Source organism: Mya arenaria, chromosome 11 (assembly GCF_026914265.1).
Source record: "Mya arenaria isolate MELC-2E11 chromosome 11, ASM2691426v1".
NCBI lineage: Eukaryota > Metazoa > Mollusca > Bivalvia > Myida > Myidae > Mya > Mya arenaria.
In genome coordinates this window covers 54,224,165-54,296,253 of record NC_069132.1, presented here as the reverse complement: position 1 = coordinate 54,296,253, position 72,089 = coordinate 54,224,165, and the positions used below count along the sequence as shown (strand labels likewise).

Here is a 72,089-nt window from a genome sequence, read left to right as displayed (position 1 = left end):
ACTGATAATGGACAAACATGGTTTTACCCAAAACGTTTGACATTCACCAAGTTAAAAGTATGTTTGATAAGGCGTTTCAAATATTTGTTATTGATCTTAAGATGGTCACATGGTAAGAATCTCTCGGTCAATCATATTAAAATGTTATCGTGAGGCGTAATGGCATTTAACATAGCTTAAGAAGAGTTGGTTGTGGAATGCCATAGTCGAGTGTTAACAATGCCTTCTGTCAATTTCGGATACTCATAACTAAGTCATCTGTCATCTGTCATGACTCATATATCAAGTATACATTTCTATCACGAGTATTTTACAAGTAAAAGCCGTTTTTGATTTAAATACTTCTGAAATACTATAAAAATGAACATGCAGTTTTAGTGGGTGTCTAAAATGGTAAAGGAGCCCTCTTCAGAATTAAATATATCTGCCTTCGTTGTTGGATCCTTAAGCGATGTGTTCGAGAATTATATGTTCGAAACCTGTCACTCAAACATGTTGGGTACCGTAAAACTCACCAGCTGAAATATAAATTGTCGATGTCGTTTAAAGGCTTACCACATCTACAACGAAAGACACGCATTGAGACATATAGCTGCCTTGAAAATCATACAAAACGAACAACAAATTAAAACATAACATGACCTCATATACAATCATAAGGTAACCTCATATGTTAACAATAAGGTTACCTCATGTCAAACCAAATATTATCCACATATCAAACAACACTGTAATCTCATACCAAACCATAATTGAACCTCATACCAAACGATAATGTAACCTCATATCAAAACATAAGCTAACCTCATATCACACCATGAGGTATCCTCATATCAAACCATGTGGTTATTCCATATTAGAACTCTTATCAAACCATAAAGTCACCTCATATCAAACAAAATATAACCTCATAACAAACAAAATATAACCTCATATCAAACTATAAAGTAACCTATTATAAAACCATAAGGTAACCTCATACCAAACCATAAGGTCACCTTATGTCAAACCATAAAGTAGCCCCAAACCAAACCATAAGGTAACCTCATACCAAACCATAAGGTTACCTCATGTCAAACCATAAAGTAGCCCCAAACCAAACAATAAGGTAACCTCATATCAAACAATAAGGAAACTCATACCAAACCTCAAAGTAACCTCATATCAAAACATGAGGTAACTAAAAATTAAACAATAAGGTGACCTAATACCAAAACTTAAGGATGCTTCAAAACAATAAGGAAACTCATAACAAACCATAAGTTAACCTTACACCAAACCATAAGGTAACCTCATACCAAACCGTGAGGTAACCTCATATCAATCCTTAAGATAACTCATTTCAAACCTTTACACGAGGTTACCTAAAATAAACCGGAAGGTAACCTGATGCCAAAACAATAAGGGAGCCTCAAACCAAGCCATAAGGAAACCTCATATTAAATCATGAGGTTACCTCATATTAGGCCATATGGTAACCTCATATTAAAGCATTTGGTAACCTCATATCAAAACATGAAGTAACCTTAACCAAACCATAAGGAAACCACATACCAAACAATAAGGAAGCCTAAAACATGAGATAACCTAAAACCAAACCATAAGGTAGTCTCATACCAAATCAAGGTTAACTCATACCAAACCATACGGTTACCTTATATACCTCAAGGTTACCACAAGACAACACCACTATCAACCAGATACCAGATAACATCAGCAACACAAGAGTTACAGACATTTATTGTAACCACTGCCGTTAAACAGCACCACCCAGCCATCTCCTTCCAGTGCGGAACTCAGTTGATAAAAGTTTAAATATTGAATATTGTGTAAATGTGCGTCGACATCCGGTATTAGTCCTTGAAGTTTTTGTTGGAAGTGAATTTATACCACTTTGTAATATTAATAATTCAGAAAACTAGTCCGTCATTTTTTAAGCATATGACTATTGTAGCCAAATGATTTGAAACTCTAATTAATAAATATTTTCATTTTAGAAACACGATCATTATAATCAAACAAGGAAACGTGAAACTCTCGAACATAGTAAAAACAATTAAATAACAATTATATCAAACTGTACGATTGATAAAATCAACCTAGACTGTCATCTTGCTATCATAACGCGAGGATGTGAGTGGTTCAGTTTATTGTATGCCAAATAATTGTTAATTAACCACATCTGTAGATAAACTACACTCTTTGCATGATCCTGTAATATCGATATATATATTTCCAGCGGTAATGTCCAGTTTCGCGGAGCGCGTGGTGGAGTGAAGGGTGGGTCAAAAAAGACAAATGTGGTGGGTGGTTCAGGCGGAGGGGGTCGGGGCGGAGGTGGCGGTAACTTGTGGTACTGGTTCCTTGGGATAGTTGGCGTCCTGCTGGCATTGCTGGCGCTTGTTTACATCGGGGAGGCTTGTGGTTGGAAAATTTGTTTTATGTAGCTGAACATCAAAAAAGTCATCGACATATATTTTGATATTCAAAACCAGTTGACGTTTCGATAGGCGGTAGTCCTTCGCCTTGGTATCTGGAGAAACGTTTGTCAGACCATTAGTTTATCAGCTTGTGCATAGATGCCGTGGTTGGCATTAGCTCCTTATCTGCTTGCTATCAACCAATGAACTACATTGAATTCGGATAGTGAATAACATTGAATTCGGTTAGTGAATATCCTTGGACTCGTTAAGTGAATGTCATTTGAATCGGTTATTAAATATCATTGTAATAATTATATAATGTGAATAACATTGGAATCGGTTAGTGAATGTCATTGAAATCGGTTAGTGAATATCATCAGAATCGGTTTGTGAATATCATTGGAATCGGTTAGTGAATATCATCAAAATCGGTTTATGAATATCATTGGAATCGGTTCGTGAATAACATTAGAATCGGTTAATAAATATCACTGCAATCGGTTAGTGATATCGGTCGGTTGAGCATACACCTATGTTATCAGAGCAAACGCAGGTCCATCGTTTATTCCTGCCATTACACATGGAGAATTGCTGTGTGTTGAAGTACTGTTTGCAAGGTGTTATTGTATAGTTCACATACAGGTTGTGGTTCAACACGGCAGTTTGAGGTACTGTCTCTTCCAAATAATCAATACGTGAATTTTTCTATTTATTATGTGCCAATTCTATATACTGTGATATTTTGTTATCAGCTGATCAGCTGCCCGACACGATGACTATGTGAAATGTCAACTTTATCGGTTTGTCGGACTTAGTTCTACCTTTTGTAACTAAACCATCTGTAGCTTATTTACTCAATTATGTTATGTTCAATTCAATTAAATTCAATTCAGTAATCTTTATTTCCACCAGATGTTGATGATTATGAAACACAGTAGGCGTACCACAATACTACAAAACACAACATATATTTAAGGAATGAATTGCTGGGTTGATGTCATTATCGAGGTATGAACGCAATATGGCTGGTCAAAGTGTGTGGAGTCCGAACCATATGCGGGGGCCGTTCGCCTGTTGGCGTTTGACCGTGAATTGTCACTCAGCAAATTTATGTTGTTGATATTTAAAAAATCCCTCCATTTATACTTTGGAATTGAAAGTGAGGCTTTCTTTCATTAGGTGCCAGCCTTAGGAAGTACTTCCGAACAATTATTTGAAAGTGAATGTAGGTCTTTTTTAAAAGGTAAAAATATATAAGAAACTTATATATTATTAATTTATATTATGTAATATTATATTTTCAAATTTCATACTTAAACACCAATATTATTTGGTTAAGCAGTCAACTTGCCGAATTTCAACCAGATATCTGAATAAATAAAGAATTTATGACAATTTAATATCGGCCACCCCTCCAAAAGCTTCTTCTATATCAGGCCTAAGACCACAGTTATGTTTACTATACGTTTCATATAGACACTAACCTGACTTTTCACTTTAAAACAGTCCCAATTGAAAAACAAGTAAATGGCTGCTGTAAAACAATCCAAGACACAAAATTTATTCATAAGAAAACATGCGGTTGACCAATGCGGTGACTCACATTTGGTAGTAATATATGACCCTGAGGTCAAGACGAAATAAGGCTACAAACAACAAATTTACACAGTTCCACGGGCAATGATTTTTTACCATTTTTTACACTGAAAACTTTCATTTTTTGCAAGACAGTGTAAAATTATGTTAAGCTCCATGCAAAAAACAACAACAGTTTGAGCCACTTTTTTAAATGCTCATGGTTACAAAATGCATATTTTATCCGTTTGGGACGAACGTTTAGTGCATCGTCTTTATCATTAAAATTATGACGAACATGTATTGCTGTACAATTTTTTAAAAAATGCCAAAAAAACAAAAAAAAAACAGGAACACCGATCTACCTGCCATGCTCAAGATTACAAAAAATACCTTTTATTTCGTTCGGAATGAATTATTTGTACACCGCATTTTTAATTGAGTTTGTGCACACCGCCATATGACGGGCATATGTTGCCGTAAGGTTTGGTTTGAAGTGTTGTTGTTGTTGTTTTTGTAAATAAAACAAGATACTTCAGTTTACATGTTGACATGCTCATTATTACAACTGTTGCTTTTTACGTACGGGACGAATTATGTTTACACCTCCTTTCTATTGAAATTCGTATATGCCACAAAATAACGAGCAGATATTTCCGTACCGTTTGGTAAAATAGCCTTCTTGTTTGCTGCAATTTAAAATGGATCATGAAATTTCGTTCGGGACAAGCATATTTCATGAAATTCGTGCTTGCCGCAATAGGGCCGGGAAAAAATGCCCTACCGATTGGTTATAATTGTCGTGTTTGTTGTGACAATTAATTTAGGACCAACATTCTAGCTGTTGACATGCTAATGATGGCTTGTTTTTTTTCTTTCGGGACGAATTACTTGTTCAACGCATTCTTCATTGACAATTCTAATTATCGTTCCCAATGATCGATTGGTTCGCCGCATTTTTATTGAAATTCTTCAAACCATAACATGACCAAGGTATAGTGCCGCAACGTTTGGCAAAAAGTGCCATGTTTCTGATGATAATTAACTAAAGGAACAACATTCGTCATGGTTGCATCCTTATGAATACAAAATGGTAAATATAATCTCTTCCGACGAAAGTTTGTTTCGCCTCATTTTCATTGAAATTCGTGCATAAATGTACTACCATATGACCAGGAGATAGTGCCGTAAAGTTTGACAAAATTGCCATTTTTATGACAATAAAGAAAAAGGTTTTTTTTCGGCAGATATACATCCTGATGAATACAACATGTTACAAATGATCATACCCTACAAATGATTGATTGGTTCGTCGCATTTTCATTGACATTCGTGCGTGCCGTAATTTAACCTTTAGTAAGAAGTTGCCTTGTCATGTTTCTGATGACAACCGAAAAAGGTACATCATTCGTCTTGTACATGTCGTTATGAATACAAAATGGTGCATATATTCGTTCCGAAAGGGAAATAACAGGAAAACGTACCGCAACGCATCTCGAAAGATGCTTTGTTTCTAATGTCAATTTGAAAATATTGCATAATTCTGCATATATTCATCCTTATGAATACACAATTGTAGAAATAACCCTTCCCAACGATCTTTTGGTTATTCGCAATATTCATTAAAATTTGTGAATGCCGCAATATGACCAGGAGATGGTGCCGTAACGTTTGACACAAAATTGCCCTGTATCTGATGACAATCGAAAAAGGTAAAGCATTCTACATGTTGAAATTGTTATGAGTACAAACTTGTACAAATTATTTCCACCAACAAATTCGCTGCATTTTCTCTGAAATCGTGTGCCGCAATATAACCAGGAAATAGTGTTTTGTTTCTATAATGTTTCTGATAATTTTCCATTCATCAACCTTTCAATTATTTTTTTTACTATGATGAAGAATGATTTTGAAATTAAGTCTGCATATGAAAAGTGTTTTTTTAAGTCGGATTTTCTCTCACTTATAAACCTAACATGCATATTGTTTTTTTCAGCAGCCCGTATTTTTCTTTATTTTAGTTTGTACTTAAAATGATTGTTCGTATTACTTACACCGTAATAACTATATTTTTTTTGGCATTTCCCTATGATAATATGCAAGATATCTGGGCTTGTGATGAAACTCAGTTTAGATCTAGTTTTTGACTATGGATCTATAGGGCAATATGCATCCTAAATGTGAAAGGTTTAGGCAACAAATTAAAACGATTAGAGATTTTGTATTGCCTCAAAAGGATTTTTTTTATATGCGTTTAACAAGAAACCCATCTGCAGTCAAACTAATCTAACAAGTGGGAAATAGAATGGGGTGGTAAATGTTATTTTAGAGATAATCAAGAAATTCAGTAGGAGTAGCAATATTAACAAATCCCGAGGTAACTACGCCCGTTTCTTCTCAGATAAAAGTAGTAGAAGTGTCTCTCATTGGTATAGCATTATAGAAAGAGTTATTGCATGTCAGGTTAGCGCAGTCGTTAGCTCACTAGCTTTTCATCTAGGCGACCCGGGCTCGATTCCCGGCTCCGGCGTATGTGAGTTTGCTGTGTGGTCACCAGGCCGGATACTCCACTCATACTAATTTCGAAATTTCCATCCAATCAATAATTATTTACTTCTTTTATCTTAAACCTTTATTGATATCAGAGTCAGAAAAGGTGCATCATTTGTCATTTATATATTTTTATGAATAAAAAAATAGTACAAATTATCGTTCTTAACGCTGGTTGGTTCGCCGCATTTTTCATGGAAATTCGTCCATGCCGCGACATGAACAGGATATAGTGCCGAAACGTTAGCCGAGAAAGGGTCAAGTTGAAGATGACAGCAAAAAGTGTACAATATTCAGTATGTTTACATGCTTATGAATATAGAATGGTAATAGACTATCGTTCCCAACGAATGATTGGTTCGCCGCATTTTCATTGAAATCCATGAATGCTGTGATATGACCCGGAGACAGTAACGTTTGGTGTAAAGGTCTTTGTTTCTGATGACAATAACAAAGGGCATAATAAGTTATGTTGTTATGTTTACAATACAAACTTTAGCAAGCCATCGCTTTAAAGTTACAATATGACTAGGATATAACGGTGATGTTGTTTTCATTCAAAACTGAGCAAGAGTTTGGATTATGTTTACTTGAAAAGAACATCTAAAAATACGGTCATGAAACATTACTTTCAACACAGGTTATACAAAGGGCGTCAACTTAGTTAGTTTAAAGTTTAAAAAAGTTTAAAAGTTTAGAAAGTTTATTGGTCAAGGCTCATTTCGAGCATCTGACAAAACAATGCAATAGAATAAACAATATTAACATTTAAACATGTTTAAAACAAAATAATAATGATAATGATAATGGGTTAAGTTCAAAGATGGAGAATGAGACATATTATTATGATTATAAAATTATATCATGTGAACAAAGAACACCGGCATAGAATACTATCTAAACAAAACATTATTTTTTTACAGAATAAAGATAATCTTAACAGTGTTAATTTATTTGTACTATTCTTATGCGGATCAAATTTAAATGATGTATTCTAAAATTTAGTTCCTCCCATCGACTAAAATGAAAATACATGTTTTCTTATATAAACACACGTGCCTGCAAAATCAGGGGCGGATCCAAACTTTGACATTAGAAGGGGCGAAATGAAAGGGCGTAAGCTTTTTCCAAAGCAACCCTCCCTTAGAACCTTAACTTAATTGGCTTTAAGTTGGCAGGGGATGTAAAGGGGTACTCTCCAAGACAATATCTGGTCGGAAATGATGCATTTTGTCAAATATTGAAATAGAAGGTTAACTATAGACTAGTTGAAGTTTATATACTTTCAGATATTCATTCCTATCGAGATTTTCTGACATTTTTAAACTGCAGTAATCGATAGTTATTTCATGCTAGATTGTTAAAAGGAGTAACCAATCTGATTAATCTGAAAAAAAAAATATTTAGGTTAAATGTCACGAGTTTTTTACAGTTCATATGACACCAAATCAGGAGATCATTAATAGAAAACAATTGTGTTGGAAAGTGGTTTCCAAATGTCAGAAACTCTTGAAACCAAAACTGAAACTAGTTTGGTATCAACCGTAAACAACCTAAAATGCCCTACACTGTTATACACTTCATTCATTTTAGCCTCATTGTTACATAATGGTTGAATCTGAAGTCCCGGCCTTGTATTGTATCAAGTGTCGCTGCACAAATAACAACTGACTTATATTTCCGCGAAAACCATTGTTGGATCAATCTTTATGAACGTGATACCTTATTCAAATTTATCGAGAAACGACAAAAAAACTACAGTTGAGTCTGCGTTCATGTTAAAAAGACCAGCGTTAAATTTGTGAGGTTTTCAGTTCTAGTTCGATTTTGTTTGGTTTTGATTTTGATAAACCGTTTGCCAAATATCATAATTTAATGCATTGTTCTTGACCTTCCAAAACGATAATGCTTTGTCGTGCACATGCTTATTATGCCGCTTTTTACGTATTTGATCTTAGCGACATTTTTAATAATAGATACTACAGGGACAAGCCCAGAAGCCAGAGATTTAACAAAGCCCAAGTGTTTTGGTCATCACACTGAGAGACATGTGAGAGACTCCTAGATAAGTTTGTGGGCTTAGAGCTTTAGCCTGAGCTTTATCTACAAAAGCTCGAGATATTGTCATATCCTTGGTTTGCGAAAATCTGTATTTTGGAAATAACGATATTTATTATCATTTGCCTTGTATTTGTGTTTTCCTTTTTCATATTCTACATTAACTGTATCCGTTGTATTATCGATACATGTATACATTATAATCACTATGACAATAAGTATAATTTGAACAAGGGCAATAAATCTGGCTCAAATATCATTCACGTTATTGTCCTCATCAAGAACACTTTTATACATCTTACATAGTGGACATACTTATTAAGAAGTTCTTTGTATATATTAAAGGGACTTGACACCAGAGGATCTCAAAATCGGCAAATACAGTATTTCCTCTAAACAAGCATAGAGGAGCTAGTATGAGGCCGACAGTACATCAATTTACATGATTAAACGATTATTACTGTCTCAACTGAATTAACCCGTTTAAAAATAATGCACATTGGTTTCCCAGTTTATAGTATCCCAGTAAATTAGAATAATTGTAAAATTACGCAAAAACTGTGAAAGATGCATGTGCCGTAAGCGAAATGATACACCAGTAAGTAAGATTCAATGCATTTAACACAACGATATGTATTTTATGTAAGTTTTTGCTACTTTCAAGTTTCTTGCATTTTTATCAGCTGCTGTCTGGTCCCTTTAAAGAATTAAATTTAATATTAAAATTAGGTGTTTAGAGTTTATTTACCGGCGTCCACCTCCCGCAAGATCCGCCTCTGGTACTCATGTTTCGCTGAAGGTTCCAGGGCGGTTACTCCAGCATGAACTAATACAAATATGCTGATGTCTGTGTTGGCGTTCTGTGTTCTTTTGAAAGTTGCGTGTGTCCCATGTAAGGTATCCGTTATAGCGCATCCAGGGGCCCGTCGACCGATTTTTTCATTAAATGATAGCTTCCAAACCCGTTTCCCACTTAGGGGACTTAGATTGTGTCTTTCGTGTGTCTTATTTTTAATTCGATCCCTTTTTTTATAAAACTTTTACTCGATCAGTCAATTTAGTGTAGCTGTTGCATATGTTAAGAAATGGTAGATGGAACGAGCATTTTACCACGGCAAAAAAAGACACAGTTAAGTGGAATTTCGGTCGGACGTATTTAACATTCTGAGTTGTAAGATCAGGTTTCACAAAGATGAAATATTTTATTAATTTTATAATTGCTATTTTTTACGTTAACAATTCAAAGTATAACATAGTCACAACCGCTCAACTATAACAGTCTAACATAGTCACACCCGCTCAACTCTTACAGTCTAACATAATCGCACCCGCTCAACACAGATACAGCCTAACATAGTCACACCCGCTCAACTCAGAAAAAGTCTAACATAATCACACCCGCTCAACTCAGACAAAGACTAACTTAGTCACACCCGCTTAACTAGAAAAGTGCTAACACAGTCACACCTGCTCAACTCAGACAAAGTCTAACATAGTCACACCCGCTCAACTCAGACAAAGACTAACATGGTCATACCCGCTCAACTCTAACAGTCTAACATATCAACATCCGCTCAAATAAGATAAAGACTTAGATAGTCAATTCCAATCAACTCAGACAAAAACTATCATAGTCATACCCGCTCAACACAGATACAGCCTAACATAGTCACAACCGCTCAACTCAGACAAAGCCTAACATAGTCACACCCGCCAAACTCAGACAAAGCCTAACATAGTCACACCCGCTCAACTCAGACAAAGCCTAACATAGTCACACCCGCTCAACTCAGACAAAGCCTAACATAGTCACACCCGCCCAACTCAGACAAAGCCTAACATAGTCACACCCGCTCAACTCAGACAAAGCCTAACATAGTCACACCCGCTCAACTCAGACAAAGCCTAACATAGTCACACCCGCCCAACTCAGACAGAGCCTAACATAGTCACACCCGCTCAACTCAGACAAAGCCTAACATAGTCACCCCCCCCCAACTCAGACAACGACTAATATAGTCACACCCGCTCAACTAGAAAAAGGCTTAAATAGGAACACCCGCTCAACTATAAAAGGCTTTCATAGTCACACCCGCTCAACTAAAAAAGGGTTTACATAGTCACACCCGCTAAACTCAGACAAAGCCTAACATAGTCACACCCGCTCGACTAGAAAAGGGCTAACACGGTCACACCCGATTAACTTAGACATAGACAAACATACGGAATGCATATGCCGCCACATATACATCGACATCATTCAGCGCTCTTCCCTTTCGAGCTCATTTTGGCATATGTGAAAAATAGCCAACTTCAGTCTTGATGAGACCACACCTGTATCTAGGGAACTTCCAAACAGAGAACTATGAATTTCTATGAACATCACAACTCTTTTGTATACAACATGATACCTCTGTTGATGCCACAATACTAAGAAACTGTTTCGAAATATAGAGGAAATATATTTCAATGTGAGGAATTAACCACCCATGCATATATGCACACACTGTTTAAAGATAAAGGCCGAAGAATGTCTTCATTTCTTCATACATCAAATCAGATTTCTTAAACAGAATAAGCTGAAGATTCTTATTCATTCTACAGTGAGCATAGACACTTAGTCACCGTTATACACTCATGCTTGCCGCTTTGTTCCACCCCACATTGTAGCGAACAGTTATGATATTTGTGCTTACAATCCGGTTGCCAAATTTGTCTTCATGTATGTTTGCAAGTTTTGCTATTGGATTGTCAATTGTGTTTGAAAGGATCGTAGAACGATTTGCTCATTGGTGATTGGTGAATTTGTTATTGAAAAGATTTACGCCTGCTACAATGTAGTATGGGCACATAACAGTATTCGTCCAACCAAAAAACTGTTTCAAACAATAAACAATACATTCCATCAGGCGATTTTCTCTCCACATACCAGGCGGCAATCTTTCCACGACAATGACGAGTGCAGTTTGCAGTAAAAACTTGTTAGCTTTTCGTTTCAAACAGGGGTTGATGAAGTGAGATTTGAGAATTTTCAAAACTACATAATATTAAAGGTGTGATGTTTTCATCATAAACATCAGTGTTCTTTCAATAGACAAGGAGAAATTACTAATTAATTATATTTGTCAAGGCTATCAAAGTATTCACCAGGAACAAGGACCTACCACACTCCCTGAAGTCTCTGAACAGTTCCAGTGTCGGCCTCGGTCGTGTAAACCACTTGTGGCATTCAAGTGGAGGTGACCTACACCAGTACACGTACACGATGTCATACATTTGACACACTGGAGTAGTGAGGCTCATTTTTGAACAGGGTTGTTTTCAACCCTGTTCAGTGTAGCCACAAACTCGACACTCACAACATAAAATTCCTATTAATAGTAACGAATGTCGCCTGCCGATTTACCACCAAAAATATAGTTTGAGAAAGTGCAGACTATATAAATTGCAAGCTAGGTTTCCAAAACCGAGGTAGATTTGACAAAGCAAGAAGCAATCATTTACGCAATAACTATTTAAATCATTTAATCTGTTGAACTTAGATAAAGATAACATTAAAGTAGTTTCCTGCGCCAAAAAATGAATGAACATCGAAACGTAAACAAAGAATTACTATCCACTCAAAGCGCATCATTCAATCACGTGACACAATGGTGAAGCCAAGTGAATTTACAGTCGAAGAGATAATCCTGTAATGAGATAATGCAGTAAGTTTATCAGATTTGTCTCCCTTGCCTTTGTAAAGAAGAAGCGGGAAATCTCAAGCTTGATTGAGTGTCATGACCAGTTGAAGTCAACAGAGATGTTTGTGTTACTTTGTTTTAGAAAACTTGTTTTACTTGGAATCTGATGTTCTGATGGTTAGTATTGATTTGCATTTGTTGTCTTTTGTGTTTGTCTTGGGTTAGCAATGGATTGGAATGATCATTATTTCATTCAGCTGCATTTATTTAGTTTTGTCATGTATTTTCACGACATTAGCAGATTTTGTATTTGTAAACGAGAATGGCAGTACCGTGATATTCTTTTAGCCTCTTTCCATATACTAATATATGCGGGTTTGGTTACAGATGATAACATGCATGGATAACAGAAGTCACCATGGGAGTACGAGGGAGTAGGAGTGTTTGATTCCATAAATCAGTAAGTTCCATGTCAACGTTTTGTTGTATGTACTGTGTTGTTGTTGCTGTTGTTGTTAACTTATACACATGTTATTATTCATTATCTTATGATTAATTATATTTATATTTTCAGGACGCTCCGAAATTATATCTACATTCGATAATGTTGAATATAGAGATATTGAAGAACACTGTGTTTGTTGTTTGAACTATCAAACTGCTACATATGGTAACCTGGACATATAGACCCACCCTCGCTTAGGAATTGCAAATGTATTCTCATCTTAAAACCTGGAATGACCTAGAAAGCAACAATTGTCTCATTGATCTCAATGATCGCACAGTTTCCCTGCTAAAAACATCACGCGGTAGCCAACGTGGGAATAACAAACGCACGCATGAAAGGCAAGTACTAAAGCGCTGACGAATACATCGATCCGAGATGCCAAGATAAGCTCCGGCCCCTTAGATATTGTTACTACGCGCCTTAAGCGTAAATTCAAAATGGCGGCTCTCGCTGCTACGAAAACATCAAAATCCGATTCTCTTGCGAAGATTCCGGACAATATATCAGTTAAATATTTACCAGATAAGGCCAAATTATAGGGAAAGGTCTTAGAAAAGGGATTAAATTACTTTCTACAAGGTTATATTCATGACATTAAAGTTTTGGAAGAGGAAAGTATCTGCTATGTTACCGCGAGATGCTGGCCTTCAATGAGAAAAAACGACAAGCCTCATATGTTAAGTGTCGATGTGGAGAGGGATTCCATACGATATACGTATTGCTCATGAAAGGCAGGGTATGTGGATTTCCAATTGTATTTAAAAAAAATATTATACAGCAGCTTTATTCTTAAATATACATTGTGTAATATAAGCACTTTTGGATCGCCATGTCTTTTACATTTCATGCCGTAATACGGAAAACGAAAAAAATATTTGCAAGTCGTCGAGTAGAGAAAGAAGTAATATACTATATGTTGTATTTCAATTTATTGGTTTTCATATTTCTAGTTACTGCCTCGTTTTAGACATTTAACATCTGGAAAGTCAAATGATACTTCACGGGTCAGTGTAGGATAAACACATGCCAATTCCACAGCATGATATCATGCTTTTGTTTTGACAACTTCTGTCAACAATCTCTGTTTTCATTTTTTATAGATTGAGCGGTCATTGTTCACACGTGGTTGGCTTAATCAAGTCACTTCAGGAACTCAATTTGTACAACTTCACCCATGTTCCTGATCAACAAAGTTGCACAAGTATTTCCCAACAATGGAATGTGCCAAAGGGATCAAAGATCAAGCCAGTTAGAGTGAACCAAGTCATAGTAGCACAGTCGGAAAAGGAAACCTGTCCTTTGCCAGATGGATACACACACCAAGTTTACAAATTTTAAATTTAATTAAATAAATGAACTACAAACAAACAATTCACTTTACAATGCTTTTTTCCAAACATAAATAAACTAACAGTTATTCAATTATATCAAAGAAGCAGAAATAAAATCATATGATTCCTGTATAATATTTAAACAAATTTTAACTCTTGCTTCTTTGAGCAGAAATATATCGACATTTAAAGTTTGTTTATATTCCCACCAGTTGCTTTAAAATCTGAATTTCATAACACTTTGATGAAAGTGCAAACTGTAATTCTTCAACTTGGACTTCTTTTTGTGACAGCTGTTCTTTTAGGGAAGCATTCTGAGCGGTAAATGCAAACATATCCAAAGGTGATGTCCCTGAAAATAAATACATAATAAATTTTACATTTAAGACAAGATGTTTAAAACTGACTCCTACCATTTCTCAAGAGTGCGGGAATACCTCTGATTGAAATGCAGCACCTATTGATTTACCGAAAGAGTTCACACCATTAAATTACCACACAACCTGTGAAGACCGAAGTAAAATCGAACTGACAACAAGATCACAGGCATTGTTAGAGTGTTGGTTTCACTTACATGGACATTCGGTCTGTGTTTCTACTCCTTGTACAGTGTCTGCAGGATCCTGGACCAGCTTTTCTCTGAAAGAAATTGTTGTAATGTTGATATAATTATATGCAAAGTTACACACAAAAAACTGAATAATTTCCGTGTAATAATGTTCTCTTCAGTTCTTTTGAGTGTTCTGTTCTGTAACATACCAAATACTTGTATTAAAATATATGTAACTATAATGCTGTTGTTTGGTATTGAAAAAGGAACAGTGGCATTTTAAAAATGAGTAGAAGTCTACAAAATAATACAGTCTCAGTTTTGCAATTTATCCTACATGGTACATGTTATTCAATCTTTCGCGCACTCCATAAAGATAAATAAAACTCTAACGTACAGGCATGTGATATCTTGTATAAAATGCATACACTTGCATTTTGTGTATAAATGCTGCCATAAGTTTCCTTTCCAAGTGACCGCTTTGTGTGGAGTTTTCTTGAAGATGTTATTCTCCAGCCATCAGCTGATAATGGGTCAGGATACTCTTTAGATGGTCCATTTCCTCCATGAAAGTGCTTAAATATGCATAATAGTAAAATATAATTAGTGTGACAAGACTCCACAATGCCAGTCAGTAACATATTATACAATAAAACAGTAGTTTAAACTTGACACATTCTTTACCTGATGGAAACTGTTTAAGGTTTCAACTAGCATGATCATGGAAGTCAATATTTAGGACACAAGAAAGTAAACAAAATTGCATTTGCAGAATTCAGAATTTTAATTGAAATTATTGTATTTTGGTCGTTTTACGATAAAACCAAATTTTAATTTACTAACCTTCGAGCAGACATCTTCGTGCTGGTTTATCCTGTTAACATTCAGTTTCTCGTGTGGCCGTCCACAGGCTTTAATCCAGCATTTGCACTTTTCAATGTCGGATTATAGGTAGGAAATCGTTTAAATCCGCCTCCATTTAGTCCCTCCGGATACCTTTCATCCGCATAACATATTCCCCATCCGCATCGTTTAACCATTTTCACAAATAAGTCTTAAAACTTCAATAAAATGTCCGGTTGTCAACAGTTATCGCTGCTGTGAGTGTGGGTAAAGATGGCGGACAGGACTCGGTGAATATTATGCAGCTTTCTCATTGGTCAATAATGATTAGTCTGATTGACAGGTCGGATCGATGTATTACCTGACGATATAGAAATAGAAGAGAGTTGCTGACCATATAGACAATGAAGGAAAAAAGTTTTGAAATTAAAGATTTTATGCTAACTTTGTTTTGTATATATATATTTACACTTTTTATAGTGTACGTATAGACGGATGTTTGTGCATTTATTTTTGAAAATGAAATTTTATTGAAATGAATCGATTTCTATTTTTGCTGGTTTGGTGTAAATATGAGAAAATATCGAGGATTTAATAACTTTTTTAGGTTTTTCATCTAAAAATGTTTGAAATCAATTATTTAATTTTTCATCATTTTAATTAAGAAACTATTTCTCTTTAATCTGTTGTATTTTCGAAGTTGTTTTGTGAATAACGAGGCAAATATGTGCAAACTCTTTCTAATGAGTAAAGTTTGATCAGTATATATAATACTCATATGTAACACCATATGATGGAGTTCTGCTTGGATTGGTTACATTCTCCATCCTTGTTTGCCTTCTTACACAGCGACATAATTTTTATTGTCATTAAAATATTATTTTTTCATTTACCATCATGATTCAATAAACCTGGGGCGGCCCATGTGGTTGTTTTACACGGGGACTCTTAGATTCACTCTGCAACATATCAGCACCTTATTAATACACACATGATCGCGAATCATAATGGAGAAAACCCGTATAAAACCCTGTTCATGCAGCGCTATCAGCGCTTTGATTTCCCCTTGCGATTATTTCTGCGAAATTCCAGATAGTGTGTTAGCATATAATACGCGGCCTTTCCTGTCAGCAACGTCGAACACATATGATTAGGAATTATGTCTTGTTCAGATGAGTATGGTCTGATCATCTGAAGTAAGTAATGTTGTGGAGAGCACGTCTCCTTCTTCATAATCAACAATTTCTCCCCCCCCCCCTCGGGCTCAAAATCAGACCAAGGGGTTATGTTCTTGGTGTTTACACAATTTAATGTGTCAATATCGGAGTTTAGTCCCGGTGTTGTTTTTACTTCAGACTGACTTCCGAAATTGAAACAGGAACAATCGAACCCTTGTAGTCTATAAGTGATCGCCTCGTTTTTCTCCATTGTAAGGAATGTGGTTCTTCTTCTCCTTATCATCCAACTGTTGATCCCCATGTCGTCAAACGCCCTCGACAGGCAGAGAGACATGGTCCTGTAAAACTATTTTTAAAAGTTCGATAAGTCGTAGAATTTCATTTTCATTTTACTTTCCAGTGAAAACAGAGTAAGTTAATGACTGATTTACAAAAAAACTATATCGTCAATCAAGTAATTGTTTCCAAGAGATGCAAATTAAAAAATCCAACTTCCAATTTCATTTAGCGATAATTAACGACGATTTTTTATCCAATACATGTATTGCTAGTGAGGTTACATATTTTGCGCCTACCGTTTGTTTCCAATTAAGAATATGATTGTCTTGTGTATACACTTGGATACGGAGGAGATGCAGTCGAAACTTTTGCCATGCCTCTGTTTAAAGGCATACCGTGACAATGATGGAATGTCCATGGAAAAGCCTAGTAGTTGAGCATTAACTATTCTATTTCTCGTTCTATTATCTAGTCATAGTACGTTATTATTCGTTTTCAATGTTTTAATGACCCAAGTGCGTAATTTGTCAAAAGTGTTATCTATTTGACAAGAAGAGTTGATTAAAATGTCTTCTATTTGTCACATTTTAAAAATCTATATTTGATAAGTTAAATCTAATATGGTTAATGAATACGGCCGTAGAGCAATTTCTGTACCAAGAGTTAATTTTATAAACATAGGTGGACTTAAGGTCTATGTATTTTTAAACAAGTTTGGCTACTCGACTTGTTCCTGTAGATTATGATATATTATAAGTACAAACATGTATATATGATTAGCATCTATGAAACTATGCTGTTGTTTTCTTTCATTCTGACCTTACTTGGAATGTCACAACGACAGCACTGGTTTGTTTGTTTAATTGTGTTGATCGAGAGGCAAGTTAGATTCCGCAAGAGTGATAGACGTGAGACAATGTCGCCAAAGGGCTAAACAAGAGCTTAGCAAAAGCGCTGCTGGAATGCAAACATCAATGCTTTAATTGTGATTGTATTTTCATTCGGACAATGGACATAACTAAACAATTATTAAAGCCATATTCAAGGATATTTTTCCATATGCGTGTACTGTCACTTGCATAAAGATATCCATTTTCATATTGATATCTTGGATTGCCATGGTTAAAGTAAAAAACAAACGATAATGATGGCACGGATATTATGCAATAAAATGACAATTTGAAAATTAGACAAGGTTAAGGCTAACAGAACCTTGTTAAGTATTTGCTGTGCGGACGTCCTCCACAAGCTGTAGAAACCCATATTTAAAGATGGCAATGGTGCGGCCATCTTGTCCTTGTCGTTTTTTTGGCTGTTGCTTGAGGCGCTTCTGCTGTTCCAACTCGTATTCACGTTTCGACTGCCTGTTGGAAAGAGGTCAGCATTGATTAGATAACGTAAAATAAATATATTACTATATATCAAGCCCAACCCTTATGGCCGAAGGACATAAACCATCTTATCAACAATTGTGTTATGTGATCTTTTTTTTTGAATTCTGTATTTTTGATTGCAATAATATATGTTTGAAACAAATGGTTTTGCTGAATATATTTCGTCAGGGTTCACAAGCTTACTAAGTATATTTCTGCCATATTATTAAATTACTATTCGAGATAGTGTCACCAATTAATGTAATTCAAAGGCTTAGCATTAAAAAGCAAAACAGTTGTAACTCCTCTACTTTATAATTTATGTAAGTTAGTGTTGCGCTCAGCCCTAAAGATGCATTTTCCCAGGCATAGCTTGATATAGGCACTCTAGCCCGAGGCAAAGACGGATTTTTTAAAAACGAAAAACAAGCAACACGGAGCAAACATCAATCCTGGTAATCGAAGAAGGGGCATAACTCGACACTTATTAGCGTCAGAGATATAGGCATTTATATACATGAGTGTATCGCATCTGCTAACATGCGTACCAAGTTTCATGTGCATATCTTGAATGTTTCATTTTAGTTATGAACACGGTTAAAGGTTTTGTTCGCCACAACTGACGACACAAAGGCTATCATGAAAAACAGACGACCTACAAATTATGTTGTATTTTTTTTTTTTAGTTTCAAGTTTTTCAAGTTTTTATTGGCAAATCGGCATCTTGCCTTTGGCCATTTACACATTGCATAAATATCGATATGGCCAAGACACAAACGTACATGAACAAATATTACAAATATAATATAAAATGCATATGAAAATGTATATATATTGACAGTTGAAATAATCAATATACTAAGTAATTAACGAGTTATACAAACTATATCATGATTAATTATTGTCATTTCTGTCATTTTCATAATAACTTTAATTATAATCAATATTTTTGACATTACTATTATTATTTAAGTAAAATTAAGAAGCAGCCAAAAGTTGGAGTTTTTCCTCTCGAAATTTCATTGCATCGGAAATAAATCTAGCAACATTGTTAATAACCTTAACATTTTGACAGGATAATAAATTCTTAAATTTAAGTAAGCTAGGCCAGTGTGATTTTATTCCATGTTTTCTTCGTATATCACTATAAGCGGAACAACATAGTAGAAAGTGAAATTCTGACTCAACAGTATTCTGTGCACATAATTTACATTTACGTTCTGCCCTAATAACATTATTAAATCTACCCCTTTCAATTTCCAAATTATGTGAAGATAATCGAAATTGTGACAACTTTTGTCTAGATTTAGTATTATAAACACAATCTAAGTATTTTTCGTATTTAAATTTGCATTTAAATGTTTTATAGTATTCCATTTTGGGTTGATTAGACAATATATCACTCCATTGTTGTGCGTATTGATCTCTCAGTCTTTGCACCAAATTTGGTATATAATTGATATCAGCATTAAATTCAAAGAAAATATTACCATGACCGAGATTATCTAACACCCGTTTGACTGATAAACACCATAGGTTTATATATGAGTTATTAGCGATATTTCTATTTAAACCATTATATAAATTACATTGTTCAGTAAAAACGTTAAACATAAGTGAATCTGGGTTATTCATAACCTTAGCCCAGTAGCTTAAAGCTCTTTGCTTGCATATGATAGACAATGGGAATCTACCCAACTCACCAAACACAGCTGCATTTGAAGTCTGGGGGCGTACTCCTAACAGCAATTTACAAAATTTTGAGTGCAACTTGTCGACGTCATTTGTGTTGTAAATCCCCCATACCTCAGAGCCATATAGAATAATTGGCACAACAAGCGCAAAAAACAATGAGAGTTTTGTTTTAACATCTATATTGACACGACTAAATATCGATAATAAATGGTTATATGCTTTCAAAGCTTGCTCATTTAAAGTATTTATTACCCGTGATAAATTACCAGTGTAATGAAACTTAATACCTAGGTAACAGAATTCACTGACAATTTCAATAATATCACCATTGGTAGACCAATTGAATGTACAATTGCTTTTTCTTTTCTCAAAAACACAAACTTTAGTTTTATTTACATTTATCTTTAAGCCCCATTTGCATGAATATTGATATATAGTGTCCAGTTGTAATTGTAAACTATCTGCACTGGTAGTGAATAACGCAATATCATCAGCAAATAGTAGCATGAATATGGATAGCAAGCGTAAGTCTTTTTCCGTAAGGTTGGTAAAATCTATACAATCATTAATGTCATTTATAAATATATAAACAATAATGGAGACAATGGTTCGCCCTGCTTAACACCAAGAGTAACATTAAACATTTCAGAATATGACATACAAGCAGAATCTTTAATACAAGACTTAACATTGAGATAAATAGCTTGAATCATTTTAAGCATTTTGCAACTCATACCAGATTTCAAAAGTTTAATCCAAAGCGCTTCATGTATGACAGTATCAAACGCTTTTTCGTAGTCTATAAAGGCACAATACAACTTGTATTTATTATTAATAACATTCTGAATAATAGTATGTAATATAAAAATACAATCAGTTGTGCTACGGCTATCTCTAAACCCAAATTGAGATGAGTTTAATATAAATTCACGTTCACACCACTTGTTTATTCTATTCCGTAATGTAATTGAAAATATTTTAGCAATAATATTTATTAAAGTTATACCTCTATAGTTAGCAGCACAAGATCGATCACCTTTCTTAAAGATAGGAACTATGACGCCTTTACACCAAGCCTCAGGATAAATTCCTTTGTCAAAGATAAAATTAAAAATCTTAACAAGATAGGGAGAAATAAAATGCTTAGAATCAACGAAAAAATCAGCAACATTATTTTGCATATCAGGACTTTTATGTCTTTTTAAATTTGAAATAGTTTTTAAAATTTCTGTGATCGTAAAAGGGCAGTCTATATCATAAACATTTATTGGTTCCTCTCTGGTTAAAAAATCGTCGTTGTCGAATGAGCTGAAGTGTGGAGTATTTGATATATCCTTAAAATGTTTGATAAAATCATCAATATTGACATCGTGACTACTAGAAATAGGCTTAGCCTTATATTTGTTTATATATTTCCAGAACTTTCTTGGTCTAGACTTACTAAGAGTACATAATGTTTTACGTTCCTTAGTATAAAAAACACGCTTTGCTTTGCGTTTAACATCACAAAAGCTAGCTCTAGCATTTAAAAAAGCTAAACGATTTTCATTCGTAGGTGAATCTTTAAATACCCTTTTGCAAAGATAAAATATATTTTTATGATCTTTGCAAGTTACATCAAACCACAATGATTTTCTAGTGTTGCATTTACGTAGAGGGTTTACATTAAAAGACTTTCCATTCAGCTGAAATGATATATCATAAGTAAGATCACACAGTTTATTTATACATACATCAAAGTCCACATTGTCATGTAATAAATTATTGGTAATTTCATCAAATAATTGTTTTTTACCATCTAACGCATGTTGTAACACATTGGCATCGCAGGTATCCCAAATAATCTTATCATAAGTAGAATTCAAGTTTGTATCATCATAAAGAGTATTACAATTCAAAGAAAAATCAATCGGGCAATGGTCGGAAAACTCTGTAGCGTCTAGAACTTTAAAACTATCTAAGCAAGTAAATAAATTGTAATTTACTATCACATAGTCAACAACACTAGAAGCAAATGTGTTTCTAATAAAGTTATGACATGTAAAATGACCTGGCTCTAATCTACCATTAACGATAAATATACTATTTTCTTTACAAAGTGATAATAATTTGTTACCAAAAGGATTAGCCTGGTCATCGAAAGACGAGCGTGGCGGTAGTACGTCAAGCGGAACATCGTACTCCGGCATATCAACATATCGATTAAGATTAATATTCTCAATTATATCTGATCGTTGACCTACCCTTGAATTAAGATCACCTGTTAACATTATATCACCCAACTGACTATAACATCTTATATCGACAGCAAGTTGTTCATAGAAATCAAATTCAAATAAAAGAGAGTTTTCGTTCGTATAAACATTTGAATCAGTTGGTGGTATATAGCATGCACAGACAAATATATCATTATCCGTCCCAAAAAAAGTCTTTTTGAGTTTAAACCATATAATACCTTTGTTATTTAGTTTAACAAGTTCTATTCCCTTCGAATATGATTTCTTGTAATAAATAATAACCCCGCCACTATTACGTTTAGCCTTTCGATTGCATTTTGGACGAGGACATGAAAAGCTTTCAAAATTCTCTAAGTTGAGATTGGTAGTTTTAGAAGACCAAGTTTCTGAAAATATTAACACATCATAAGAGTATATAAAGTTTAGAAAATCTGCATCATTTAATTTTGAAATTAAACCCTGAACATTCCAAGATAAAAAGTGAAGCTGCTTCTGTTCATTTTCCTAGCTGGGGCGTGGCTGTCCTTGACCATCCTGGCTGCCGGTGTCTCCGCGGCGCTGGTTCCGGGGACAACTATTGGTCGCTTTTTCCCATGTTCGAAATGACCAATGCGATGAGCGCGATCAATTTTTATTTTGCTTTTAGAGTCCTCGATTTTTAGGTCATCTTCACAAAACTGGATAATTTTGTTCAAACAATTTTCAGATTTGCGATCCTCGAACGTTTTTTCTTCTTCAAAATTGAAGAAAAGCAAATTATCGCGCATTGATCGTGACTGAAGATCTAATATATTCTCTGATATGCTCGAGTTTTCATTATTCAGGGTTTTAATACTGTTTAATAGTTCTGTGTGGTTACGTTTGATTTCATCGCATGTTTCGCTATCAAACGCACGGCTCTGCTCAAACTCGGCTAACTTTTTGTCAGCTTCAAAAAATTTTATTTCTAGCGAGGCAACATTGACTTCTACTAAAGTAACTTTGCCTGAAACAGCCTTGACATCAATTTCAATTTTGTTCAGTTTTGATTGTATGTTCTTCTGACAGTTTTCAATGGAGCAGAGTTTTGACATTATTATTATTTAAGTAAAATTAAGAAGCAGCCAAAAGTTGGAGTTTTTCCTCTCGAAATTTCATTGCATCGGAAATAAATCTAGCAACATTGTTAATAACCTTAACATTTTGACAGGATAATAAATTCTTAAATTTAAGTAAGCTAGGCCAGTGTGATTTTATTCCATGTTTTCTTCGTATATCACTATAAGCGGAACAACATAGTAGAAAGTGAAATTCTGACTCAACAGTATTCTGTGCACATAATTTACATTTACGTTCTGCCCTAATAACATTATTAAATCTACCCCTTTCAATTTCCAAATTATGTGAACATAATCGAAATTGTGACAACTTTTGTCTAGATTTAGTATTATAAACACAATCTAAGTATTAGTAATCCGGACAATGCTCTCATACAATTAAATTAGTGATAGAATAACATAATTCCAAGGTAATCATGCCACAGTGATCACTACTGGACAGGCCGATAGATTTTGTTTGTTTCTGTGCATATATATCACCGAGTGAGCAACAAAAGGTATAGTTGATGAATGCCGTAATACGAGTAAAACATACTTTTGGTATACATGATGACATTTAATGCAACGACTCGAATACTGTCAGTGATACTGTACTGGGACCACTCTAGATGTTATTCATCGTAGGGCCCGCGGCAGTTGAGGTTCAAAATTACTCATTTGGCGAATATCCCATAAAACGGTGGAAATAAAACCCCTCCTTTGGCATAAAAAATATTTCGCAGTCACACTTGGGATGTAACGGGGTCAAGACATAATGCAGCCACTATAGGGCGCGGGCAAACCTCATAAAACTCAACAACAACAACTGCCAGTGAAAACTTTACCTTGAAGATAACTTCCTTCTGAACATGCATGCGATGTATACAGTTGTTTTATCGAAAAATTCTTGTAGATCTGAGCTCGTTTCCACACATATGTCTCAACCCGAAATCTGCTAACCTTCATAACTTGTGAATGATTAAGATTGTAGAAAATTGTAAAATATTTAATATGTAGAAATAAACGACAAACAGTTGATTATTTGTTTATTATGTACTAAAACACATATTTTATGATTCTCAGTCCAAGAGATCACCCTAGTGATTAATCGCTCGACTGGCCAAAAAATGCAGTCCAAATACCAAGTAACTGTGATCTATTAATCTATTTTAAGGGATGTTATTCTTTTGCCTAAATGAATGTAAGAGTCAGTCTTTCTTTATATACAAAATTTGATCATTAACAGATTGTTCTCCATTAATAGACATCTTGGTTTTTTAAACTTCCATGTTGTTTATATAGCTTGACACTCCCTTTGTCTATCACTTGACTGCCATTCAATTAGTTTGCACTCCCATAATATTAGTTTGGCTCAACTAACGTTTTACTTGGCAATGCCATCCTTTTGCTATCCGTTATGACAATTTAAATTTAAATTTTGGGAGTTTTTTTATATGAAAGGTGCCATATTTAATATGGCAGGCAGTTTAAATCTTAATTTCTTTCTTTGTCTCCCAACACCCATATCACTTCTGGTCAAAGGCAAACCTGTTCCGTTTTGGCGGGGGTGGGGTGGGGTGGAGGGGTACTTATGCGTAACAAACCTAGCACCCATTGAAATTCTGGAACCGCCCTGTATAATATCCTGGTACTGGTACACTTCATTTCACAGATTCAGAATTCAGCCGGTTCAGGAATACAGGATTAATCAGTTTGACTTTTTTGTATTCTGACGTGGTTGAACATCATAAGATGGTTTCCATTTCCTTATGCTAACGTTCAGAACACATGCATGTTTGATTAATAAGAATCCACATGTTTAACTCGTTAACTCAAGTACTACTTAAAATAACTGAGTTATGAGTGGTTTTCAGTTCTACAAAAATTGGATTTCACATCAATTTCCGATCATTTTACGAAACGTTTCTATTACTTCTTCATTTTTATCATTTTTTTTAAAAAATAATTTTTTATCCCTTTATAAAAATTTTATTAACAATTCTAAACACAAAAATTAAAGATATTTTTTTCAAAATAAATAAGTTATGAACGGGTTTGACTTGTTATGGGAATTTCACGTGCAATCTACTGGATTCTGTAACATGCTAACATTTCATTGAAACAACCTTGTAAAACACCAGAAAATTATTGCTATAAACCGTTCATCATGCATTGTATCAACTTATCTTGTTGTATTATTTAAAATATGAACGGTCGAGTCTCTCTAATAGGAGTAATTGACTCTTTCTCTCTCTTCAATATTCGTACACCTCATGAGCAATATGGCGGATCAAAATGGGTTCAAAATTGCGCGCGTCTATTTTAAGATAAGGAATTAAACATCCATTTTTTTCGGAATTATCTAAATGACATGATTAGAAGCTATCGATATAATTTTTTATGCTAATTTTTGTTTAACAATATGAATTTTAACAACAACAAAAAAAGAAAGAAAAAGTTCTATAAACATGCGACACTATGCGGAAATTCCAATTACAGAAACCAAGGGCACAGACAAGGGAAGCAACTTGAATAATAACATGATCGAATTTTATTATTTATTTGCAGCAGTTTCACGATTTTCGAGCAACTTCTTGTTACATCATGTGTATATCATGTATTAACTTGAAAAATACAACCTATTACAAACAATAACCAAATCACAACGTCGGTTCGATGTCTAATTGCGACGTCGGACTGACATCGTTGATACAACGTTGTATTTAAGTCGCCGACGTCGCGACCTAAATCCAACCTATATCCGACGTTGATCCAACGTCATGTGTTTGCTGGGATATATTGTTATCAAATTTATATTATTATGTACCCCTTTCTGGCAGGTTTATGACGGATGATGTTATGCCTAGCTTTACCGTGAAGGGAAAAAGGAGAAAATGACTTTCCAAAGTTTTTCAAGGTGTTCAAGGTAATACTTGCCAAGTCAAATCTGCTTCTTGACAGTAATCATTTAAGTACTGGTATGTTATTATTAAAGTGAGTACCAGGTAAAGTCTTGCGCATTCACCTCTTATAAAAATAGCACTGGTGCCCGCTCTAGGAAAACAAAGCAATTATTCACTGAAAATGATTTAATCCGCGATAGATTTGATCACAGATTCTAGTAACTGAAATAAGTAAAACAATTAAAAGATAATGAAAAAATACAGCAAATATTGTACCAAAACTGGAGAAATTTTGTTGTGTGGAATTTGATATCAAAACTTTATTTTCAGCAGTTTCAAGTCCATATAATTTTATTTGACAAGATGGTTATGTATTTCAGCAAGTGTTTACTGCTACTGAACATGAGGTTGATGGGGCAATTGGATCCTGTCTGAAGTATGCTCCAACGCTGTTACAACGTCTTTCCAACGTCAATTGTTTGCTGGGGTGTTGCCTGCTACGCTTCAACAGTCAAATCGTTGACTGTCACGGAAGAAACCTTCTGAAACACCCAGACTAAGTAAAACTGAAAACATGATAACATCAGTTTTTGAGCCGGGAAATCAAAGCTTTTGGATTTTTTTGTTTAAAAAGTATTATAAAGTTGAACGGAAACTAATATCACAACTTTTTAGAGATTATTTGGCATTATTTGATAAAATAATGTCTCCTGTTAAGAGAAATATTCCGGACACTGGCAATCTGGATAGACAAAATGATAAACACTTTTGTTAGGAAATACAAAAAAATGGGGATTTACGAACAAGTTTCACTGCTTCTTCTTATACCAGCTAATGCACTTTATGCCATTGAAAACGTTACGGATTCCTGGTTTGAACTTCCAGGAGTTGCTTGGTACGGATTATGGTGTGCCAAATTTTGCGACAATATAGGTGAATGCCATTTTGTTCCAACATTCTTTACAAATAAGCCAGGTAATTGTATAATTATATATCATTCATTGATCATATTAAAACACATACTAAGTCTTTACCATGTGTGCGGCAGTTAATACAATAATACCTCTCACACACTAGGGTTAGCTAACTTCATGCAAAACGGGCAGAGGAAAAAGAATTATATCAATTTACTGTAGTTGTCATAATCGGTTGATATTTTATATCACCCCCGCCATGTAGAATTTGAGAAAAAAGAACATTCAATGAGCGTCCATACTGTTGTATGTATGAGTGTTGTTGGTTGTTTTCATTGTGTGTTTATACATCAAGGCTAAGAGATATAAAGATTTATTTGAAAACCGGATTCTTTATATTATGCTTGTGTTTTATATTTTTCAAAGCGGACGTGGTTTGAAATTATTAATACATAGTTCAATCATACAATGAATATTCTTTTACAGGCGCGCGGCAAGGACTCAAACGACAATGAATATGAGACACATATAAACAAATACAAACACAACAAACAGAGCACACACGCATCAAAATAATTTGAGCGATAAATGATTGGATTACCGCCCTTGAACGGTAATTATCAAAATTAAAAATGAAACAACATATTCGTTAAATATGTTTATGTTTTGTTACTCTTTTAATAATTGAATAACTTAAATCATCGATAGTTTTAAACAGATCCTATGATTGTGTTGTCGTGCATAAAAAGTTATATTGTAAATATGTGTATGCATTCAATGAAAGTCCAACAACATTAATTTTGTACTACGTGTTCACAACAACTGAATAAGCTTACACCGGGCAATAGTGGGCTATCTAGAACGAAACACGCATTATACATAAACATGTACTTCTGCATACATATGTAGGTTTACAGAGCAGGTCTTTATATTTAACTTCAAATATTGATGTTTTGTGCCGAAAACTTTTTCTTAAAGTGTTAGTAACGCTTTTAGTCATAAAACATTTAATTTCGAACGTAAATATAAAATCTATGATCTGTTACTTGGTCAGCAGTCTTAAATCACTGGTTTCCAGACATTTACGCTAAAACGGTACATTCAAGAAAAAAAAGAACGTTGTCCAAACAATGAATCTGTGAGAGAGCAACTTTACGTGTACTGTTCGTTTTTGAAAATATATACATCAAGACATTTGCCAATTAGATGGTCTTAAACCTTTGACACAGAAACATATTCATACTTTTCCGTAAAATTGCATGCCAAATCTAAACAAATCTCTGATGCAATAATCCTTCGTAAATTTTGCCCAACTGAAACATTTTGCAAATGATTTATGTTTTAAAGCTTGAATTTATACGTTTTAATGCTTGGCCTGCAGCACCAACCTTTGTATTGGATGATCTTGACAAGACTAATTTGATGCAAAGCATCAATAACGTCGCGAATGTTTTTGAAACATGAATAAAAGGAAGCAAATGCATTTAATCAGGATACCAAGTTTGAAGTAAGTGGATAAAAGCATTATTCAGTTATTGAACGAGATCGGGTTTTTAGCTTAAGGTCACCATGCACGACCTTCACCTTTGACTAACTGACATAAAAATAGTTGAGGTACTGGTAATGTTTCAGGGATCTCTTTCAAGTTCGGGGTACTAAGCTTTTTTCATATGTTGATCGGAAACCGATTTAAAGGTTACCACGACATTGACCCTAAAGGAACATAAGTCGACCATATCTCATTATCCGGGAGTGGTCCCAGACCATATTGGTGGGGTCGAGCTGGATCGTCATGTAAATTTGTAATAAAAAATCTAAGAATTTATCATTGATGATTTAATGGACTTTTACTAAACTAAAGATTTACATAGAGTCGAGTATATGATGGCAAGAAAACATTAGCTTAATGGGCTCTTTTCCGACATGAATAACAAACATTCATAACATATCAAAACATAACAATGAGCTTGTGACCTGGAAGTAAATGCAAATAGTTTAAAAAAGGTACAAATATTTGAACAAGCAATTACAAAAGCTGTTCCTTATTATATTCATGCATACAATTATAAAAAGTAAGATGGATTTGAGCACTGAACACAGTGGTAACATCTACTAGTTTCCCCAGCTGTACGGGCAATCCACACACGCCCTGATCCGCTAGTTGACATACTACTGTAAAATGGTAAGTTCTTTCAAGAGTATTACTTAAAGGATAATCGTATACATTTAAATAGTTTAATTATAAGTAGCATTATATACATCGGGAAAACAGCACGCTACATTGATGTGTAATTGGTTAAATATTATAATTAATATGGCTTGATAGGAAATATCTTAGAAGGTGTTACAAAGAGGAGGTATTTTATTTATCGTGTAATTTAAATACTACTAGATTTTGCTAATATAATCAGAAGCAGTAGCGTGTAAAAGCATAGCATAGTGTCTCACATGGTTAGGTCAATCCCTACCCACAGGTAACCACCCAAACCTCTGCCCGGCCACTGTTCTGACAATATCAGCACCAAACACTGTGTAAGAATGTTAATATGTTGGTATATGATATACGTATGAACCCCAGACACCAACACTCCTTCGCAAACTCTATTGCATATGTTTATGAACTTTAAAGTGTTTTCCGGTTTTTCTGTTTTCCGGTAAAATACCGACCCCTTTCACAACAAGTTTTCTTGTGGGTAAACTTAAGACGGACGTATCTTAACTGAAATTCCTGCGACTTGATTGGCTGACGGGTTGTCGTGTGATCATTCGTAAATGTTGGATTACGTACAGTTCCTACATAATATCATTGCTATTTTTATGGGTAATGAATGATCATTGACATTTCATAGTTACCCATTTATTAAAAATCAGATTATTTAAGCTAAGAAAAACATCTTCCGAAACGTTTTTATTGAGCTTTGATGAACCCGGACTTAAGGTTCGTAAACCAAAATATAATAAAACCCATAGCCTTTGAGTTTGAGGACAAGTTATTAAATACCCATTAAATGTGCCCAAAGGTTTGTAACAACGTTTTTGGTATCTTGATGTTTTCGTTTTCTTTAATCAGTGTATACAATTATTTGTTTATAAAGGTTGTTCTTTATCAAACAAAATGTATAGTTTTATTTTATAATAATAATGTTGGCTGGTCCATTTTGATCACGTGATATTCCATGGTACAACATTGAGACCTAATGCAACACTTCCACACATTCCTGTTTCTATGCATGGTAAGACTCCACCTTGTGGCTGCTCTCTGATGGTCCTGCAGTGGGCTGTGCTGCCGTTAGGACCTTGGATGACGGGGGCAACTTTGATGAACTAATCCTTTCACTCCCCTCATCATCTCCATCCGTTATCTTGGGTATGAACGAAAGAACATCTGCGAAACACAATAATATGATGGTGTAACTATTAAGACAAGGGAGACGACTGTGTTTACTTGATCTTTAGTCGGAGTCGGTTTTTATTTGGACGTTATAACTTAGACAAAGTATTTTAAGGTGAAGGACGTGAACATGAGATACCTTTATTTACATTGAAATCACGACTTTATGGCAAAATCACCGTTTGGAAATAGATTAAGGTTAGAAATCAATATCATTGTATGCCTTCCAAATGTGTATTTTGGCGTGTTACTCGCCTACTTCAATTATAATCAGTGTTTTCGTCTTGAGAATTTTGTTACTAAAAATAGAAACACAATCTGTGAGTTGTTTTTGAAAATAATGGCCGAGGAGTTCCGAATGGCTATGCACAGTGATTTGGTGGGAATGAGCTGAATGTTGACCTTTACCAAATTTAGTGACATTTAACCTTAAATAACCTAAAATATATTATTTTTTTCTTCAGATTCATCAAAGGGGTCACTAAATTTTGTAAAGGTCAAAATTCAGCTCATTTCCACCAAATCACTGAGGCTATGGGCCGAATTCAGAACAATCACTCTAACACTCAATGAGTTAGTTCTCTGTTATCACATAACGGTCGAGATAATTTCGAGTGAAAGTTATATCCATATTCACAGGTGTAAGTGAGACTCGAGTGTTTTGCGTGAGTGGGACATTTGTGAGTGCTCGGCTAGGCCACTTGAACCGCCTTTGAGGATTGGTTGAGAATACCAATTGAATAAGTGTGTGTGAAAAAAGTACATGACAAGTAGAAACGATGAAATATATCAGATATTTGTTCCCAGACAATATTCAAGAGACCCGGATAATCTATTTAAGTACATGTACCTTCATTTCAATAACGTGGCCATCTATAAAAAAATCAAATTTTCAAAAGGATGCGCCAATCATATATTTGTTTTGTTTCGTAATGATCTTAAACGTCCAGCAAAGTTGCAATTCATCGATGGCTGCAAAGACAGGTGGCTAAATGTACTCGGAATTAGCATAAGTAAGCGGCCTAGCGGCGTGAAGTTGGCGGACTAGTGGCATTAATTTGTTCTCTATTTCAATGTTTAATTGTTCATGCGTTTAATTGGGAAATATGATAAATCAGTGTATATGAGTTTTCTTCTAAAACAAAGCTAAAATAATCATTTTCCTATCCTATGCAGATTCATCATGCTGGAGCGATTTTTTTTCATTAAGTCGATCAAGCAGTCCAGCGGCCTAGCGACGTGAAGTAAGCGGCCTCGTGTTCTAGCGGCCTAAAAATCATCAAAACTCAATCCAGCAGCCCAGAAAAAGGGGGAAATGCTGATATCCGCTAAAGGATGTTGATTTATGAATAGAACCATTTAATTTATCATTGTTTTAGAAAAGAACACATATAAAATGCTTTGAAATAATTTTAGGCCGCTATTTACATCAGGCAGCTAGGCCGCCAGGCCGCTAACTTTACGCCGCTAGGCCATTTCAGAGCATGGTCAGGGAAGTGATCACTGATATGTATTTTTCAGCCTACATTCAGTTGGATTATCATTATTATTATTATTATCAGTAGTAGTAGTAGTATTATCTTCATCATCATCACCCGCAGCAGCAGCACCATCACCACCACCAGCAACACCAACACAACCACCATCATCATCTCATCATTACTATTATTATTAATATTATTGTTATTATTATTATTATTATGATTATTATTATTATTATTAACATTTCTTGAGTTGTTTTTCACTCCGAGGTGTAGTTTCCCCATTAGATGTAGATTAATTCTATCCATCTGCTATTTTTTATTAAGTGTTTTCAACTTTCATATTTCATTTTCAAACGCCCAAGACCGCTTTATGCAGAATACAAAAGCAAGATTATATATGAATACATATTTAAATCACATGGTACAATGGAAAATGGCTACATATTTAAAACAACAACAACAACAACAACAACAACAAAATACGCATTTTGCTACAGTTATTTACAATCCAAAACGTTTATTTTTATTAATCAATTGTTTTTAAATGTAAATTTCAGTTTCAGAATAACAAATATTGTCATTTGTTTGTCGTCATGTCTAACAATAAGGTACTGAAATCTCAAATAAACATATGTTTACAATGTATAATGTGAACATCACCATAGTCAAACAGATCATCCGATATGATCATGTAAACATACATGTATACTGTATTGGTCACTTGATGAAGTGGAGTGTTAGCGAGGCGTGTGAATCCGAACAGATCACTTGAGTCTTACTTCCCTTATTTCACTCAAGTGATCACTTGAGTGTCCCTTACGGGAATGTGGTTGGAGTGTGAGTGAGAGTGGATGTTCAGAATTCGGCCCTGTGATTTGTTTATTCTAACTAAGAAATCCCCTTCCTTTGTCAGACGATCTTATGTTTTATATATCAAAATAACATGTTTATCACGAAATTACCTGGCTCATCAGCGTCCCTACAACTCGATTAAAACTGGCATCATGGCATGTATACACACAATTCTATTCGCTAAATGCTCTGTGGCCTTCTCAAGTGTCTGTACCCGCCCACTCTCTCTCCGCTGGAGCCTTTCACTGTTACTGTATGACACAACGTTAAGTATCAATAAGGAGGTGGAATAAACATGTAAATTTGAAGGTTAACTCTTAATTAAAAATAACAGTATTTTTTATTAAAACATGTATATTAAGTCGCTTTATGAATAACAATGAATTAAATTGAGTACATCTGTCATGCTGAATATCTTTCTAAATATTAACAAAAAACATCTTTTAACTATAACATCAGGCTACCTTGTTATCTCAGCCATGGCATTTTCCCTCATGTTCTGCCATTTTACACTGATCTAATCGCCAGTCCTAACAGCACACGGAGGGCAGACCATTTAACTCCTATTTCTTCCCATTTTCTTTTCATTTTCTCATTAGAAATTTTATCTGTAAAATTATGTGTCAACATTTCCCTTGTCTCAAAATCTCCCAAACATTCCTCTATTATTATAGTTTCACTAGCTGTGAAATAAGATTTTTTCTCCTTTTTTGTGTTCCAGAATTATTAGCAGATGAGATGTCGGTTTGGATGCTGAATGATGGTGACAGATGAATTATTGGACAAGAAGTTGGATTTAATTGACTCTTAAGTATTTAACGCTAGCGTTTCTTAACGGCAGTGTTAAATAGCATGAGCAACAACAATTTAACCATTAGGTAACGGTCATTTATGGGTTTAACGGATGATTAAGGTAACATACTGTTTAATTTAATTAAGGTTTTGAGCAACCAGCCCCTGGTGGGATTTCGCCCTTTGAGAAGCTCGGCCAAGTCAGTTTGGACCATCGATTTTAATTTATTGTATTTGTTTTTACAGAGAGTTAATGAAAATCTTGGCTCAATTTTGCATTTTTGTGTGATTTAAAGCGCAGTTTATTAAGATGATGACTAACTGTTAAATAGATAATAACAATTGTTGGCCTAATGTGATTAGACTGAAATGTAAACTGAGTTAAAATTATCTGGAGACCTAGACTTATTAATGTTTTCCACCACAATTTACAGTATTCCGAATATCATTGCTTTATACAACGTACTTATTTAAAATCCATTTGTCAATTATTTTCATGGCTTTAATTTTTTTAGTTACTTTTTCAGTATTTGATCCAAGCATAGATGATTTACCAGAGTACAAAACAGTTCACTATGACTACAAAGAAGTGGTATGTGTTTTTATCCATTTAATTATTTATCAACATTATAGAATACTCTATGGAACACATTTCAGGTACCAGATATCATGAGGAAACCTCATGGCCTCTCAAAATGAAAACATGTCCTTTCTTACAAGAAGACTGATCCGTGGAGTATCGTAATCTACGTGATATGCATACATTTGAAATGCAAGCTTAGCCGGTCAAAACTGTCAGCTGTTTCAACACCCTATGAATCTTTTTCTCATCAGAACAATTAATAGACTTGATATTATCTGTGACTGTTTTCTATAAAACTTCATGAAATATTCACTGCTCTTTTCATGCACATACGAATACTTCATGTATGAATGCCAAACAATAAATACTTTGTTGATAAGTGCAAATTGTCCCGCGTGACATCAAAGTATCCTGCTTAGGCACGTACATGTAGATGTCTGGCAAAATGTCATGTGCGATGAAAAAAAATGTGGACACTTTTTAACTGATTTATAAGGCAATTGTTCCCTTTTTAGGTTCAGTCCCTGCTGGATGCCTTCATGAAGGACACGAAACTGTCAAATGACCAGGTCATATTGGCCCTCAAAGAGAGATGTGTTTCAGGTTTGTTTCTCTTGGCCTATTACATGTGATACTGTTTGTTTGAGAAGAACATCATAAAAACAAAACCAACATGTACCCGTAAAAAGACTTTCTGTTGAATAAATTATAGATCTTGTTAAACTAGACTGGACTCGCATTATACATGTATTGGTTAATTTCAGTGTGAATTGCTGGGATATGTAAACATATGTGGAATTAGTGACTAAATATAAATCATAATAATATTGACAGTCTAGAATAAGATTTTATTTTAGTAATTTGCATACAATTCACACAGTTGTTCCACATTAAGATACACTATCATAATGTTTTGGACTGTAAAACCAACTTCTTCTATTATCACGATCAGGCTATAATGAACTGTAGGGACTGTTTGAGCTACATGTAGTTTTAGCCATTATTATAAGAGGACAAGGCCATTTTTGTTACAAACTGTTCTACATGTATTTTTTATGTATTCCTTTAAGGAAGTTTGAGCTAGTACTAGTGATTGAGGACTAAATAATATTTGTAACAAATTGTAGCCTTGCTTTTTGGGCCTTTAGGACTGTCTGAGCTAGAACTAGCATCAAAGGACTATGCAATCAACACCATATTTGTAACAAAATGTAGTTTTGCTTTTTGTGCCTTTAGGGACTGTTTGAGCTAGTACTAGCTATGGAGGACTATGCCATATTTGTGACAATGATGACACAGAAGAACATTGAGCTACAACAGCAGGCTCTGATGTTGATTCTGAAGCAACAGGGGGCATTACCAGATAGCCTGATGGAAGGGTCAGTGACGACCCCGCCCCCAGCCCCGCGACCCCAAGATAATGAGGAAGAAATCATGCGCAAAGTTCTTGAGTATGGGAAATTTACTGTTTATCTTTTATAGACATGTTTCGTGATGTATATGCTAGAATACTTCAAAGAACTTCAAATTGGCACATTTCCCTGATGAAAGAATATGAGAAGATGACATCATTGGTGAGCCAAGGTGATATTAAAATGCCCTCTTTCTTTAGGGAACATAACTCTGGTCTGAACATAAGAGAGCATAATAATAAGTCCATATTGGCATTCTATTTTTCCAGTAACGGGAGTTTGAAAATAAGATAATTACATATATCAGAAGGTCGATCTTGTCAATTCCCTCTTTCTTTTGGGTACATAATTATAGTCTGACCATAAAACAACATGATAAACTTGTTAATAAGTAAATCTGGAAAATTTTAAATTGTTTTCTGTAGACATTCTGATTCATTTATTTTTAAATAATCTGTTTTTGAAGAAGACAAGTTGAGGTATTATCATAGCCTTGGTGTCGTTTGAGTTTGTTGTGACAAATGTTTAAACCTCAACTTATGTATAGCAAGGCCTATAACTCTGCCCTTTTGGGTTATGTCCCTTTTTCAACTGTAACGCAACAGGCGAGGATAGATGTTTGCCCCTGTCTTTGCACAGGGCTATGGGGCCTATGTGCAGCTACATTTGGAAAGTGCCTACAGAGGGCTCAGCGTGAAATTGACATAACTGCATATACAAGAAGAAGCTCTCGCTTTGTATATATTCTTTGAGGGCATCTTATTAACTATTAGAAGACACTATCTAGAAATGTGTTTGAATACTATGTGAATAGCAGAAATAGACTTGTTAATTAAGAAAAAACTGGATAAATTTTTACAGCAAAACTTATTGTTTCAAAATATAACTTACCTTTATTACAATAAAGAAAAAGGATTCAATGAATTGATGACATGATTCAAGATGGCCCCATTGTGGCCATAAGGTCTACTTCATAGATGGAAGCTATGAATCAATTTGCTGTTATTTATTTACTGCTAAACTCTTTCCAACAGGCAATCAAAGCGTGAATATGAGGAGGAGCAACAGAAGCGGCTCAAGCGACAGACGACGAAGGACAAGGATGAGATGGCCAGCACCATTGCCATCTCTAAGCACGAGTTCCTGCAGCTTGAGAAAAACAAGAAGTCCGAACAGGAAAAACTTAACCAAGTGAGAGATTGTATTTGCTATTTTTTTTTTTGTTGGTATAAAGTTTGTCTATTTATATGAGCCAGTTTGAAAATAGGATGTAAATAGTTTTACCTGTAGTGTTATGGTGTATTGGCGGGCATGCTGCATCCATTGTGTTGTCCGCTCAAAAACTTAAGAAGCCTTTGTCCAATCATCACTAAATTTGATTAGGATGTGTATTGGCACAATATTTCGGGCAAATTCAATAACCAGCCATATTGCTCAAGTCACTCTTGAGTTATTGCCCTTTGATAATAGAAATTGCCTTAAATTGGACTTGTCCGATCAATGAGTTAAGAAGCCTTTGTCCAATCACCACAGAGTTTGGTCAGACTGTGTAATTGGCATTTTATATTGAACAAGGTTTACAACCAGCCATATTAATATGCTCTAGTCACTGGAGAGTTATTGCCCTTGTATTATAGAAATAACCTGAAAACAGTCTTGTCTGATCAATAAGTTTTGATTCCTTTTTTCAATCATCTTCAAATTTAGTCAGAATTTCTATGGGTATTATATTTCAAACAAGTTTAAAACATAGACATTTGCTTAAGTCACTAAAGAGTTATTGCCCTTCCATTATACATATTACATGCACCTAAAATTGGTCTTGTCTTCTGTCCAATCATCACTTAATTTGGTCAGAAAGTGTATGGGCATAATATCTTGGACAGATTTGATTACCAGCCATATCACTCTAGTCATTCTGGAGTTATCGCCATATACTTATATAAATAACATAAAATTGTTCTTGTCAGATTTAGAAGCCTTTGTCCAATCATCACCAAATTTGGTTAGAATGTGTATGGGCAGAATACCTTTGTCAGGTTTGAACCAGAGTTATGAAATTTGGATCGGCAAGAAAACTATATTTACAGTGTCTGCCCACTAAATTGACATATTATATATACAACCACTTATTGACAGCCAAATATTGCTCTGAACTACTTATATTTCTTTGTAACTTGGTGTGCCATTCATATACATACTTGTTTCTTCTATTGTACTTGGACATGTATTTCTGCAGGCAATGGTAGGGCTGTCACTGCAGGGTACTTCAGAAGGTCCCACCACCAAGGCCATGGCCCCCCTCATTCCTGTTCCCACACCGGCCCCGGCAAAACCACAGGTGGAAAAGAAACAACAGGTAACTATGTGCTTCTAATGTTACATCTAGTACTAAGATTTAACAGCTCAGATCGTTTTCTTATGCAGTCATCATAAGTTTTTATGCACTCACTTAAAGAAGGGAGAGTGTGGACACGCTTAAGTACGGTAGCTTACTTTAATTAGCCAAAATATATTTGTAACAAATTTTGATAAACGTTTTTATATCAAATTGACCTGGTAACTGCATATTATTCATTGAATAACTGTATGTAATTTTTTTATAATGTTACAATGAGCTGGCTGCGGCTTTGCCTTTTGGCAGTTTACCCACCCAGATGTGTTACGGGAAACATAACGTAACACTTGTCAACCTATTCCTGTTGAATTTTATTTTATTTTATGGCATTTTGAATAAATGCCCATTATCAATCAATGCAGTGTGTTTCTTGTATTTATTCCTACATACATTGCTAGGTCAACCGGCTTGCGGTCGCCTTTATAACCTCATAAGTGTACAATATATAAATTCTTAGGTCTAGATAAATGTTCTGTTAAATGTCTGCAGATACCTCAAATGTCTGTATTTATTAAAACTATATTCAAAGCATTACTACCTGTATATATGTGGGCTATGATGCCTTTACTACATTAAATGTTTAATTTTATTTTTCAGTTATTGCGCTTGACTAGTGTCATGTTAGGAGTTTACAGGCAGTCTTTATATAGGTCAGATAACCCATTTATGTCTTTATCACAGCCTGTGATTGGCACCCCTGGTGTTAAGCAGACCCAACCAACGGTGACTGTAACAACCCCGGAGGGGCTACCGGTACCATGCCCATTGGAGCTGGGACTTCAGATGGCACATCAGGGCTCTCCCAAACCGTGCTGGGCCCAGGGCTTCTGCCCCTGACCTCTGTCCCATCCAAGGTGTCAAGTAGCGAGGCTGCTGCAAACTGGCTGAAATCAGCACAGACGGAGAGTTCTGGAGGAGATCAGGCTGTGCAGAAAGCAGCGGTAAGCAATTTTCTTTGCCTTTTTACAAAACCATGTTTTTTGCACTGATACGATTTGGTGATTATTTGCCTCTGAGTTTTGAATGCTTAGAATTAATCAAAATAAGTGGATTAAGATATACTAGACAGAAGAATAAATAGAAACTTCTGTTCATTTCCTTTAATTAGGCTGCGATGGCGGGCATGAGTGCAGATGAAATCAAGAAGCGTCAGGAGTACCTGCGACAGCAGAGGGACAAATTGATCGCAATGAAGAAGGCAGAGCGGGAGAAACAGCTTCTAACGGCTGAACAAGCAATCCAGAGCGTCCGGCCTCCGCTCGCGCCGCCAGACAGACACTCAAGGGAGATAAACAAGAGGAGAAAAAACCTGTAATCTCAGAGGAGGAACAGAAGAAAATAGAAATGAGACGACAGATTGCAAACAAACTGAAGGCAGAATTAATGGGGAGTAGCAATTGAGTTGGAATGGGTTAATAGGCTGTGTATTTTGGCTCGGTTATTGTAAAAGCAAATCATGTGTACTTTTATGAAAATACAATGCGGCTTCTGAATACCTCATGGTGTTTCAGGATTGATTGATTCATTTTAGCTTGTCTGTTTTTATATTTAAAAAGTGTAGCTTTTGGATAGGTGACTTTGCCTATATTGTCATGCAAAAGCTTTACCGTAATCCTTCGCCATTACTAAAAAAACACACCAAGATATTCAAATAGAACTTGGTATACATGTTGCCAGAGACAATACGCACATGTACAGCAAGGCGCATATCTCTGACTTTAAACACTATGTTCTCTGGCTTCAAAAATGATTGAGTTATGCCCCAGTGTTGTCTGGTTATTGTTTTCTTAAAATTGAATCTGAGGAGTAAATGAAATCATTTCAAAACTCAAATAAAGCTGCATGAAGAAATGCATTACCATATGTTGAGGAATAATGTCTCCATTTAGAGTAAAATATGTTCACGGGTTTGATTTTGTTACTACTGCATTATTTTTTAAAGTTCATGCTTGTGTTAAATGATTACATTGTGTTCCATGGGTTGTACTTTACAGAAAAACCAGTTTCTTCTATTGATATCGACTTTTACATGTGACATATCAGTGATGACTTTCTCTTGACGTTGACCCGTCCATGAAACTCTCTACATTTAACTTTTTCGTTATTGTGCCTTTGTGATGTTTGAAAGTTCGTGCAAAAAACCTTTAATAAATTCTAAACAAATCAGCGTTGAATGACTTCAATATTATGTATCTGTTAGCTAATGTTATCAGTCCTCGTACAGTACGTCTGTCAACAATTGCCAGAAAGACATCTTCTTGGAAACCAGCTGGCCAAATTTCGGTAAAACCACACAGGAAGCTTTCTATGGCAACGTTCTTCAAAATACAACAAGACGTCAACATAAAAATGTTCGACTTCCTGTTTTTTCCTTTAAAAGAAAATGTCGTCTGAAACTACTCAGATTTATTAAAACTTCACAGGAAGTTTCGTTGGGTGATCGTCTTTAAGAATACAAGGCGTCTCGATTGACATACAACAGCAATAGCAAAAATGGCTGAATTTTGTTAACACTAAAAATCTATCTGATATATCATTTTTCTCTAGCTGTATATAATATACTGAAAATTGACTGTAACCTTTTAATTTTCAATAGTTTTTTTCTTTACTCTAGAAGCAAGGGGAGCCGCATAGGTCTTTATAGGAAAACAATTTTGCTAAGATGGAAGAAAATAAATTTATGAGGTCGTTCAATCTAGTTCTCCTGCAAGAGTAAGGTGATGCAAATCAACATTTTCCCACTTTAATATCATATCAAAATTTAATATGTATCTTCTTTGAAAATAGGTATTATGACCGGTCAAAGCTTGTAACCCTGCATGCACATTAATGGGTATATCTTTTTCATTCACATAACAAGTAAGCGATTCAGGGCCATCATGGCCCTATTGTTTATAAATCAGGCTGTGCTCTAATGCTATTTTTAAGCAAATTAACTGTTTGCATTGAGTCTGAGGCAATGTTCAATATAATAACACGTATATAATACGCGTATTTCTGGTGCTACAAGCTACTGAAAATATACACCAAGTGTCTGAAGGCACTTTAAAATAATGTTGGGTGCAAAATTTAGGGTAGACCGGGAAATCGGAAACAAATATTTCTTTCTTAAAGCTTCACTCTCACAGATATACCATTTAAACAACATTTTTACTTTTTGTCTCGGAAAGAGCAAATGTTTGCGTAAATTATTTCTGCAAAACCAATGATATCAGATTGCTAACAAAAAGATCAGATCGTAGATTTTCATATTTCTGTTCGAAAATTAATGTTTTAAGGCTTTAACCGTTACTTACAGTTTAAGAAAAATGCATTCAACGTAAATTTTTGAACTCAAATATAAAAATCTGCGATCATATTTTTTTGTCAGCAGTCTTACACAATTGGTTTCCATGGATCGCGATCTGTGAGAGTGCAGCTTTAAAGGCCTAGTTTAAGATATGTTTGGCATGATGACCCCCGGCTGTGCATCTCCTGTTAATTGCACTGGTATCACAGGAGGGGTTTCCATGGATCGCGATCTGTGAGAGTGCAGCTTTAAAGGCCTAGTTTAAGATATGTTTGGCATGATGACCCCCGGCTGTGCATCTCCTGTTAATTGCACTGGTATCACAGGAGGGGTTTCCATGGATCGCGATCTGTGAGAGTGCAGCTTTAAAGGCCTAGTTTAAGATATGTTTGGCATGATGACCCCCGGCTGTGCATCTCCTGTTAATTGCACTGGTATCACAGGAGCGGTTTCCATGGATCGCGATCTGTGAGAGTGCAGCTTTAAATGCCTAGTTTAAGATATGTTTGGCATGATGACCCCCGGCTGTGCATCTCCTGTTTATTGCACTGGTATCACAGGAGGGGTTTCCATGGATCGCGACCTGTGAGAGTGCAGCTGTAAAGGCCTAGTTTAAGATATGTTTGGCATGATGACCCCCGGCTGTGCATCTCCTGTTAATTGCACTGGTATCACAGGAGGGGTTTCCATGGATCGCGATCTGTGAGAGTGCAGCTTTAAAGGCCTAGTTTAAGATATGTTTGGCATGATGACCCCCGGCTGTGCATCTCCTGTTAATTGCACTGGTATCACAGGAGGGGTTTCCATGGATCGCGACCTGTGAGAGTGCAGCTTTAAAGGCCTAGTTTAAGATATGTTTGGCATGATGACCCCCGGCTGTGCATCTCCTGTTAATTGCACTGGTATCACAGGAGGGGTTTCCATGGATCGCGATCTGTGAGAGTGCAGCTTTAAAGGCCTAGTTTAAGATATGTTTGGCATGATGACCCCCGGCTGTGCATCTCCTGTTAATTGCACTGGTATCACAGGAGGGGTTTCCATGGATCGCGATCTGTGAGAGTGCAGCTTTAAAGGCCTAGTTTAAGATATGTTTGGCATGATGACCCCCGGCTGTGCATCTCCTGTTAATTGCACTGGTATCACAGGAGGGGCGCATGTCCTGTGCATTTGCTTGTTGGTTTAGGGCCATTTAGCGTCGACAATTTTAGATTAGATCATCTAACTGTCTTACTAATACATATCACCATTAAGTATAGCTGACATATTTATTAATTAAACCGATTGGAAATAAATAATAAACAAATAAGAGTGATAAGTTTTTGAGTAGTGATATACATTATTATTATTATTATTATTATTATTATTATTATTATTATTATTATTTGGAAAACAACAACAACTTAAAGACAATATGTTTTGTCCATTTCTATAATAAAACCTTTAGAACCTGCACAGCATGACACTCAGATCGGTGATCTGATAGACAGCACACGGCAATAAAGATTAAGATCAATAGACAGTAGTTGTGTACAATACACGGATTGGGGGGGGGGGGGGGGCGGTAAATTATAGAAGGCATAAACTAGGCGTTTAACATACTTAATTGCAATCGGAACACCTTGGCCTGTATCGAACATAATTGAAGTTTGCCGAAGATGGCCGAGTTGTTACGATTGGCTTTATTTGATTTCATATCGAGCTACTTGACTGTGTTATTAACTAGGGGCTTGTAGTTAAGTGAAGACAGCACGTTACAGCTGTTTTGTCTGACAAAATGTTAAGCACTGTTAACACAGAATTGGTGAATTATTAAAACTTTGTTTGAGAAAAGGAGTTTCCAATATTCGAGATTGTAAGTTGAAATATTTGTTTATTTTATCAAAGATTCTTAAACTTTGCTGACAGGGATATGAGTATGTTGTTTGCATCACAGGTGATAGTCACGTAGTTTGGTCTCTAAAATATGGCCCTTCAGTCCTTTGATATTGTTTAAAAAAAAAAAATTAATGTGGCCCGTCAGTCCATTGATATTGTTTAAAATTTAACAAAAAATAATAAAAAATGATAAAAAGACATTTCAATAAATTTCGAAGAGTGTAACTTGAAAAAATATCATTATATATATATATATATATATATATATATATATATATATATATATCAAATAGACAAAATGTCTTATGGGACTACCCCGATCCCGACCCCCCCCCCCCCCCCCCCCCCTCCTATATACCAACATTTTTAACCATTCTTTCGGTTTTTAGGGAGTGGTGCATGTCGAAAGGTGCGCCTTTAAATCATGTCATAGTTTATTTATAGACTTTTGGATTTTCCATGTACACTCCCACTAATAAGAATGCAACCAAAACGAGGAATGTTACTTTATTTATTATTTTATTCTTGTCGTAAACAACACAGTAACAAAGGTATTTATGATTCAGTTGTGATAGGATTTGATGAGCATTATGTATCGTGCAGAAATCATTTAATTATGTTTTATTCGATTATGATGAAGCCGCTACTGTAAATATTACACACTCGTATTATCAATTATGTATACGTGAACCGAAAGTACGTAAAAATGGAACTTTCCTACTAATAAGCATATTATCTGTATTCAAAACTGCTGATTAACGTTACATTATTATGGATCACGTCTGTATTTCCATCTCACGCGGACAAACACAAGATTAAAACTAATACTTTAAATAAATCTGTCATATATATGCAATATTTTCATTAGACAGTTTGAAAGCGAAAGTGAAAATTAAGGTTATTCTAAGTTTTGTTTTATATTACTTGTAGAAACATAATTCGTTTCATGAAAGAATTATAACCATTGTTTCTTATTTAAAGATGGAGAACCCGCCCGACTTTTACCGGATAATGTCTCTCCGTCTGTCCAGGGCGTTAAGCGACATTGGCGTCAACAGTTGGATGGTGAGGAGAAGAAGGAGAACTTTCCTCATGTTAGAGGCGAGCGAGACGATCAATCATAAACTACAAGGACTTGATGGTACCTGTTTCTATTTCGGGAGTCAGTCAGAGGGAACAACTACACCGGGACTAAACTCCGATATTGACACATTAACCTGCATAAACAACATCAACATCATGTCGTCCTGGTCTGAATGGGAAGCCGGGAAACTAAACATGCTGATGGTGAAGGAGGAGACGTGCTCTCCACAACATTACCTATTACAGGTGATTAGACATGACTCACCTGAACCGTTCATACATTCAAGTGGTTTATTCCATGTAGTTGACAGTAAGGGCCGTGTACTATTTGTAAATACATTATTTGGATTTTTTTACCCAACTGATCTCAATAAGAGAAAATTTACTTTACTACTGCAGTGGCCCCTCGCATAGCTCTTTTAAAATGTATGACATTGTGTTCGCGTATTGGTGCAGGTCATTTCCGCTAGAATGCCACGCGTGGTTTGAACGACCGAGGCCCGGACACTGGCCGACACCGGAACTGTTTAGAGACGTAAGGGAGTGTGGGTGTTTTCTTATTCCAGATGGATACTTTGACAGCTATTACAGACATGTTGAATGGAGAATTTCTCCTAGTCTCATTGAGAGAACACTGATGTTTAGCATGAAAACAGTACAGCTTAAATGTTATGTGGTTCTGAAGATTCTAAAATCACACGTCATCAACCCCCTTTTAGATAATGAAGGAAAACTGACAAGTTTTCACTGCAAAACTGCCCTGCTTTTCGCCGCGGAAAGGTTGCCGTCCGGAATGTGGAGAGAAAATCGCTTGATGGAATGTATTGTGTATTGTTTGAAATTGTTGCTTGGTTGGACGAAAACCGGTATGTGCCCTCACTACATTGTAGCAGGCGTGAATCTTTTTCATGGAAAATTTACAAGTCGGCAGTTAGCTAATCTTTCCAAGATCCTTTCAACTATCATCGACACTGACTTAATAATACTCGCGTACATACAAGCAGACGATTTGGGTAACCGGATGTTCAGCACAACTATCAGAACTGTTCGCTACAGTGAAGCTTGTTACATACCGACAAACAATAGTTTGTGTAGATGGCTAAGTGTCTTTGCTCGCCACAGAATAAATAAATATTTTCAGATTATTCTGTCTATGAAGTCTGATTTGATGCCTGAATATATGATTTCATATTTCGGCCTATATCTTCAAACAGTACGTACATATGTTCATGAGCTGCCGTTTCCATTAAGAGAACAATATTTTGACTATATTTTTAAACAAGTATTGAGTGTTTTGGCATCCACTGCTGCATCATGTTGCATACGGAATGGTAGTGTTGTTCCTAGATATATACTGTCTCTGTTCGAAAGTTCCTTAGATACGGATGTGGCGTCATCAAGACTGAAGTTGGCTTCTTTTCTCCTCTGTCATAATGAGCTTGAAAGAGCAGCGGACGTGCTGAATGATGTTGAACGTAGATATGACGACAGTGTGCAAGCTGTATGTACATGTAATAGGATGGATCCTTTAGATAAAGAACATCACAAACCACTGTGCACTACCAGTGTTGTTGATAACGATGACGTGTTATTAACAAACAAAACGGCATTATGTGTTCGCTACGTGAGGCAGGAGGCGTTTTGTGCACCACCGATATTACACTACGAGATGGTGAGAGGATTAGGCGAAGATATCAATCATAGGGATCGTAATGAGCGTAAATGGATGAAATGGGCCGTGGTGGACTCACTGCCTTACCTCTACTATCTGCAGTATCTGACTTTCCGTGATCTTGGCCAGCGAGGAAGACAACGTCAGGCTGTATTGAACTTATGTAACTGTTTTCTTGACGCCAGCCGTCGTTCCCAGCTCTACCACTGTGAGACGTATCTTAACCTGGTTGGGCACTGCATGGAGATGGGGGGCCAACCAGAAATGGCATTACAACTGTACAGGATATCCGTCGAAGGGGTGCCCAGGAACAACGCGGCGCACTGGCATATTTACAGACTGGATCATGGCCACCAGATTTAGATAGAACAATAAAGAAGGAAAACTTAATAACAAATTAATTTAATCATGTTTTCCTGAAATGATAAGGATATTTTATTGTTATCATTATTGTCATAATTGTCATTATTATTATTATTATTATTATTATTATTATTATTATTATCATATAAGATTGGCTTTGTCGTATATCTCATAAATTAAAGTATGTTCGACCGAAGTAACACTGAACTGTGTCTCTTTTTTAACACTTAAATATAATTTTGTTTATATCCCACGTTTAAGTTTTATACGCAAATCATGCATGCACACTTTATGGCAAACATGGCTTTAATACGCTTATGCTATTTCCACGCCAACAAAAGAAACTAGGGGACATTTGCACCATGTGTTGCCAGAAAAAAATGCTCGTTTCATCTGCCATTAGGCCTAAAAAAATACATTTGTTTCGGGTTACCCGACCCTACCTACGGAATAGGCGCCGACCCTACCGTTTTTATAGTCAGTTTCAAAAAAAAAAATGAAAAACTAAAAAAAAACTAAAAACATTTTTTTTTTGCTTTTCAATATGTGGTTTAAACCTTAATTGCCTATATATAAGATAACTTTAACACCATTCTCCAATGATGAAAATGACATACTTATAAAAAGCCAAATAAAAAAAAAAATAAATAAATAAAAAGCCTACCTACCCTACCTATTTTTGAAAAGGATGTAACCCTAACAAAACAATTTTTTAGGCCTTAGTTAACAGTTGAGATGGCTGCAAGAAATCAACTTTTATAAAAATAGGGATCTAATTCACAAGAAGACACCAACAGACACAATCTAAGTCCCGAAGTTTTGTATTTTGAATCTTTTTAAACAATACTGAATACTTCATAGTATATATTTGTATTTTTTTATCTTGTGTATGCCTAAGATAGGACATGACTGGAATATATACAAGTGTAAACTTTTAACGCAACCGTTAAAGCTGCACTCTCACAGATTGACAGATTTAACAATTTTTCATTTTTTATCTCAGAATCAGCTGATTTTGGCATCAGTGCCTTCAATTTAGTCATATAGAAAACTCACAATAGAAAAAATCTCCATTGTTTGAAAAACAAAATGCCAAAAATTGCATTTTTCTTTAAGCCATTAAACATCAATTTTCGAACGTAACTGTTTAAAACTGCCATCTCACATCTTATCACCTGTTTTATAGCACTGGTTTCCAGACATTTACGCAAGATTTGGCTCATTCCAAGACAAAAAATGAAAAAGTTTTCAAAATGGTCCATCTGTGAGAGTGCAGCTTTAAGACATTGAAAATGCATAAAGAAAATATGACGGTTTGTTGCATAAATAAAACGGAAATAACCCTATATGATTAGCTTGTTTGGAAATTTAGCTTTATCTAGTGTTTCATACCTGCTTAAGTGACATTAACATTGTGTATTATTAAAATACTACTTTTATGTTTGTTATAAATCTTTTATCCAACAAACACAATCAATTTAAATGGAATAAAATATTGATCGAAGTCTCACACAATGCTCTTGTGAACCGAAATGTTCGTGACAATTTTCGCCGTTCCAAAGAAAACAGACTACATTATTCAAAATCAATAATGCGCACATAGTGATGTTTAAAACAGTTCAAAAGATTAATTAAACATAATTAGAAAAATAAACAATTAGGCGCTTGTTTTTACACGTCTTCCCTCATGACTGTCTTGTTTTCTATGACATTTGGCATTTATCGCGTTTTAAATGTTATGCCCCAGTCAATTGTAACCACGCCCTCCCTCCCCCAGGTCCGGGGATATATCGGGGATAGCCGGGGAAATGGGCCGTGTTTTTACCTTTGAGGTGGCCCCGCAGTGCCGGGTGAATGCGGTGGTTTAGTCTTCGCATTAAATATAGCGGGGAATGGACCTTACCTATGGTCTTTAGGGTGCGGGGATTTTACCATCTGTTCGTCCCCGCAGGGCGGGGATTTTAGCCGGGGTTGGCTGGACCGAAAGTCAAAGTCCCCGCTATTTCCCGGACCAGGGGGGGGGGGCGTGGTTACAATTGACTGGTGCATTATGAACACGTTTCTCATGAAAATCACTCCGTTGGTGTAAAAGATAAAGAGCATACGGGAAAGTACATGCAAAACATATGGCTGGAATATTTGACCTGAAACTGTGACCGTTCAATTGAACAACTTTCAAGGTGTTTAGAAGATATTGAATTAAAATGAAATCTTTTGCTCGGACATTTGGAGTTGAGCTGAGGTTAAGCGCGTCGTCTCAAGGTTGTGAATAATTGACCTTCAGGTGTTAAAAATATTGAGCGGACAAGATATATATGACTCTGTCATTTGACAATAAAATGTGACTTTTACCTTGACCAAGCGCGTCCGGAATTAGGATTCTGTACGATGTATTGAAGTAGTGAATTATTGACCCAAAATTCACAAACATTCTTCCAGAGGTTTTAAACCGTTGAGGTCATACGGGGCGAACTTAAAATGGTTCGAACATTTAAATCTGATTATATTAGTCGTTGAGAAACTCATCAGTATTAACCTTTGATCAGTAATGGGGTCATTTTTAACGGCTAGTAATTTTTAAATGTCAGGGATCGAATGTCAGTTGAGAGAGACAACTAAGTTTGTCAGAAAATAACCAGGGACTTCCGCAATCTTACTGGCTAGCTTCTTTATACGCAAAGCCGGGTCGAAACTCCAGCCTACAACTTCCTAGACCGGTTAAATAAAAAATATCAATGCATTGATATCCAACGATCTTGTATTTACAGAATGCATCCCGGATTTAGAGACATCACTGGTACATTTTTCGTGTAGTATCAATGCGACCTCTGGTTAAGACCATCAATATTCCTTGTTTGTTGAGCGGTGGGGGGGGGGCAATATAGCGCGATATCAACCAATGACTCGCAATTATATCAAATTCAATCTCTCTGCACGCCTGTGTGTTTGTGTTCCTTAAATATCCTCTAGAAAATCATAATAAATGGGAACATCATGGGCGGTTCCTGGATTCGGCGTTAGAGGGGGCGTAACTAAGGGGCGTACCCTTTTGACTTGCGCCCCTCCCTCAGAAACGCTATCTATTTGGTGTAAAGTAGTGGCAGGGGGGGATTGGGGGGTCCTCCCCCATGAACATTTTAACAATGTCTAGACCGAACTTGTGCATTTTGGTCGTTTTTTATTACTTTTCTTCTCCTATATTGAAAAAAAAGTAAATTTTGAAGATTTTAGACTTAATGTCAACTAGCAGATTCAGGTGTGTGTGTGTGGGGGGGGGGGTCACCCGGTGCCTTCCCCACCTGAATCCGCTAGTTGACATTAAGTCTAAATTGTCTTGATCAAACTAGATACATTCCTCCTGTTTCACTTTATCTTTGTTATTTGTCTCAGGTTTTTTTTACCTTTAGCATCGGGTATTCTTATTCATGAAACAATCCTATTTACTTTGTAAGACACTAATTCATATGTGTACGAGATATAAGTTGAACATAAGCTTGAGATATTTTAACAATTGTTCGCAAGAATACACGGAATATAATACACAACAGCAACATTTCGGATCATGGGAATAACCTGATTATTCAATTAAACAAAGAAAAAACTGGTTCAAACTGCATTGTCTTTTATATGTTAAGCTATAGCACAAAACACAATAGCGCATTACTAAATTTATAGACACTACATTTTCGAAGGTCAATTATTAATCATTGAACATGCTTCATTTCGACGAGAAGCTGTAAAGTGACGCATTTGGAAATCTAACGAATTCAAACTTGACCAAATTATGAAATAAAAAGTACAGAAACAGGTTTAGTATCCAACATTCAATGAAACATCGGTCAAGGGGCCTTGGCTTCTGTCTAACGGACACCTAACTAGGGACACAAACAACTTTCAAAAGAACACAGACAGATCAGACAGATCATATGCATCGTCATATTTGTATTTATTCATGATAAAGTATTCGTATTTGAACGGTCAGTGAAATGCGATTTTCAGTGGCTAGCGGGAATTGGGCCCAAGGGCCCGTGCCTCCCAAGTTGTACGGCAAATGAACCCTAAAACATATAATTCCAACCTTAAATTGATACCTTAACAAGTATAACGCTGATATTCAAAAATAGAAATAGATATAAAAAAGGAAATCATAAGTATGCCCACTTTATAAAAATAAAAGTATTCTTGAAAAAAGGGTTAAATTGCATGAAAGATTTTAAACATTTCCATCAACGTATCTGTTTTAAAGTTTTTGCCTATGTACGGTCAACTGAACACGAGTTGCGTGGCGGATCGAGCGGGAGGTGAACACAAACTCCCCTCCCCTAAGTTTGACGGCAATTGAAACTTAAAAAACAATTTTATTCTTAAGTTGAAACCATTACAATGAAAACACTGATATACAGAGTATATACATTTTTTCATAAGTATGTCCACTATATAAGATGTAACAAAAGTATACTGAAGTGAAGAGTTGAAATGCATCAACGATTTCAAACAATTTATTTCAATAATCAGTAAAATCAAAGTTTTGAGGGGGTTGTGACCCCCTCCCCCGCCCCCCCCCCCCCCCCCCCCCACACACACTTACTTCCCAGATATGAAGGGGACGGACGCAACCCAACGCCAACGATTCGTTTAGTAAATAAAAAAATAATTGATCTGACAGTGCTCAGCAAGAAATGCCTCGCGAAAGCCTCAATATTATCCAGTGCGCATGCGCAAGCTTCTAATTAACTGACTACTTTCTTTAAGCAATTAATGACTAAATTATCGGTATTTGGTTATAATCTGCTTAATGGATTGTTCTTTTTAAATGTGTATATGTCCAGCGATCCCATTGGCAAGGAGGCATGAGTCTGGATTCTTAAAGTCCTAGTTCTCATAACCTTACGAACGCGTGTACATTATTACGAAAGATGTGTTATGTGGGTTTCTTTCATCGAAATATGTTTTCAAATTAGCAAACGCCGTCTTATATATGCGGCATTTTAAAAGAAAAGACAAATAGTTATTTAAGCTATCCGAGTCTCTAACTGCACAAAATTAGATTCACATACTCAGATGAAGAGGCTAAAGTAGTATTGGTAACCTCAGGTGCACATATGTGCATATAAACGCAAATACCAACTGGGGAAATTTACCGATTGGTACAAACTTGTACGAATTATTGAGGTGGGGTAAATTTTACCCGTGGTATTTCATGTGGTGTAAGCACACCAATTGATTTTAGGGTTTTTGTTTTTAATTTGGAAGGGTTTACATTAAAAAATGCTAATGTAATACATTTTTCTCTATTCTATTAAACCTTTTTGAGATTTCCCGCAAGACTGTTTCTACAAAGGATGGAAAAGTATGAAATAACATGTAAATTTTGATTTTTATATTTTGTTTTTAAGTTTAGCTATTATGTCTTTCTTGGAGACTCATAAACTATCGAAATGGAATGCTATACTTTCAAAAACATTTTAATTAACATGATGCGGCCTGTCACTCAAACTAGCCGGTCGATAATCGATTGACCAATCAGCTTCTAGATCAGGCGGGGCTTATCAGTTGCCCGTTGCTATCCGCCATGACCTCCGACAATCTGCACTTATCAACAGTAGTTTAATTATGCTTTCTATGCAAATATTTTCGCATTACTGAAAAATAGTTAAGACAATTAAGGAAATTCGAAAAACTGACATTTTCCCTTAATGCTGCTCAAATTATTTATTTCATTGTACTTGTTTGATAACTAAGTTACATTTAATTAAGTAGACTATTTCAAACCTCCAGACGTATTAATCGTTAATGCAACCGTACATAATTTAATTTATTTTGCTTAAAAATAAATTTATTATTTTCGCGAGATTGAATTTAAGGGTTGTCGTTCTGTTGCTAAGCAATCGGAACACTCGGTCTCTATCGGTCAAGTCAATATGGACTGGGTCTCGATATTTGACTCTAGCTTAAAGTAAACGTTTAAATTAAATTAAACCGGTCTATGAACCGGGAATGTTTCGTTGCTAGCGAAATCTCGTGCGGAGAGGATCAAAATTGAAAAGCACGCCCAGCCCACCCAGTCATAGATTTTTTTTTTCCTTTTACCTTTTGTTTAGAATTTACCTGTTATATAAGTAATTAAGTTTGAACTTTGCTGCTCAGAAATTTACTGTCATGTGTTGTTTCTTTCGTATGTTGAATGTTACAGTATGTATCGCAGCGGTGGTTCGAGTCTGGTCCAATGGCGCGCTATGGCGGGTTGATGTCTCTCCAGGGGGCGTTCGCTTTGACAGAAAATACCATAAAACAGTCGGGGAGCAACGGATCACAAATCGCCATCTGAATATATCTGGAGCGTCATCTTAAGAGTGCCAGAAATATACAGTCGCTTCTTAATGTGTAACCGCTATATGGAACATTACTTGTGACTATGATCTTGTAGTCATGGTGATTTATCATAACTGGAAACTCGTGCGGATGGGAGTTCAGTATGGAACACTTGACTGTTGCCATAGATAGGCCACGACAGAGTGTCAACCCCCACTTTTAGTGGAAATAACTTTGGTTATAGATACATTGGACTGAACCTGACTTGTGAACTTCATGTACTTTTTTGTAAACATGTTGAGAATGTGCCTATATTTTGTTTGTGATTTAAGAATGTCTAAATATGGAACCATGGACATCGGAAACTGCTTTCTGTTTGCAAAAAAAAATAAAAATAGCTGCATTGTTGCTTAAATAACCAGCGTAATTTGGTCACCGGTAGATTGCATATGAGGTAGTATTTAATAGAAGTTTGAGGTAAATGAGCGCCGCTGTCCAAGGATCCACATGTTTTTGTTTTTACTATACTTAGTCAGTCGTGAAGGCGGGTAAAAAAATTGCAAGCCGAGAGCTGGCTAGGCCGTCATCCATTTCAATTTAAAAGTACATACATATATAATTTATGATTTAGATGTATTTGGGCTTGTTGAGACCTTTTACCTTGGTCGAGCACCTCGTTGCTAGTTATCACTCGGTATGGGAATCAACAAGAGTACATATTAAATTGGGAATTATACACTAAAATCAATTAATTAGGATGAATATAGATATAACGTTAATTATCCCGTTGCTGGAATAACAAGTTCTTAAGGAGATTGCTGCATGTCTGTTTCTCAAGGCCGGGAACGTCCTAGTACTTGGCGTCCAGGTGGTTGCGTTATTGCGTTGCATTGCGTTGCGTTGCCATGAGATTGCGGAGATATATTGCGGATGTTGCATTTGCTGTTGGTAATTGGTGGTTGCATTGCGTTGCTAGGAGATTGCGGATATATTGCGGGTTTTGCAGTTGCTTTTGGCAAAAGGAGCATTTGCACGTAGACCGTAGTTGCTGGGTTGTCTCATTTTGCCAAACAGTCTATTCCAGCACTGGCATATCATAGGAAACTATAGTATTAATAGAGTACACTTTGAATTTACACTTAATACAACGGCTCAGCCTAGCCTCTCTCGGCTTGCGTGGTTCTTTCCCACTCGGACTTCCAGCCGTGTGTCACTAGGACCTATCATGGAGTCCGTTCGTTTTCACGGCCGTATTTTGCCAATCCTTTTACTTTTTGTTAGGTTGTTGTTCTAATTGCAGTTATTATGTATAAAGGTTATTATGCGATTATAATGTTTGTTATGCAGAAGTAAAACTCAGAAACTGTCAATGTTGTTTATTTGGTTTCTATTCAACGAAGTAGTAAACTAATATACGTATATTTTCCGATAGTCTTTAAATAGGAAATATCATTATAAGTTATCAGTATTAGTGTAAAATATTGACGATATCAATCGATTTATTTATTTTTCTTTAGAAATTTAGTTCCTTTTTGTGCGTTAATTTTTAAATCCTAAGCATATACAATTTTTTTTTGACATTTGTTTGGACATACTTTTAGGAGAAACGACTACTCAGCTGATTTAAGTTACATTTTTTAAATTCAGATAAAAGATGTAATATCCTCACAGATCAATAGTCTATAGGTCCGTGTTGTCATATAGCTAAACATTACAAAACGTATATACGAATAAATACAACAAAATTATCTTTGTAAATGACTCAAATCGTATTATAAACTTGTGATATTGATTATGATAATTTTTAACGTCTTTAATGCTTGTTAGAACAGTTTTGCATTTCATTTAATATGGTGTTTGTCAAATTTGATGTTAATTATGGCCCAAAGCATGTATTTAATGATATTGCCAATAAACTAAACCTGAAACTGATATTGATACATTGAGAGAAACATTAAGGTAGTTAAATCAATACTAATAATTCATTAAACTTGTAAAAAAGAGGTGATTTTTAATTGAAAAAAAGAAAAACAGCAAAATCAATTTAAGTTTCCACATTTGATACAAACAAACGTCGTTTTTTGTTGACTTTCGTAAAGGAAATTAATACAAGTTTTGTTTCCCTAAATTTGGGTTTTAAAAAGAGACCTGCTGTAACAAAAGTCCGATGTTATTTAGAAATTAAGAGTTTTAAAATTTCGACATTAAATCATTTTTATTTGAATCATACATTGCATTCAATGAATAATGATCAACTAATTTAATATTATTCTTGCTTTTACTGCTATGTTTTACCAAGTTCCATGAATTTTTTAATTGATTGTTAAACTAAACTAGTACTGGGGCGTAGCCTTATCGCTATCGGCGTAGTTTCAATTACGTATGGGTACCTGTCACTATTGTTTCTGGGTAACTGCCCCAATGGGTCTGGGTACCTGTCACCATTAAGTCTGGGTAACTGTCCACATTAGGTCTGGGTAACTGTTCAAATTGGGTCGGGGTCCTGACCCCATTGAGTCTTGGTTACTGCCCCCATTGGGTCTGGGCAACTGTCCACATTGGGTCGGGGTAACAGTCCCCATTGAGTCTTGGTTACTGCCCCAAATGGGTCTCGTTTGCTGCCCCCAATGGGTCTTGGCTACTGTCCACATTGGGTCTGTGTAACTGCCCCAAATGGGTCTGGGTTACTGACCTAAATGGGTCTGGGTTGCTGCCCCCAATCGGTCTGGGTTACTGCCACGATTGGTCTTGGTAACTATTCCCAGTGGATGTTGTTTACTACCCCATTGGGTCTAGGTTACTCTCATGGGTCTGGGAAACTGCCTCAAATGGGTCTGGGTAACTGCCTCAAATGGGTCTGGGTTACTGTCCTAAATGGGTCTGGGTAACTGCCTCTAATGGGTCTGGGTTACTGTCCTAAATGGGTCTGGGTAACTGCCCCAAATGGGTCTGGGATACTGCCCCAAATAGGTCTTGGCAACTGTCTACATTGGGTCTTGGTAACAGTCCACATTACGTCTGCGTAACTGTCTCCATTGGGTCTTGGTAACTTTCCACATTACGTCTGCGTAACTGTTTCCATTGGGTCTGGGTAACTGTCCACATTACGTCTGCGTAACTGTCTCCATTGGGTCTGGGTAACTGTCCACATTACGTCTGCGTAACTGTCTACATTGGGTCTGGGTAACTGTCCATATTACGTCTGCGTAACTGTCTCCATTGGGTCTGGGTAACTGTCCACATTACGTCTGGGAAACTGTCCCCATTAAGTCTGGTTTACTGCCCCCATAGGGCCTTGGTAATAGTAAACATTGGGTCTAGTAAATTTCCCCCATTGATCCTGGGAAACTGCCTTCATTGGGTCTGGGTAACTGTCCCCATTGAGTCAAGGTAAACTGTCCCCATTAAGTCTATGTTACTGCCAGTATTTGGTCTGGGTAACTGTCCCCATTGAGTCAAGGTAAATTGTCCCCATTAAGTCTGGGTAACTGTCCAATTGTGGTTGGGTAACTGTACCCATTGAATCTTGGCAACTGTCTCCGTTAGGTCCGGGAAACTGTCCCCATTGAGTCTGGGTTACTGCCAGTATTGAGTCTGGGTAACTGTCCCCATTGAGTCAAGGTAAACTGTCCCCATTAAGTCTGGGTAACTGTCAAATTGTGGCTGGGTAACTGTACCCATTGAGTCTTGGCAACTGTCTCCGTTGGGTCCGGAAAACTGTCCCCATTGAGTCTGGGTTACTGCCAGTATTGAGTCTGGGTAACTGTCCAAATTGAGTCTGGGTAAATGTCCCCAATAGGTCTGGGTTACTGTCCCGAATAAGTCTGGGTAACTGTTTCTATTGAGTCTGGGTAACTGTTACTATTGAGTCTGGGTAACTGTGCCCATTGAGTCTGGGTAACTGCTACCATTGAGTCTTGGTAACTGCTACCATTGAGTCTTGGTAACTGCTACCATTGAGTCTTGGTAACTGCTTCCATGCGTCTTGGAAACTGTCCCCATAGAGTCTGGGTAATGCCATCATTGAGTCTTGGTAACTGTCCACATTGAGTAAGGTAAATTGTCCCCATTGAGTCTGTGTAATTGTCCCTATTGTGTCTGGGTAACTGTCCCCATTGAGTCTGGTTGACTGCCCCCATTGAGTCTGGGTAAATGTGCCCATTGAGTCTTGGTAACTGCTGCCATTGAGTCTTGGAAACTGTCCCCATAGAGTCTGGGTAACTGTGCCCATTGAGTCTGGGTAACTGTGCCCATTGAGTCTGGGTAGCTGTCCCCATAGAGTCTGGGTAACTGTCACTATTGAGTCTTGATAACTGCTACCATTGAGTCTTGGTAACTGCTATCATTGCGTCTTGGAAACTGTCCCCATAGAGTCTGGGTAACTGCCATCATTGAGTCTTGGTAACTGTCCACATTGAGTAAGGTAAATTGTCCCCATTGAGTCTGGTTGACTGCCCCCATTGAGTCTGGGTAACTGTCCCTATTGTGTCTGGGTAACTGTCCCCATTGAGTCTGGGTGATTGCCCCCATTGAGTCTGGGAAACTGTCCCCATTGAGTCTGGGCAACTGTCCCCATTGAGTCTGGGTAGTTGTCCCCATTGAGTCTGGGTAGCTGTCCTCATTGAGTCTGGGTAACTGCCCCATTTTAGGTCTGGGTAACTGTCCCCATTGAGTGAGGGAAACTTTCCCCATTGGGTATGGCCCCCGTTAACTGTCCCCACTTACTCTGGGTTATCAATTACTAAACAACATTACATTAACGCTCTTGTAAGGTGGAAGATAATCGGTCACAAAAAAAGTCCAAAAGCAATCAACAAGTTGTTAGGTGTAAAAAATAAGAATAAGACGGAAACGGAAACGGACATTTCTCTTTTGTCACACGTTTTTGGAAATATATCGAGGAACAATGCACTCCTAAAATTCATAGTTAAGTTATAAACAGTAAAATGTGTTAAGCAATGTTTTAACAACAAAATATCTGCACTTGAAATCAGAATTGGTTAATTAATAAATACTGGCTATAAAAGGAGTTATCTATATTTACCACAAAATTGTGTAACCTGTGTTTATTTTATCTAATAATCTTAAACTTTTATGACAGGTAAATCATTTTGTTTTGTGTATCTTAGTTACAGTCTGTAAATAACTCATACATTATGTAACGAATAAACTATTATTTGCTGAGATTTTCACAGATGTGCAGTAGTTAACTGGGTTTGCAGGACATGTGTGTATAAATGTAACAGTGGATCGATACATGTGGATGCGTTACTCTCCAGGTTGTGCCTTAAAACAATGTCATAGTAAATGTTAAGACTACTGGTCATCTCACTTAACGTTTCATTACTGTTCCGGTTGTACCTTTAAACACTAAATAAATAAACAATGTCATGGTTAATGTTAAGTCTACCGGGCTTCTCCCTGTATATTTCATTACTGTCCCGGTTGTACCTTTAAACACTAAATAATAACAATGTCATAGTTAATGTTAAGAGTACCGGGCTTCTCCCTGTACATTCCAGTACTGCCCCGGTTGTACCTTTAAACACTAAATAAATAAACAATGTCATAATGAATGATTAGACTACCTGGCTTCTGCCTGTACACTATATTACTGTCCCGGTTGTGTTCGTTGTCACGTTTAATGAAATACGCCAAAAATGCATCATATCAAATTAGAATAATTAGAAATGTCTTTTGGGACTATCCCGACCCCCTCTTCTCTGCTACATTTTAAACCATAAAATGATTTAAATTTCGGTTCTTAGGAAGGTTGTATCACAAATGGTTGCACCTCACAGCTAGGCTCCCTCTTACGTCAATTTCTAGACCTTCCGCTGGTTGTATCTTTCAACAACGTCATTGTTAATGTAAAGACTTTTGGGGGTTTTCCATGTACACTCCCACTTATAAGGATGGAACCAACACGAGGAATGCTATATACGTCAAAATAAAATATATATTTCTTGTCGTCGATGACGGCGTCAGCAACACAACATCATAGAATTTGACGAGCTTAGTGTCTTGTACAGATATTACTTAAGTATGTTTATACGATTTACATGATGCCGCTACTGTAAATATAATACCCCATATAATAAATCCAACGTAAACGGAAAGTACTTAAAAATGGAACTTTCCTTTTAATTTGCGTATTAGGTTATAACAGAACTGCTGATCGTTGTTATATTATTCTGAATTATGTATTTATATTTGCATCTCATGGATACAAATTCTAGATTAACACTACTATAATATTATTTTAAATTTGTTTAAATATACATTTTGAAAACGAAAGCGAAAAAGAACAGGAAATCATACGATATTTTATATTTCTTGTAGAAATGCATTTCGTTTCATGAACATATGATAACGCTTGTTTCCCATGATAGAGGCGAGCGATATGATCACTTGTAAACTACGCGAATTTAATGCTACAGGTTTCTATTTCGGAAGTCAGTCAGAGGGAACAACAACACCGGGACTACACTCAATATTGACGAATTAATCTGCTCAAACAAAACCAACATCATGTCCTCCTGGTCTGAAAGGGAAGCCGGGAAAAAAACTTGCTGATAATAAAGGAAGAATCGTCCACAATATCATCTTATTCAGGTGATTAGAATTGACTCACCTATACCAGTCATAAGTTATGTATTTCATGTAGTTGAGAGTAAAAGCCGTGTATCATATGTCATCACATAATGGGCAATAATGGGCTATTCTTACAAAACCAAATCAATAGAAAATACCTTGCTCTTCTACTCCAGTGTCCCTTCGCATTGCCCTTCTAAAATGTATGACCTTGTGTTCGTGTGTTAGTGAAAGTCACTTCTGTTAGAACGCCAAGAGTGGATTGGGCAACTGGCGGCCGGCTACTGGCCGACATCAGCACTGCTCAGAGACACAAGGAAGTGTGGGTGTTTTCTTGTTCCTGATGGACACTTTGACAGCCGTGTCAAATATTTTAAATGGAGAGTTTCTCCTATTTTTATTAGAGAACATTGATGCTTAGCATGAATACATAAAAGCTTAAATGTAATGAGGGACTGGAGATTCTTAAATCTCACGTCATTAACCCCCTAAAAATCACAAAGGAAAGCTGATTAGTTTTCACTAAAAAATTGCACTCATTTTCGCCGCGGAAAGGTTGCTGCCCGTATATGTGGAGAGAAAATCTCCTGATGGAATGTATTGTTTATTGTCACATTCCATTGCTTGATTGGACAAATACCGGTATGTGCCCGCACTACATTGTAGCAAACTTTTCTAAGATCCCTTTAAACATCATTGATATCCACTTAGCAATACTTGCGTACATATAGCAGATAATTTGGGCAACCGGATGGTGATCGCAAATATCAGAACTATTCGCTACAGTGAGTTGTGGCATGTATCGACAAACAAAAGTGCGTGTAGGTGGTGACGTGTCTTTGCGCACATCACAATGAATAAGGCCATTCAGATTATTCTGTCTAAGACGTCCCATTGGATGCCTAAATAAATCGGCCTAAATCTTCAAACATTACGTGCAGATGTACACGAGTTCTCGAATTCTTCTAGTGAAAAATATTTCTCTACATTTTAAAACAATTTCTCGGTAGTTTGGCATCCATTGTTGCATCATGCTAAATACGGAGTGGCTGTGGTGACAAAAAATAGTTTATGTAGGTGGCTAAGTGTACATGCTCACTTCAACATTAATACGGATTTTCAGTTTATTATGTCTAAGACGTCTGATTTCATGCCTGAAGATATGATTTCATATTACGGTCTATATCTTAAAACATTACGTACATATGTTCATGGGCTGCCGTTTCCATTAAGAGAACAATATTTTGACTGTATTTTTAAACAAGTGTTGAGTGTTTTGGCATCCACTGCTGCATCATGTTGCATACGGAATAGTTGTGTTGTTCCTAGAAATATACTGTCTCTGTTTGAAAGTTCCCTAGAAACGAATGCGGCGTCATCAAGACTGAAGTGGGATTCTTTTCTCTTCTGTCATAATGAGCTTGAATGAGCAGCTGATGTGCTGAATGGTGTTAAACGACAGCGTGCATGCTGTATGTGGATAAGCAATAATGGATCCTTTAGATACAAAACGTCACAATCCACTGTGCACTACCCGTGTTTTTAACAACGATGATGTTTTCTTAACAAATGAGTTCGCTACTTGAGACAGGATGCATTCTGTGTACCACCGATAATGCACTACGAGATGGGGGTAAGGCGAGGATATCAGACAAAGAGATGTGAGTGAATTTGTTCGGATGAACTGGGCCGTGGTGGATGCCCTACCCTACCTCTACTACCTGCAGTACCCTACGTTTCGCTGTCTCAGCCGGCTAGGAAGACAACTACACTTTTTAAGAAACTTCAAGAGCTATACCTTTGACTCCAACGTATTTTTTCAGCTCAACCACTTGGAGACGTACGCCCACCTGCTGGAGCATTGCATGGAATCGGAGGGCCGCCCTGAAGTGGCGCTACAATAATTCAATAAAATCGTCGAATTGATACCTTGGAACAACGCTGCGCATTGGCATATTTACAGATGAATTGTGGATGCAAGATTTAGATTTGAAGAGGCATACCTTAATACAACACTTTTTTAATGTTTTCTAACAACAATATACAGAGATTCTTTTAATTAAATGAATCTCATTTAAATCCAACGCATTCTTATTTTATATGATGAGTGTTATAAATCAACAGCGCAATTTCTTATTTATTATTTATTGATAACTTAACTACATTGAATGCAATAAAAGTTGAATATATATGTGAAAAGAATGTTAAACAGCACGCTTTTAATACATTTTTATTGATTTATAAACTCTGTTTCATGGCAAATTCACATTGTACTACCTAAAATGCCGTACATTGAATCAACAGTCAAACGTTACCGTTTCTAAGGATCAGTTACACTTATAAAAGCCATTCTATTCAATTTACATACAAAAACATTACTATTATTGTAAACTGTCATCAAAGTTTAAATAAGATATATATATAAGTCTTTATTAGCACTTGAAAATTTTGCAGAACATGCTTCATTTCGCCAATAAGGTATAGTACTGAATTTGCAACAGATGACGATTTCCCGCTTCTACTGAGAAGTATCAGAATGAATACTAAATGGCCTAACTTTAAATTTTAAAGCGCTGAAAACGTTGAAAAGCTATAGGCGCGACAGGCCTCAATTTACTTTTTAACAATTATGTGGACATGCAATAAAAACAAATAAACTTATTTTGAGTGGCCGCAAACTGTAACTGTTAAGTGCCTGTCATTACCTGTAGAACATGTACATTAACGAACTTTTTATGCAATTAGCTAGTTTGATAACAGTTACTGAAAAACCTCAATGTACTAGGATATATGAACATTGCGTTGATAAAGCAAGTTTATTGCTAGTATGAAGTTGATTAAATGAAACGCGATAAAAGCTGATGGCGTTTTGACTATTTGTAGCAGGTAAAGTAGGGCCGGTCCCTTTAGTCAACACATTTTCATTTCTTGCGTAATTATCTATAATTTCCTATTCCCCTTGGTTCCTCACCAAAATTTATTTAAAGGCGCACTATAAAGGTTCATGATTTTTATTTTTATTTGAATGCATTATCCTGTTAAACTCATTTAAATGGAAGCGGCGTAGACTGTGCTATGTTTCATTTAAAATCAGAAATCCTTTTATTAATTTTCCTTCCAAGGGAGGTTAATCAATTAAAATTACACCATTTAACTAAATGAGTTGACGTTACTCATAATATCTGATGTTGAAAGCAAGTAGGCTAATTGGGTCTATCGGAAAGGTGTTCTTGGATAGATGGATGATTATGGATGGATTGATGGATGACGGATAGATGGATGGATGGATACACCAACACTTGTATCAAAGTTATTAATAAATATGTGTTTATTTGGTTTCCTAGAATGGTGACGAGTAATTACTGATAAAAGGCTTATTTCTATTTTCGCACAAATTGCGAAAGATTTCATTTAATGTTTTTATCATAAAACGAGCCGGTCTATCTACATAAACTTGGATTTTGGATTATACACGTTTTATTGGGCATTTTTCACAGAAAATAAATGACTGGTATGTATATCTTATGTTTCTTAAACGTTATCCATGGTTTCTATCGTTAAGAAGCACAAACCCTGTTTGTTTTTTCATGTTAAATGGTTATTGAGATTTTTATAAGCGTTATTCCGTATTCGAGTAAGCATTAATCAATAAATCATTTGTACGTTTTTGAACTATCAACAATTGATAAAGTTGAACATGATTGTAAAATAAAACTGCACACGAACATTGCCATTTCAGATTAAAAGGTTAGCCAAGGTAATAAAATTAATCAGTCATAAGACCATTTGGAGAAAAAGTGTCATCATCCTTATGAAAGGACGATGGAAGCAGTAACATCAATCAACTATAGTGCAGAAGACACTAGTAAGAGCAGTGGTTCCATTCCATGTTGTTGCTGCCTGGGCACGATCTTGACAGTTGCCATTGTAGCAGTACTTATGTTTGTCTACTTCGTCTATATTCGGAGTGACGTCATACATACCGGGCCCAGATTTCTCGAAACTTCTTAAGCTTAACTGGCATAAGTCGCTTATTTCAATTAGCCAAAATGCATACTGAAAATGGATTTTGATCAATGATGAATGGTTTATTCTGGTAATCATACAGAGTATTCCTACATAATTTCTTAAATATCTTGAAGAAGTAAATATAACACATTTTATGGAACAACGAAAATAGTGAGATTAGCTTAATCCTGTTATAAGGGACTTAAGAAGTTTTGAGAAATTGAGGCCGGGTGATTTATTAATGTATGATTGTTTCCTTTTCTTCAAAAATCCTGTATGTCATATTTATTTATGAATATACATAACTATATTAAAGCATTAAAATATAAATCATTTGCAAATGTTTAAGTTGGGGCAATTATACGAAGAAATATTGTATCATAGATTTGCTTAGATTCGGTGTGGAATTTTACGGTAAAGTGTGACACCGTCACCGTTATAGCATCTGTTTTAAACTATCCATAATCTATTTTCTTTTGTTGCGTGTGTGTTCTATTTGTTGTGTGTGTGATGCTTATACGCTTGTGTGTCTTATTCATTGTCATTTGGGTCCTTGCCGTGTGCCTCTTAAAAGGGATTTGTTCCGATTAATGTGCTTGTCACTGTAGTTTTTATTGTATTATTAAAGTATGAAGAATTGAGTGTTAAACCTCGTACGCTTTGAGTAATATAAAATACAAGTACATGAAAAGTGCCTGTTTTCCAATAAATCTTCATATCTGTCAGCCTTGATGTTTAAACACACAAAAAACAAACAACCAACAACAGAAGACGTAAAATACCCGTACATACAATAGTTTAAATATGGTTAAAGTGTTACATTCAAGAGTCAATCAAAATTGACCAATCAAAGTTCGTTTTTCACCTTTCTCCTTTGGTTAGTGTTTTATAACAATATATATGGTACACATTGGGGTTCGAAATTAACTTCGACCTCATGCCTCGTCCATTGGTGAGGGTAAATTCACCTCCTTCCTGTAGGACTTAAACCCCCTCGGATGATGCGTTGGGTCAAGCCATAAAACACACTGAGCAGGGGCACACCTTGTACAATCTAAAATCAACACGGTGACGAGTGAGTCAGCCAATCTCTTAAACAGTGATAACTGTAAGGCAAGGGAAGTAGCCGCTGCGTAATGAAGTTGGTGACTGAACGCGTTATACGTTTAAAACGGTTTTAAATGTCTGTCGCACACGTAGACAAAATGTACATGCGCTATTGTACATGTAGAAACACATAAACGGAGAAGTTTGAAATGAATTTAAATGTGTACCTGTATCTTATGTGATCATAAATCCATTTCCTCGTGCTGATGCATTTCTTTACTTGTACAATATTAACATAAATGGATAACATAGTGCACAAAATGTAGTCCACACGTACCCGTACCCGTACCGGTACAAGTAGAATATTGCAACCTCACTATGTTATGGATGTAGCGGATCCGTGGTTAAGTAGAAACACACTTGACCTGATGCAGGGGTCGCTTGTTTGATTCCCCTCTGCATCACTATATATACTAATTTTGTTCCGGAGGACGTTAAATGGTGTCCCATGTGACAGTGCTATACATTGGAACCAGGGTAGCTCTAACCAGCGTTACATTTTGTCTGTGAAATATGCTCTAAAAAGCTAATATGACTAACAATCTTATCAGAGCACTCGCCGGATGGGATTTTCCCGAGTGCAAGTATTATAAATGTACACAGTATATGGTTTATATGGTACACAGCTGTACACACTATTACGTTAACCAGTTAGTATGTAACGTTTTAAGTGGAATTCGCAAGCCATAACTAGATAACCTGTTAGCGCCTAAATCTGGAATGCATTTGTAGCTAAGTGGTAACACGAATCTAATTACGTTAGCCAGTTAGAATGTCACTTATTGAGCTGAATCCGCAAGCCATAACTAGATAACCTGTTATCCCCTAAATCTGGAATGCATTTATAGCTAAGTGATAACACGAATCTAGTTACGTTAGCCAGTTAGAATGTCACTTATTAAGGTGAATCCGCAAGCCATAACTAGTTAACCTGTTAGCGCCTTAATCTGGAATGCATTTATAGCTAAGTGCTCACACGAATCTAATTACGTTAGCCAGTTAGAATGTCACTTATTGAGTGGAATCCGCAAACCATAACTAGATAACCTGTTTATGTTATACAGCTCAACAGGGTAATAGGTGGCCGTTCTGGGCACTTTTAAGCCTGTTTGTAGTCTTACGATACATATCTTACCAAAAAAGTATCGCGAATATAAACTAGATAGCTAGATAGTTATCGCGAAAATTAAAAAGTTAGCACGAAACAATCTTACGGCAAAAAGTATGCCATATAGGATTACAAGACCCGGTTTACAGTAAATGCTTTAGTTCATGGGTTTAATTTGGCCTTCACTAGTGGATATACGGAGGTTGTGGCTGAATTCAATTTCAAGATAACTTTATGTATGTCAATAAAGGTGACAAAATAATAGATTCATTTAAATAAACACAAAAATAAAAGCACTAAAATTCACCATAAAAGACGGGAAATAGTTTTTTATAAATATATATTTATAATTCGATTATAAGGGAATAGCAGGATAGTCAGATCATAGATCTGATGTACCGTGTGCGATTTGGCTTGAATTATTTATGAGGCATTTTCATTGTTTACGCAAGGTACATGATGCTTTTCCGTAAATATGCTGACGATTGATATAATTAAACCGGGTCCGCATTATCAGTACAATAATTAATGTCAGCAGTCCAAACCACTAGGCCATGGAGGCTACTGACAAGAAGATTTGTCTCATGGACTATGGGCTAGCTCCAACTGATTCAGGACCAATACATAAATACAATACGCTCTGTTTCGATGTCTTTATTCAATCGAAATTAGTCTGAAATCGGTATAGTTTTAAACAATTATTTGATACCAAGATAAAACAGGTGATCCATAGTGTTTATGTACATCTGTACATTGAACTTACTTTTCCATGAAAATTGCTTTAAATACAGGTGAGTATAAATCATAGTACCATCTTTCTAAACTAAGTTGATATTAAGTAATATGACAGAATTGCAATCAATGTTTGAGTAAATATTATTTAAACTATTTATTAAAATATGCAAGGTGTGTATTTCAAAACCCTTGATTAGAAACTGCAATACTTCAAAGATAAAACTTATTTCAAAATAAGGTCAGATATTGCAAAATATGTCGATAAGTCAAAAAGCACACTTGCTGGTTTATTATCAAACATTAACAAAGAGATAACGTAAAAACAAAACAAATATGGAGTTGAGGAAAATAGTTTTTATTGTTTTAATCGTTGCTTTTGTTTGAAGATATGGTACCTTTTTAACTATTCTCAACGCGAATAAAAAAACAACGCAAAACGACAAAAAATACTTGGGAATAAAGGTGTGTTTTTTAAACTAAACTTTCAGTAGCATTTGAACAGAGTCCTGGGACTCAGAACCTTAATCGGGGGCATAGCTAGACCTATATTTATTTGGATTCATATTTGTTCGAGGGGGGGCATGCATCCCCCCCCTGAAATTTATAAAATACAATGGGGCAATCTAGTGCATAATAACTGTTTTGAGGTGCTTTATTTAGTACTGGGAAATGGACAGTTTAAGGCTATTTAATCTAAAAAGTCCATATCCATATTGTCTAACAGAGGTCTAATTTTCCATCCTTCTTGCCATTGTACTGCATAATTCTATTCTCAATGTCAATGCCCTATGTCTGTAACATCATGTAAAGTCAAATACGAATACTGTAAATGCTTTGTGAATTGCTTTAATGTTTGTCAGAATCATGTGTATTCAGTCTGGAACTCGAGAATAGGCAGTAAATAGTTCAATTTTAAATAGCGTTAACAGAGAGCTAATGGATGTTTATGTTTTCAGTATTGCGATTAAAAATAGAGCATATTCTGTCGCATTTATAAAACAATTATTTACATCTGAGCTAGCATAAATAATTTACGATAATTTGTCGTTGAAATAAGCATTTTGTTGACATTTTACAACAATTAATCACAAACAATATCTGGTGATCGAATCCCTTTAATTTGATTGCTAATAAGGCGTAAAAATGTTCCAGGTTTCAATAATAGGCTAGTGGTCGAAATTTTTTTATTAGGTCAATTGTTTCTTAAGATTTTTCTGTTACCAAAAACTATAAATTATATGCTTAAGAACGTCTATTCAATCGGCCATTTAATGTTAAGGGTCGGGGCAAAAGGGGTAGTGAGCAACCTGAAACAAACATTAATATCTTACGCCTTAGTACCAGTAGGCAAGTACCTGTTTAAAAACATACCAAATAGCAAGTATATTTAGCTTAAGAAAATATATTGCATAAAATATAAAACATCTTTTAGCTCTCTTTTGGGGAATACAGCTCTACATAAGTTAAATCAAACTATTCATACATTATTTGCAACAATATTTCGAAACCAAAGATTGGAAACGTTAATACTACCCGGATTTGTCGGATTTCAAAATAAACGCAGCCATTTCCAAATATGTCGATATATAAATATGCCAAGTTGTACGATGTGTTTATAGTTTAAAAACAAATATGGCGCTGAGGAGAGGAGTTTATATACTTTTAATCGTTGCTTTGAGCATTTTATTTGAAGGTAATTGTTCTTTTTATTATCAGTATTGAGATTATAAATAATTTTCTTCATCGCAAATAACATATATAGATATTGCTAATAGTTCACGTTAAAAGAAAAAGTGCATTGAGAGTGTTGTTAAAATAAAATGAAAGTATTTTTTATAGTGTGTTAAATTAATAGATATCTATAATGCATAAAAAATAATCAATATAAGTTGTATATTGGCACTAAATTGCTGGATTATTTTGCAAACAAAATATGTTTATTAATTCAAAAACTTCTTCATAAAAAAGTTTCCATGTATTTTTTGTTCAATGTCTTTTCATTTAAACAGACGTCCATCCAAAACCGTTCAAAATACTATTCAAATAGCCGTCATCTGGATAAAGGGTCTGGAGCCGTTTTGATACAGATCGATGAAGTTAAATTATCTTATTGCCATAGTTTTATTATTTTGCAACATATTTGAGTGAAATTAGCTATAAGCAGTATATGAAATGAACACAAACATGAGGAAATAAAAATAATCAAATGTTACAATTTGTGACGTTTATACAGATTTCAGTTATTTGAAAAAGGTTGATACATTTTTTAAATTTCAAACATTATCATGATTAATATAACTTAGTTGACTCAAATGATGATAAACGCATATAATATGTATACAGATAAATAGGTATAGCGATATATTTTTTTTTTTGGGGGGGTGGGGTGGGGGGTGGGAGGGGGTTAACTTGGGAATTTGTGGCCGCGTATTTATTCATTAAACGTAGTTGTTTATTAAAAAGATATTAATAAAGGATGCTATTTTTTCATCTGTACACAAATCAAATTTTCTTTGTTTTATTTTGATCATTTAAATGTTATGAGTTAAACATGATAGAGCATTTTTTCATTAACCTTTCTTGGGCGCCTTTATAGTTACGACAATGATCCTGTTTTGAAATGACCCCCTGTTTTTCTTTGAACATTGCTCTTCTTATACTAATAATCGCGGCTATAAAAATAACTGCAGAGTCAAAGTATTTAGCTCATCAAACAGAATTAAAACATTGCTCTTAATGTCACAAATAATAAGGTTTCCTGATTAATTTAATAAAGGATATCGATAAAAGTGTATTGGGTATGAATATACGACATACCTTGATAAATTATCTTGTAACCTTTGGATGAACTGTGTGCTCTCAAACTTAGGCCAAACCAATTATTAATGTTTGTTTTTTGGTCGATTTGATTGGAGTTATTAACTGAGACATTTAGCGCCATCTTATATGGAATTAGTGTAGTACAACAAAATAAAAAATAACCCTAACATATAATTTATCAGAGTTTTATTAAGAAAAGACTTTGTAAAAACGCACTCTTACTACCAAATAAGACAAACCACAACTAATTCAATTGCCTAAATTTACCGCAAAGGGTGAATATATACAACATTAAATCACTGGTTCTTATGAAGAACGTTTTTTGAGAGAAAGGTGCAAAGCCGCTGTATTTTTACCTTTTGTGTTGTGACGATAGTTGTTCACTGTTAATATTTAAGCACTCACCAGTCATTTAATGTTTGCACGTTTTCAACTATTAAATACACAGTAAAAATCTTAGTGTGTATACCACGTGATAAATTGCGTCATAAATGCTACGTCGGAAGGCAATATCTTGCTTCGACTGAAGACTTAAAACAATGATAACTTTTTATTTACTTTACCATTTTAAATGAAACATAGCGTAGTATATGCCGATAACGGAGCCCCGCCTTAGGTCTTTTACCAAATTTTGATTGAGAGTTTAGTTTCTTATAACACTTTTTCACGATTCGGCTGTCTGACGGAGCACTGTCAAAACATTGTTTTGGAAACAGGTTTTTCGAAGTGTTTGATGAAACTATCCACCTTATCAAACTCTGGTTATAAAACAAAGGTGGGGCTCTTTAAGCCGCATAGACCGGCCTTTGTTTCATTTAAAATGGTGTAGTAAGCGAAAAGTTATCTTCGATTTAAGTCTTTAATTTAAGCAAAATATTGCCTTCCGGCGTAGCATATATGACGTAATTTATCACGTGCTATACACACACTGAATCTTGTTATCAGTTATTCATAGAGTCCATTAACTTTGGAAACAGTTTGGAACAGTTTTGAAAATTGAAAATTGGGCATATGCTGTATAAATTGTAGTTAATTCCAGCTTACATTGTGTTTAAAAAAGATCACATTAAAATCTGTCAACATTTTGTATTGTCGATTTCCAATGCAGTTAACATATACACGGCGTCAGAACTGTCAGTGGTGTCCATGAACTTTTGGATAACTTTTTTGCCAGCCCAACTGCGTTCATATCCCCGATAACTACATCAATCCCACAATTTATTAGTTATATTTATACCAATACTTCATTCTTTCATTCAAGATTTTTTTTTAAAATACTTCATTTCATTTAAGAATACCTAACAGTAATTCTTTCTCACCTCACCCATTCTGTACATAAACGACCCGACTGTAACCGGATACATATTATCAATTGAAGTCACAATAACTTGTATTCACTTTAAAACGTAAAACTGAAACACAAATGACAACAATTCATTTAACATATCATAAAATAACCCTTTGTTAAATGTTAATATATTTTTACGGGACTTGCTCACACAATACAAACAATAACAAGATCAATGATTTTCCTGTTTATTGTTAAGAGATGATTCGCGATCCGAATAAATTCTAAGATGTTCCTTTCATCGGATGATAACCGCAATTGCCCAAAAGGCAGTTCATTAAAGGAATGAAAGTTGAGGTGCAAATTAATATATAAACGGCGTCAGAACTGTCAGTGGTGTCCATGAACATTTTGATAACCTTGGTTCGTGTGTCTTACTAACGGCTTCCAAGACTCAAAACCGGAAGGCGGATACTAAACAAACAAAATCCCGTGAATAACGAACATACTAATGCCTTTTAACTAACCGTTTACAATACTTCCTACAGTTAGCGAGGTCGATTGTCGTGGCGGGCGTGGTGGCGGAAGCAGAAGTGGTTCGAGGGTGAGGGGATATAGGGGTGGAGGCGGCGCTGGGGGCGGAACTTTAGCCTGGTACTGGTACCTCGTCATTTTTGGGGGCGTGGCTATCATAGGGGCTGCGGGCTATTTTATTTTGAAGTTCTGCCTCCGCAGATGATCCGGATGATGCATGCTTTAAGCCCAATGTAACTTCTTAATCCCCTACGCCCGAAGCTTGTACCCGAAAAGTGTTAATCTACAGGATTTAAATGCGTTCAACCATGATAACCATGTCGCTGCATAGTCTTTGAAGAAGTGTGTTTCTTGTTTTAATGTGCCATTATACATAACTGTTACTGAAGCCAAACTACCTCGTTTTATCACCAAGAGGTGAATATGTGTGGACAGACAAACATTCAATTTATGGTTTAATGTATTTGAGTGTATTTCATTTGGACGCATATTCGGTATAATTTATACTGTTTTATTAAGCTGGAAAGTATACTTGAATACTGCTACTTAATATTTTATACAGTTGTCATTAGTTATACGTTATCTATGACTTTATTCTAGTCATTTTAGTGAGTTGGTGCTATTTTGGTTTAGCCGGTTATGCAATTGAAAACACTTATTGTATCATTATTTTACTCTATGATATCAAAATTACAGAAAAAATAAAGATTCAAAAATGGTTTTATTGGGGTGCGCCGGAAGAGTCAAGGAACTATTTGAAAACTGACAACAAAAACTCACACACACAAGGACTCATATACAAACTAAAGGATAATTTAACTATTAAGCCTTTTGATGAATCACGTGACTAATGATATTAAAAATCTTGAACTTCAAACAAATTCTTGTTATTCATGAGCATATTCATGTATCAACATTTGTTGAAGGGATCCAGTCGTCAGTATCTTTGTTGCATCTCTCCTAATGATTAGCCACACTATAGTTCGTCATGCAAAAGAAAAGTGCATTTTTTACAAAAACTTGAGCGAGTCCCTTTAAAATTGGTGCTTATTATGAAATGACAAGGATAACGTCGTTCTTTAAATGCTTACCAGCTTCTATTGTTGCTGCATGTCTTTCTATTAAAAAAAAATAACACTTGTAGTTTATGTTTAAATATGCCTTCGACTAATCAGTCGCCATTTTTAAGGCAAAATCGGGCAACGATCCAACG

General features: G+C 35.7%; 1 protein-coding gene, 1 long non-coding RNA gene and 1 pseudogene across 2 annotated transcripts; 2 read left to right on the top strand and 1 right to left on the bottom strand.

Annotated features, from left to right (window-relative positions):
* Positions 1-14,417: 14,417 nt before the first annotated feature.
* Positions 14,418-15,770, bottom strand: LOC128207499 (uncharacterized). The gene is made up of 4 exons (XR_008256717.1): positions 15,522-15,770; positions 15,076-15,253; positions 14,703-14,767; positions 14,418-14,480 (listed from the first exon to the last, which is right to left on the bottom strand). It is a non-coding gene; the product is annotated as an uncharacterized LOC128207499 (long non-coding RNA).
* A 14,894-nt stretch (positions 15,771-30,664) lies between these two features.
* LOC128207495 (cilia- and flagella-associated protein 36-like) lies at positions 30,665-39,846 on the top strand. The gene is given in 11 exon segments (XM_052910447.1): positions 30,665-30,765; positions 33,625-33,816; positions 34,223-34,287; positions 34,794-34,881; positions 35,515-35,729; positions 36,725-36,881; positions 37,930-38,049; positions 38,770-38,835; positions 38,838-39,029; positions 39,197-39,320; positions 39,323-39,846. Coding segments are annotated over 8 exon segments (1,083 nt in total). The 5' UTR covers positions 30,665-30,765; positions 33,625-33,816; positions 34,223-34,287; positions 34,794-34,839; the 3' UTR covers positions 39,490-39,846.
* Positions 39,847-43,712: 3,866 nt separating this feature from the next.
* LOC128207498 (uncharacterized) lies at positions 43,713-47,964 on the top strand (annotated as a pseudogene).
* The last annotated feature ends 24,125 nt before the right edge of the window (positions 47,965-72,089 follow it).